The following is a 72,089-nucleotide window of genomic DNA, read 5'->3' as shown; positions in this document are numbered from 1 at the left end:
CGTAAACAATTAATATTTTCGTTTAACCTAATGAAGCTTGCTTGCTATAAATAGAAGGTAGTATTGGCTCTTAATCTTCATCCCAAGTTATACAAGTAATCATCCATTCATCTTCACACACAATTTTAAGCATTAGCAAAACTTTGAGTATTCTGTTTATCTATCGTAATGGCTGCTACTAAAACTTCGTTGGTGCTCTTTCTCTTTGCCTTGATCGCTGTTTCTGCGAATATGCGTAAGTATATACATACTGTATATAATTAATTAGTTACGAGGTTTTCTATGTATTTGCCCTAGATGTTGTCGTTGTTGTATTTTTGTGTTCATCATAAACGTCGAGGTCTCATAATATAAGTTCTTTCATGCTCTTTATGTATATATACAGGAGGTGTACGTGTTTACATATAAGTAGTATCTTGCACTAGCGCACAATAGTAATCATTTTGTATCAAAGATAAATGTCTGACCATGCATATTGTATATGTTTGTGCACAGAGATGGCATCAGCTCTACTACCAGGGCTACCGGTTCCATGCTTGGGTCTAGAAGCGAAAGTCGAAGTAGCTGGAGGATGCTCCCTTAACACCGACTGTATTCAGATCTGTAAGACATTATACCCAACCCGAGTATTGAGCGTTAGCCTATGCGTGCCTGGTCTCATTTCAGCAACAGTAGATGGATGCTCATGCTGCTTCAATTTATAATAATAGATGGAGGAGAAGCAGCGCGGGAATAGGGAAAACTAGTCCGACCCATCACAGCCTCAAACGACTCCACCCCCGTGTTGTCTTACTAAGCGCCGTTAACTCATTTGCTTTTAAATAAAAGCAGTATTTCTAGTTAACTACTTTATTGTAGCTAATTAGATACTATCAGCTGCTAGTTATTAGGGGAAAAAAACTGCATTTTGTGAAACATTTGGCCTACTAGACTACTACTACGTTATGCATGTACCAGTTGTAGACATTGTGTTCGTTGTGTGAATCATATATGTATTTGTTTCAGAAAATGCAATGCTAAGAGAAGTTATTTATTTTAGTTCGACGAAGGCTTATACGAATTCAGAAAACTGAAAAATCAATGGCTACTGTAAGAAAATAAAAAAACAATTCAAAAGACGTATGCTGTGAAAAAAAAAACGCAAAATTGGTTAAAAAGACCAAAATCAACAATTTCTGGGTGAAATGGACAGTTAGATTTTGATACTGTTTAAATGGACAAAAATGTAAAAATAGTCAGGATGCAACCAGTTTCATCGTGCCCATTTTCAAATATTTTTTCTTATTTTTAATTTACACAGGATGTATCCAGTTTCATCCTTGCTATTTTTTAAATTTAAGCTAGGATTACTATTTTTTTTTGGCCATTTCACCCAAACTATTTTTTACTCGTCCATTTGAACCGTGATTTAAAAATATTTGGACAAATTACCCATTTTCCGCAATTCAGAAAATGGGTCATTTGTCCAACTATTTTTAAAATATGGTTCTAATGGATGAGTAAAAATTAATATGGGTGAAATGGACACCAAGAAAATAGCAAGAATGAAACTGGATTCATCCTGGCTTAAACTTAAAAAATAGCGAGGATGAGATGCATCCTGATGTAAATTAAAAATAAAAAAAAATATTTGAAAATGGGTAGAATGAAACTGTTTACATCCTGGCTATTTTTACATTCTCGTCCATATAAATAGTTGTGAACACACAAATCACGAAGGCATCCGAATGCTCACAACCAATCATCGTAATCTAGAGTGATTTGTGATGATGATATCCTAGTGTTGATTCCTTGGCTCAAAACCTTCGGGTTTATCACAGCCTCATCTAACAACTCCATGCGGGGCGTTTGCGCACGGGATATAGGTAAAAACAAAGAAAGCAAAACGTACAAGTAAAGATCCATGGGGTTAGACAGATATAAAATGCTGAAATGTAAACAAGACCGAGGTTTTACGTGGTTCAGCACTAAGGCCTACGTCCACGGGGTTTGTTGTTTCACTATGTTCTTCACGGTTACAAGAGTAGTCGAATGACTTTTGGGTTTACATGTATTTTCTCTTCTAAGGGATTAACTTACACTCGTAATCTCTCTCTCCTTCCCTTCCTGATTTTTCCGATCCCCTTTCCTCTTGGTGGAGAGGGGGTATTTATAGGGTTAGAGTGTGGGACCCATCTCTGAAGGCCGTTGGAACCTTATCTTCTAGTGTCTTGTGTCCATCACGCAGAGGTCTGCGTTTGCCACTTGATCACGCAGAGACATCCTCGCTCGTCCCACGGGTTGATCGACACGTATACTGCTCAGAGTGTTTAATGAGGGTGGTTGAGATGCCTGCTCGTGTCAGACAAGTGTCTCCTGCCCCTGTCACGTCCGTGTCAGCTAACTTTCTCTCTACCGTTGATCTTAGCTTCTTTTGGGATGAGATAAAGTAACTCCTTGGGGTTTATTTGTTGTTCCGTAGTGCATCGTATTTTGATGTCTTGGCCTGCATGCTTTCCACGTATTTTTCTATATACACGTGTCTGATGGTGAGATATATGTATACACAATTTGCCCCTCTTTCCGGGACAAGCAACGTAGTAATGGTCCGAGGAAGGATTTCTTGTACAGGACCCCATCCCGAAGATCATATCTTCCTACTTTGGAGAGTATCTTCCTAGCTTGTTTCTGATCCGCAGGTAAGCTTCCCTTTTCGAGAAAGGCATGGATCATCACTCTCCAGTCATCTTCGTTGCTGAAGTCTTCGTCTTGATTTGCTCGTGACATGATATCTTCTTCGTCAAAGTCGTTATGGATGTCTTCTCCTACCTGGTCTTCGATATTTTCTTCCACTGTATCTTGATTGGTAGCGAAGGAGAATTGAGATGCAATCAAAGGCTCGTATACCCTTGCTATTTTAATAGCTTCGACGTTTTTATCCCTCAGCATGGATGATATATATGCTAGGGCATCCGCGTGCCTGAGGTCCCTTCTGCATAAGTGCCGGAACTTGATGCTCGGGATTTGCGATGCCAATGTTTGGACCAAGGCCATGTAAGCTGAGAGGGTGTCATCGTACACATTATACTCGAGCCCTATTTTCCGTATCACAAGCTGCGAATCACTTGTCAGCCTTACATCGGTTACCCCCATCTCTATTATTATACGGAAGGCATGTACGACAGCTTCGTATTCAACGATGTTTTTGGTATGCTCTTTAAATTCTAACCTAAGTGCCTGTATAATCCTTTCTCCGGTTGGGTTGATGATGACAATGCCTATTCCTTCTCCTTCCTTATTTTTGGATCCGTCGACGAAGACTTCCCATTGTCTTTGACTCGCAGGTTCGAGGATATCCATTGGATCCTTGTTTTCTTCCTCGGATTCTGGTATTCCCTTAATCTCTTCGTCGTTGTCAAGGGGGAGGTCTGCTAAGAAATCCGCCAGAACTTGGGACTTCCGAGAATGTTGAATGTCATGAATGATGTTGAATTGGTCCAGATGGGTGTTCCATTTGGCTATTCTGCCCACTTTTCCCGTGCTTTTGAGGACTGCTTCCAATGGTGCTTTGCATGGGACCCTGACGAGGTGAGTTAGGAAGTAGGTTCTCAGCTTTTGAGTAGACCATACCAATGCGAGGATGAGCTGTTCGATCTTGGTATAGTTCCTTTCCGCAGAATTGAGGGTCTTGCTGACGTAATAGATAGGTTGTTCTATCTTTGTATTGGTTTTGACCAACATTGCGCTGACTGCGTCTTCTGTTGCTGCTATGTACAATGCCAAAACCTCATCAGGATCTGGCTTCTGCAGGATCGGGATTGAGGCTAGGTGTTCTTTGATTTTTTGGAATGCTTCCTCGCATTCAGCGGTCCATTCGAACTTGCTCCCTTTTTTGAGAATATTGAAGAAATGTTTGCATTTGTCCGAGGATCGGGCAATAAATCTGCCCAAAGATGCTATGGATCCATTGAGTTTTTGTACTTCCTTTAAATTCTTCGGGGACGGCATCTCTACTATGGCCTGAATCTTTGCTGGGTCTACCTCGATGCCCCTTTTTGTTACCAGATACCCGAGGAATTTCCCCGAGGTGACACCGAAAGTACATTTCTCCAGATTCACTTTCATGTGATGTTTTCTCATTGCTTCGAAGATATTTCTCAGATCCTGGTGGTGATCTTTGCGCAGCTTGCTTTTGACGAGCATGTCGTCAACGTAGACTTCTAAGGTTCCTCCAATCCATGGCTTGAAGATAGCATCGACCATTCTTTGGTATGTTTCCCCTGCGTTTCGAAGTCCGAAGGGCATTCTAGTGTAGCAATAAAGTCCATGTGGTGCGTAGAACGCTGTGTGTGGCTGATCTTCTTCTGGCAGGGCCACTTGGTTGTAGCCAGAATGTCCATCCATGAATGACAGTTCTTCATATCCTTCTACTGCTTCTACCAGCTGATCTATGCTCGGCAGGGGATAGCTGTCCTTTGGACATGCCTTGTTGAGATTAGTAAAGTCGATGCATATTCTAACCCCTCCATTTTTCTTAGGAACAATGACCATGTTGGAGATCCAGGTAGGGTACTTGACTTCCTTGATAAATCCTGCGTATAGTAGTTTCCGAAGTTCTGTTTCTACTGCCTCATGATACTCTGGAGCTACTTTTCGTATTTTCTGCCTGAACGGGGGCGTGCCCGGTTTGATGCGTAGCTCGTGTTGGATTAATTTTGGGTCAATCCCCGGCATATCTCCTAGATTCCAGGCGAACACATCCGCGTATTCCTTAAGTAATTTGGTTAAAGAATCTTCTCTTCCTTCGTCCATTATGGTCCCTATTTTGATCATCTTCGGGCTTTCTTCCGTTCCTATGTTGATTTCTTTTACGGGCTCCACTGGTGTGAACACAGGCTTCGGATTTCCGAGGACTGGGACGTTCTTTAATTGCTATTTAGCGTGTTTCTGTTCTTCGCTGGTTGTTGAAGTACTTGTCTATGTGCTTAGGACATTATCATCTTTCGTCAAGCCCTTCCCTGTAGTTTCCTTGAGGAACAGGTCTATGGCCTTCTCTTTCGCGGTTTCTTTATTTTTTACTCTTCGGATTTTTCGCTGCTCTTCTTGCTCGCTGTTGATATGATCCTGAGTGGCCTGACACTCTCTCGTAGTGACCCGATCTCCCTGGATTTCCATTACTCCCTCAGGTGTTGGGAATCTGAGATATTGGTGGTACGTTGCCGCAACTCCTTTGAGTTTATGTATCCATTTTCGTCCAATAATGGAGTTGTAGGGGGATGGGGTGTCCACCACACTGAATCGGGTTTCTAGTTTCATGGGCCCTGCGTTAACCTGCAACACGATGTCTCCCAAGGGCTTCATGGGTGCTCCATTGAATCCGTAGATGGTGTAATAAGAGGTCATTAATTTTTCATCATGGAGCTTCATCCGTTTGAATGCATCGTAAAATAGGACGTTTACGGAGCTTCCCCCGTCTATGAGGATCTTTTTGAGGTTACATCCAGCTACTGGTAGTGTTAGGACCAAAGGATCGTTATGGTATTCCATATCTTATTCGATATCTTCGGCATCGAAGATGATAGGAGATTCCATCCACTCTTCGTGATCGTCCACCTCTATCCCATCGACCTGTAAGTGAGGGCCCCGTGGCTTCGGAACACGAGATGGTGTTGATTGTGCGGTTTCCTTCCGGAAGTTGGACTGGTTTGGTTCGCTTGGATCTATCCTCGGTAATATCCTTTCGTACGTAATGTTTGAGCTCTCCCGCATCAATTAATTTTTGGATCATTATTTTAAGGTTCTTGCACGTTTCGGTCTGGTGTCCGTTGAAACAATGATATTCACAGTAATCTTTAGACTTCTCGGATCTCGGGGGCTGCTTTCCCTTAGACCATGGCCACTCCAGGTTTTCCCTCCCTTTGATCTCTCGTAGGATACGAGCATATCTAGCGTTGAGTTTCGTGTAAACTTGATCTTCGAATTTTCGGTCACCTGTTCTTCGTTCATCCCTTCGTTCCTTCCTATCTTCGTGAGGTCTCTCCACTGAGCAACTCCTTTTGGCCCCATTGGTTTGTTCTGCTGAATTGGTGCGGTGAGATCTCTGTGGATATGCCCTCGGGTTTTCCCGTTGAATTTATTCAAGTCGAGCGTGCTTTTCAATAATTATTCGAAGATCTCCCTCTGTCTTAGGCACGCTTCCATGAATCTCAACAAATAGGGGACTCATTCGGTCTAATCCCCATTTATAGCAATTGATGCTTACCACTGGGTCCACGCTCCCTATGGCTTGGCAGATCTTGTGCCATCTGTTAGTGTATTCCCTCGTGGTTTCCTTGTAGCCAATCGCTAGTGAAAAGAGCTTATCCATTCCGGTGTTTACAGTCTTGTTGTACATGTATGTTCTTAAGAATTTCTCTGCGAGTTGGTCGTATGAGTGGATGGAGTCTGGTGGCAGATTATCAAACCATGATAATGCCGATCCCTTCAGGCTTGACGGGAAGTATCTGCAGAGTACGGCGTCGTTCTGACCCCATCTAGCTAAGACACGGTTGTAATACCGAATATGTGCAGCAGTGTCGCTGGATCCATCATAGCATTCGAACGTTGGGACAGGGCATTTCAGCGGAATAGGGGTGTTGGCCAAGCGATGAGTTAAGGGCGTAGAGTTAGCTTCTCTCATGACTTCTTCTAACCTCCCCCCCCGCCTTGTCTATTTTTTAATTGCCTGATCTCGGCCATCATCTCATCTCGTAGCTCTTCCATCGCGCGGTGGTTCCCTAAGTTCTTCTGCTCGTTACCGTCTGATTCTCCGTCGTCATAATCCGGGTCGGATACGCTACTTCCCCTAGTCGCGTCTCCATTAGCCGCTATGACGACTCTACGGTCTCGGTTTGGCTCTGGTGCTTTGTAATTTGCTTCATCAAGTTGTTGGCTGGTCTTCGTGCTTAGAGAAATCCGCTCCTTTAAATCTTGATTTTCTCTGGCCAACAGGGCTACAACATCTGCGTAAACCTGCTGGCTCTTCTTCAATTCTTCAAGCTCAGCCATCAGTCGATGTGATTGGTTGGACCCCTGATTGGGAGTCCCAGCTCGTGCCACTACGGCCATGGTGCCGCCTTCCTCTACGGTATGCACTAAAGGTGGCAGAGGTTCAACTTCGGTTGCTGGCATTTCCAAATCGGGGTGAGTGCCCCTCTGCGGTGCTAGAGCCGCCGGTATGGTTTTATTTTGATCATTTGTTGGTGGCATTCCGAAAGTTGGAAGGGGCACGGGTTGGAATGTTCTGGATTCATCCACCCTTTCTCTTGGTTGATGAAGTTGATTCATAGCGTAAGTTTTGCTAGCCTCTGCAGCCTTCGGGACTACCGCATCCGCACCGTACTTTTTCGCCGCGGCTCTCAGCGGGGCTTCGCCCCGCCCCGTGGCGATGCACCTTCGATTTGGTGAGTCGCAGGGCTTCGTCCCGTCCCGTGGCGATGCATTTTTGGTTTGGTACGGCGGGGAGAATACATTAAATATGTGAAAAAAAGATAGAAAATATGTGCAGATTTTATTAAATTTTTACTTTTTATTTTCACATACATTTATTTTTTCCCATAAAATATGTGTTTTTTTTGTCTTGTATGTATTAATTTGGAGAAAAGACTCTTAATATGGTAGAGTACTCGAATTTGGATTTCCATAGGATTCCAAACACATTAAATTAAGAAAATGTTAAACCAATTATACATTGCAAATTGTTCTCACCAAAACGCTCATTTCACAAAACTCAAAAAAAAACTTTTTCGACCAATAGGAAGCAAAAAATTTCTCACTGTTCAACGTGGAGCTAATTTTTTCTAAGCCTTTAAGTTTTAAGATAAGGTATGAATACGTGCCCGTTTGTTTTTGTATGGGTTAGTTAAAGGTGGAAAAAAAACAAATGTGAGCGCCGTAGATTCTTATATGCACATTCTTGGCACCATGTCCACATTGGTTCCTTCCAAGACATGCGGCCATGTACAGAACCTAGTTGATCAAATTGACGTGCTTAACTTGGGATTGAAAAGATATAGAACACAAACGTGCTTCCCATTATAACTTCACTGTATGGAATGGAATCCCGCACCAGTGGTGTGACAAAGAGGAATGTTTTATTATGGTGTTTGGTTTCTTTCGGAATTGAATTTCCAGGGATTTCCAAATTGGAGTTGGTTTTGACGTCTATTCCAAGTTTAAAACACGTAATGCAGTTATTTTTTTCTCTAATTTTTTTAACTAATCATATGTTGCCAAGTATCCTCATCAAAATTCTTGTTTCACAAAATTTCAAAAAGACCTATTTCGACCAATAAAAAACGAGGGTTTCCTCACCGTTTAATGTGGGAGCTAATTTTGTCTAGGCCTTTAACTCTAAGTCTTTAGATGTCAGTTAGCTTGGCCGTTTGAATAGAACGGTCAATAATAGTCAAGAATTCCCGATTTTTTTTTTTTGATGCCAAAGAAGAATTTTATTAACTCAAGAGACTTCCAGTGTCTAACAAAAGAAATTTTTCAAGCATACCAGGTGGACTATGTAACCAGGTACTAGTGATGTCATTTTTTCTGCAGTACTTAGCTAGATTGTCTGCAGGTTTATTACAAATCCTAGGAATAAAATTACATTCCCAACAAGGGATATTTTTTAGCTTATTTAAGGCATCTAACAGAATGTCTTCATTCTCCCAAGTGATGACCGGAGCTGAGTTGTTTATATATAGTCCAGAATTCCCCATTAACAGTCAAGAATGAGACATAACATCCTTGGTTTTGATTATGCGAAAGTACCACTTCAAACTTAAATAAGATCAAAATATTCAACCCCGAATCGCGTATGTTTTGTCTGGTCGTTTGGTTGTGAAGAAAGAGGGAGGCTCCATAGTCGATACCTACTTTCAAAAAAAGAAAGAAAAACACAAAATTAGTTAAAAAGACCAAAATCAACAATTCATGGGTAAAAAGGAAATTTAGATTTTGATACTGTTTAAATGGACAATGTAAAAATAGCAAGGATGTAAACGGTTTCATCCTACCCATTTTCAAATATTTTTTCTTATTTTTAATTTACATCAGGATGCATCCAGTTTCATCCTTACTATTATTTAAGTTTAAGTCAGGATGCATCCAGTTTCATCCTTGCTATTTTTTTTGGTGTCCATTTCACCCATACTAATTTTTACTCATCCATTTGAACCATGTTATAAAAATATTTGGACAAATGACCCATTTTTCTTAAATTTTTCCTTGCAGTAATTAATCGTAGGCAGAACGTATCTTATTGCAAAACTAGACAAGGATCCATTACGCTACTCGTGACTGTCATAATTTAGAATTTGAGTTAAAGAAATACACATGTGTATATGACCGGAGGTTTGGGGGTTAGAATTATGGAACCTTGTACAACAAGGTGTCCGACAATGTTGACAAATATGTGATGAGGATCCAAGATTATGTCCTCGAAATTATGCAACTACTTTGATCCTCTTCTTCATCATTATAAGCAACTAGGTATGGAGGAGTAATCGGGAGAGCTAGCTATCTAGATAGGTAGAGGATCCTATGAATATTATAATGGAAGATTTTGTTAGAGAACATGAATTTATACAATAGTTTGGTTTTTTGGTCTTGGTGGGATTGGAACTTAGGATCTATTGGTCACTAAGGACACTAGCTCATTTTCACTATTTGTGAATGAACCTTTAGTCCCACATAGGGAAAACTAAAGATGATACCTCTCCATAAGTATTGAATTTTTTGATATTAGAGTGGCCCTTGGGTCATTAGCACTTTTGTGCGAGGGAGAGGACTTAGGCAATGGGCTAGTTGGTGCAATCGCACATTTTCACACACACGCGGTGCTTCGCAACGAAGCACGCACACGTCCGTGCGGGCGGGCGGGCGGTTCGGGTTCGGGTGTGGGTGTGGGTCAAAGTATGCTAGAAAACCTTTTAGCAAAAATGTTCATAGAAATTCTAAACCCTTAGAATTAATCCACTCAGACCTAGTTGACATGAAATCAGTTCAAACTAGAGGTGGTGAGAAATGGTTTGTTACTTTTATAGACGACTGTACTAGGTACGGTCATATTTACAGAGAAGCCATGACTTTTATAGAACCAAAACCTCTTTTGGACCTGACTTCATAACACTAGCAGAGTCTGATCCTCAGACTTACATAGAAGCCATGACTTCTTCTGAAGCTCCGTGGTGGAAAGAGTCTTCTATAAGTGAAATGGAATCCATCAAAGAAAATGATACATGGGAGATACAAGATTTACCTCCAGGGTGTAAGGCCATAGGATGTAAATGGATCTTCAGGAGGAAACGTAACATGGATGGAACTATTCAAAACTACAAGGCTAGGTTAGTAGTCAAAGGCTACAAACAAAAGGAAGGTGTAGATTTCTTTGATACTTACTCACCCGTTACGAGAATTACTTCCATTAGGATGTTAATTGCTATAGCCGCGGTTCATAACCTAGAAATACATCAAATGTATGTAAAGACAGCTTTTCTACATGGTGAATTAGATGAATAAATTTACATGGAACAACCTGAGGGCTTTGTAGTGAAAGGTTGTGAAAACAAAGTTTGTAAACTGAAAAAATCTTTGTATGGATTGAAACAAGCACCTAAACAATGGCATGAAAAATTTGATCATGTAATGTTTTCTAGTGGTTTTAGAATCAATGAATCTGACAAGTGTGTATATACTAAGCTTGTAAATGATGCCTGTGTGATTGTATGCTTGTATGTTGATATGCTTATACTTGGTACAAACATGGATGTAATTAATTCCACTAAGAACATGCTGAATGAGAACTTTGACATGAAATACTTAGGCCCTGCAGATGTAATCTTAGGGATGAAAATTGGGAGAAATTCTAACGGTTATAGTCTTAGTCAATCTCACTATGTTGAATCTGTGCTTATAAAATTCAATCATTTTAATTGTAAACCTGCTTATACTCCGTATGATCCTTGTTGTAAACTCAAAAAGAACAGAGGTAATGGAGTATCACAACTTGAATACTCACGAGTTATAGGAAGTCTGATGTATTTGATGAACTATATTAGGCCAGTCATTGCTTATGCTGTGAGTAGGTTAAGTAGGTATACTTGTAATCCAGGGCAGGAACACTGGGATGCACTTTTTAGAGTGTTGAGGTATTTGAAATACACGTTGACCTTTTGTTTGAATTATGAAAGGTATCCTGCCGTCCTTGTGATGCAAACTGGATATCAGACTCAGAGGAGTCTAAGTCTACGAGTGGATATGTTTTCACTCTAGCATGTGGGGGCTGTTTCTTGGAACAGTTCCAAACAGACCTGCATAGCTCGATCCACTATGGAATCTGAGTTTATTGCACTAGATAAAGCAGGAGAGGAAGCCGCTTGGCTAAGATGATTTTTAGAAGACATTCCTCTCTGGCATAGGCCTGTGCCGGCTATATGTATACATTGTGATAATCAAGCTGCCATAGCTAAAGCTAAAAACAACTACTATAATGGGAAGTCTATACATATAAAGAGAAGACACGATACCCTAGAACAACTAATCTCAAAAGGCGTTATTTCCATTGATTGGGTTAAGTCCAAGGAGAATATCGCGGACCCTTTGACGAAAGGTTTGTCCAAAGAGATAGTTAGTTATGCATACAAGGGGATGGGGCTTAGGCTCATTAAATAAACTTGCCATGAAGGATACTCAACCTTGCTGACTGGAGATGCCAAGATCAAGGTTTCGAATGAGAAACTAATTTGTGGCGGGTCAAGGTAAAAACTATCAGAGAATTCATTCTCTGCCCCTTCCCTATGGTGTAGACGTGATAGTGTGACTGCATGTGAGGATGACTTTCTATTAAGTCTTAATGAGTTCTATAGTTTCAATTTTAGATTGAACTAGGGTGTAGCAGTAAACACTCTTGATATAACTCACCTACCTGAATGTGAAAGTGGGTCCCTTCCTATGAGAAAAGAGCTGATTCTCTTGAGCATTCGGAGAAACGGGATTTGTCCAGGGCCAAAAAGGACACAACGGCACGAACTCGACAACACCTAGAGAGATATCACGCGTGGTTATTATCGAGGATTACACCAAACGATGGTAGTTCAAGACATCGCGTTCACTGTCCATCAAGTAGTTCCGGCAATTTCTCACTAAGCAAAGGTTCAAGACCTCATGGATACCTCTTTCCTAAGTGGTATTTCTCGCTTTCCGTTTTCTGATTTTTTATCGGTATTTCATTCATATGGGGGATTGTTAGAGAAAAAGAATTTATACAATAGTTTGGTTTTTTGGTCTTGGTGGGATTGGAACTTAGGATCTATTGGTCACTAAGGACACTAGCTCATTTTCACTATTTGTGAATGAACCTTTAGTCCCACATAGGGAAAACTAAAGATGATACCTCTCCATAAGTATTGAATTTTTTGATATTAGAGTGGCCCTTCGGTCATTAGCACTTTTGTGCGAGGGAGAGGACTTAGGCAATGGGCTAGTTGGTGCAATCGCACATTTTCACACACGCGCGGTGCTTCGCACCGAAGCACGCACGCTGCCGCCGTCCGTCCATCCGTGCGGGCCGGGTTCGGGTGTGGGTGTGGGTGTGGGTCAAGACTTATATTTTTTGGCAAAATTTCTTTTGAATTATCGAATTAATATTTGAAACAAAATAATTCTTTGGGCAACATTATGTTTATGCATGAACATTAATTTGCATGAACGTTTTATATCAAACTTCAATTTTCATGAACGTTTTTATATCAAACTTAAATTTGCATGAACGTTTTATATCAAACATAATGATGCATGAACGTTTCAAATCGATATTAAGTGACGCATGAATGTTTAAAACCGTTGGGAAAAAATATGAATTAATTGAAATTATTTTAATGCGCGTTTATGAGACCTCTCTCTATTCTCCCCTATATAAAGCGATCACTTTCTCTCATTTCGTTTTGTGTCCAGAAGAGCTACTATCCTCTTCTTTTCATCTTCTCCCCCTGTGTGGTCCTTTATTTTTCATTCCATGCGCAATCACTGTTGAGGTCGTAAGAGTGGGAATGTACTGTAGTGCTAACAGTGCTTGTAACGGGCAGTTTTATCCTGGATACGAACTTGACCACAGGGTATAGGCATCACTCATTCTTGAGGCGTACCGGTCAAATATCATGTTAAGGACAGCGTGTTGAACACGTGACTCTGTCCTCTGTTTGCAGTCCAATTGAGTGTTTATTTACCTTACAGAAATTAATCTTTTTATTCTAACATCTTTCTTGAGTGTTTTATTGTTACAGATGCAACAATCTTAACACGATATTTCTATTTTCTGTCTATAACAATGGGTAAGAACGATGTTGAAAGGCCTGCAAAGTTTTCTGGAAAAGACTTTAAGAGGTGGCAGTCAAAAATGTTATTCTTTCAAAGCTACCATGAGTTGGATTCCTATGTTCTGAAACCTTTTGATGAGTCGCTGAATGATGCTGGTCGTGAGTCTTCTTTAGAAGAATGGAAGAGGAACAATTACATGTCTAAAAATCATATTCTGAATTTCTTGGAGGATTCTTTGTATGATTTTTACCATGCTAAAGAAAACTTTTCTGCTTTTGATTTATGGGATGCTTTGGGGGCGAAATACCAAGCTGAAACTGCCGGAAGTAAGAAATTCTTGGTAGCTAGGCTTTATGAGTATAAAATGGTGAATGAAAAATCTGTGGTTGATCAATTCCTTGAACTCCAGCAAATTATGAATGAAATTCTTGCGGAAGGTATGGTGATTGATGAAACTTTTCAAGTGTCTACTGCTATCGAGAAATTGCCTACTTCCTGGTCCGACTACAAGAAGAAACTGAGACATGAAACTGCTGAAGTTACTATGGTTGAACTGGGTAAGAAAATTCAAGTTGAAGAATTGTTGTGCTCCAAGGACAAAAATGTATCCTCTTCAAGGGACATGTCTTACAAAGCTCATGTGACTGAACACAAAGGTTCCAATGCTGATAAGAACCGAAACAACTCCAAGAAACCTCCAGGCAAGAAAGGTATGTTTCAGAAACCTAAATCTAGCATTAATAAAATTAAGGGTGATTGCTATGCTTGCGGAAATCCTGGCCATATGGCGGTTCACTGTAGAAACCGTAAGGACCTTAAAAAGAAAAATAATGCTAATTTGGTTGAAAACAACAAAGATGAATTTTCTGGCACGGTGTCTGAAGTAAATTTGGTAACAAATGTGAGAGACTGGTGGGTAGACTCTGGGGCTACCAAACATGTCTGTGGGAACAAAGAAATGTTCACCTCCTACAATAAGGTAGGGGAAGGAGAGAAACTCTATATGGGTAACTCATCTGCAGCTGCGGTTGTAGGAAAAGGCAAAGTTGGGCTCAAGCTCACTTCTGGCAAACTCTCACTTTGAATGAAGTTCTTCATGTTCCGGACATCTGCAAAAATCTTGTTTCTTGTGTGTTTTAGATGATAAGGGTTTTAAAATTGTAATAGAATCTGGGAAATGTGTTGTAACTAAGGGTAAGGATTATGTGGGGCAGGGTTATAAGACTGAGGGTCTGTATAAGCTTAATGTAAACTCTGCTGTAATGAATAATAATGATTCTTCTGCTTATGTTTGTGAGTCTTTGAACGTTTGGCATGGTAGACTTGGACATGTAAATTATAAATCAATGCTTAAACTAGCCAATGTGGGCTGCATACCCAAATTTAGTTTGGAAAAGGAACACAAATGTGAAATATGCGTAGAATCAAAGTATGCTAGAAAACCTTTTAGCAAAAATGTTCATAGAAATTCTAAACCCTTAGAATTAATCACTCAGACCTAGTTGACATGAAATCAGTTCAAACTAGAGGTAAGAAATGGTTTGTTACTTTTATAGACGACTGTACTAGGTACTGTCATATTTATTTGCTTAGAGGTAAGGATGATGCCTTAGAAGCATTTAAGAGGTATAAACTAGAAGTTGAAAACCAATTGAATACTACCATTAAAACCATTAGGTCTGACCGTGGTGGCGAGTACATAACTCCTATAGGAGATTTCTGTGTAGAACATGGCATAACACGAGGTTACCCCTCCTTATTCACCTCAGTCGAATGGAGTAGCTGAACGTAAGAACCGCACCCTTAAGGATGATGAATGCCATGTTAATTAGTTCAGGATTACCTTCGAACTTGTGGGGGGAAGCTGTCCTCTCAGCCTGTATATCCTGAACAGAGTACCTTTTAAAGGATCAGATAAAACTCCATACGAATTGTGGAAAGGTAGACAACCTTCTTTAGCATACTTTAAAGTGTGGGGGTGTTTGGCTAAGGTTCAGATCCCTAAACCTAAAGCAACCAAGATAGGATCCAAAACTGTTGACTGTGTCTTCATAGGGTATCCTGAGCATACACCTGCATATAGATTTATGGTTGTGAATTCTGATGTTTCTGAAATTGGTGTAAATACTATTATGGAGTCTAGGGATGCTGTGTTTTTTGAAAATGTTTTTCCTTTAAAATCTGACTCTCGTAAGAGAGGTGTTGATCCCCTAGATGTTCCTTCAACCAGTCAGACTTTACCTTTAGAGGAAGATGAAGTAGAATTTGATCTTAGGAGGAGTAAAAGGGCTAGAACCAAAACCTCTTTTGGACCTGACTTCATAACACTAGCAGAGTCTGATCCTCAGACTTATAGAGAAGCCATGACTTCTTCTGAAGCTCCGTGGTGGAAAGAGTCTTCTATTAGTGAAATGGAATCCATCAAAGAAAATGATACATGGGAGATAGTATTTACCTCCAGGGTGTAAGGCCATAGGATGTAAATGGATCTTCAGGAGGAAACGTAACATAGATGGAACTATTCAAAAATACAAGGCTAGGTTAGTAGTCAAAGGCTACAAACAAAAGGAAGGTGTAGATTTCTTTGATACTTACTCACCCGTTACGAGAATTACTTCCATTAGGATGTTAATTGCTATAGCCGCGGTTCATAACCTAGAAATACATCAAATGGATGTAAAGACAGCTTTTCTACATGGTGAATTAGATGAAGAAATTTACATGGAACAACCTGAGGGCTTTGTAGTGAAAGGTTGTGAAAACAAAGTTTGTAAACTGAAAAAATATTTGTATGGATTGAAACAAGCACCTAAACAATGGCATGAAAAATTTGATCATGTAATGTTTTCTAGTGGTTTTAGAATCAATGAATCTGACAAGTGTGTATATACTAAGCTTGTAAATGATGCCTGTGTGATTGTATGCTTGTATGTTGATGATATGCTTATACTTGGTACAAACATGGATGTAATTAATTCCACTAAGAACATGCTGAATGAGAACTTTGACATGAAAGACTTAGGCCCTGCAGATGTAATCTTAGGGATGAAAATTAGGAGAAATTCTAACGGTTATAGTCTTAGTCAATCTCATATGTTGAATCTGTGCTTAGAAAATTCAATCATTTTGATTGTAAACCTGCTTATACTCCGTATGATCCTTGTTGTAAACTCAAAAACAGAGGTAATGGAGTATCACAACTTGAATACTCACGAGTTATAGGAAGTCTGATGTATTTGATGCTGTACTAGGCCAGACATTGCTTATGCTGTGAGTAGGTTAAGTAGGTATACTTGTAATCCAGGGCAGGAACACTGGGATGCACTTTTTAGAGTGTTGAGGTATTTGAAATACACGTTGACCTTTTGTTTGAATTATGAAAGGTATCCTGCCGTCCTTGAGGGATTTTGTGATGCAAACTGGATATCAGACTCAGAGGAGTCTAAGTCTACGAGTGGATATGTTTTCACTCTAGCATGTGGGGCTGTTTCTTGGAAGAGTTCCAAAAGACCTGCATAGCTCGATCCACTATGGAATCTGAGTTTATTGCGCTAGATAAAGCAGGAGAGGAAGCCGCTTGGCTAAGATGCTTTTTAGAAGACATTCCTCTCTGGCATAGGCCTGTGCCGGCTATATCTATACATTGTGATAATCAAGCTGCCATAGCTAAAGCTAAAAAAGCTACTATAATGGGAAGTCTATACATATAAAAGAAGACACGATACCCTAAAACAACTAATCTCAAAAGGCGTTATTTCCATTGATTGGGTTAAGTCCAAGGAGAATATCGCGGACCCTTTGACGAAAGGTTTGTCCAAGGAGATAGTTAGTAATGCATCTAAGGGGATGGGGCTTAGGCTCATTAAATAAACTTGCCATGAAGGATACTCAACCTTGCTGACTGGAGATCCCAAGATCAAGGTTTCGAATGAGAAACTAATTTGTGGCGGGTCAAGGTAAACACTATCAGAGAATTCATTCTCTGCCCCTTCCCTATGGTGTAGACGTGATAGTGTGACTGCATGTGAGGATGACTTTCTATTAAGTCTTAATGAGTTCTATAGTTTCAATTTTAGATTGAAGTGGGGTGTAGCAGTAAACACTCTTGATAGAACTCACCTATCTGAATGTGGAAGTGGGTCGCTTCCTATGAGAAAAGAGCTGATTCTCTAGAGCATTCGGAGAAACGGGATTTGTCCAGGGCCAAAAAGGACACAACGGCACGAACTCGACAGCACCTAGAGAGATATCACGCGTGGTTATTATCGCGGATTACACCAAACGATGGTAGTTCAAGACATCGCGTTCACTGTCCATCAAGTAGTTCCGGCAATTTCTCACTAAGCAAAGGTTCAAGACCTCATGGACACCTCTTGCCTAAGTGGTATTTCTCGCTTTCCGTTTTCTGATTTTTTATCGGTATTTCATTCATGTGGGGGATTGTTAGAGAAAATGAGTTTATAAAGTTTGGTTTTTGGTCTTGGTGGGATTGGAACTTAGGATCTATTGGTCACTAAGGACACTAGCTCATTTTCACTATTTGTGAATGAACCTTTAGTCCCACATAGGGAAAACTAAAGATGATACCTCTCCATAAGTATTGAATTTTGATATTAGAGTGGCCCTTGGGTCATTAGCACTTTTGTGCGAGGGAGAGGACTTAGGCAATGGGCTAGTTGGTGCAATCGCACATTTTCACACACGCGCGGTGCTTCGCACCGAAGCACGCACGCGCCGCCGTCGTCCCGGCGGGCGGGCCGGGCGGCTCGGTTCGGGTGTGGGTGTGGGTCAAGACTTATTTTTTTGGCAAAATTCTTTTGAATTTTTGAATTAATATTAAACAATAATTCAAACATTATGTTTATGCGACATTATTTGCATGAACGTTTATATCAAACTTAATTTGCATGAACGTTTTTATATCAAACTTAAATTTGCATGAACGTTTTATATCAACATAATGCGCATGAACGTTTCAAATCATAATGACGCATGAACGTTTAAAACCGTTGGAAAAAATCTGAATTAATTGAAATTGTTTTAATGCGCGTTTATGAGACCTCTCTCTATTCTCCCCTATATAAAGCGATCACTTTCTCTCATTTCGTTTTGTGTCCAGAAGAGCTACTATCCTCTTCTTTCGTCTTCTCTCCCCGTGTGGTCCTTTATTTTATTCCGTGCGCAATTGTGTTGAGGTCGTAAGAGTGGGAAGTACTGTAGTGCTAACAGTGCTTGCAACGGGCAGTTTTATCCTGGATACGAACTTGACCACAGGGTATAGGCATCACTCATTCTTGAGGCGTACCGGTCAAATATCGTGTTAAGGACAGCGTGTTGAACACGTGACTCTGTCCTCTGTTTGCAGTCCAATTGAGTGTTATTTACTTTCCAGAAATTAATCTTTTTATTCTAACATCTTTCTTGAGTGTTTTATTGTTACAGACGCAACAATCTTAACACGATATTTCTTTTTCTGTCTGTAACAATGGGTAAGAACGATGTTGAAAGGCCTGCAAAGTTTTCTGGAAAAGACTTTAAGAGGTGGCAGTCAAAAATGTTATTCTTTCTAAGTTACCATGAGTTGGATTCCTATGTTCTGAAACCTTTTGATGAATCGCTGAATGATGCTGGTCGTGAGTCTTCTTTAGAAGAATGGAAGAGGAACAATTACATGTCTAAAAATCATATTCTGAATTGCTTGGAGGATGCTTTGTATGATTTTTACAATGCTAAAGAAAACTTTTCTGCTTTTGATTTATGGGCTGCTTTGGAGGCGAAATACCAAGCTGAAACTGCCGGAAGTAAGAAATTCTTGGTAGCTAGGCTTTATGAGTATAAAATGGTGAATGACAAATCTGTGGTTGATCAATTCCTTGAACTCCAGCAAATTATGAATGAAATTCTTGCGGAAGGTATGGTGATTGATGAAACTTTTCAAGTGTCTACTGCTATCGAGAAATTGCCTACTTCCTGGTCCGTACAAGAAGAAACTGAGACATGAAACTGCTGAAGTTACTATGGTTGAACTGGGTAAGAAAATTCAAGTTGAAGAATTGTTGTGCTCCAAGGACAAAAATGTATCTTCTTCAAGGGACATGTCTTACAAAGCTCATGTGACTGAACACAAAGGTTCCAATGCTGATAAGAACCGAAACAACTCCAAGAAACCTCCAGGCAAGAAAGGTATGTTTCAGAAACCTAAATCTAGCATTAATAAAATTAAGGGTGATTGCTATGCTTGCGGAAATCCTGGCCATATGGCGGTTCACTGTAGAAACCGTAAGGACCTTAAAAAGAAAATAATGCTAATTTGGTTGAAAAAACAAAGATGAATTTTCTGGCACGGTGTCTGAAGTAAATTTGGTAACAAATGTGAGAGACTGGTGGGTAGACTCTGGGGCTACCAAACATGTCTGTGGGAACAAAGAAATGTTCACCTCCTACAATAAGGTAGGGGAAGGAGAGAAACTCTATATGGGTAACTCATCTGCAGCTGCGGTTGTAGGAAAAGGCAAAGTTGGGCTCAAGCTCACTTCTGGCAAGACTCTCACTTTGAATGAAGTTCTTCATGTTCCGGACATCTGCAAAAATCTTGTTTCTTGTGTGTTTTAGATGATAAGGGTTTTAAAATTGTAATAGAATCTGGGAAATGTGTTGTAACTAAGGGTAAGGATTATGTGGGGCAGGGTTATAAGACTGAGGGTCTGTATAAGCTTAATGTAAACTCTGTTGTAATGAATAATAATGATTCTTCTGCTTATGTTTGTGAGTCTTTGAACGTTTGGCATGGTAGACTTGGACATGTAAATTATAAGTCAATGCTTAAACTAGCCAATGGGCTGCATACCCAAATTTAGTTTGGAAAAGGAACACAAATGTGAAATATGCGTAGAATCAAAGTATGCTAGAAAACCTTTTAGCAAAAATGTTCATAGAAATTCTAAACCCTTAGAATTAATCCACTCAGACCTAGTTGACATGAAATCAGTTCAAACTAGAGGTGGCAAGAAATGGTTTGTTACTTTTATAGACGACTGTACTAGGTACTGTCATATTTATTTGCTTAGAGGTAAGGATGATGCCTTAGAAGCATTTAAGAGGTATAAACTAGAAGTTGAAAACCAATTGAATACTACCATTAAAACCATTAGGTCTGACCGTGGTGGCGAGTACATAACTCCTATAGGAGATTTCTGTGTAGAACATGGCATAATACACGAGGTTACCCCTCCTTATTCACCTCAGTCGAATGGAGTAGCTGAACGTAAGAACCGCACCCTTAAGGAGATGATGAATGCCATGTTAATTAGTTCAGGATTACCTTCGAACTTGTGGGGGGAAGCTGTCCTCTCAGCCTGCTATATCCTGAACAGAGTACCTTTTAAAGGATCAGATAAAACTCCATACGAATTGTGGAAAGGTAGACAACCTTCTTTAGCATACTTTAAAGTGTGGGGGTGTTTGGCTAAGGTTCAGATCCCTAAACCTAAAGCAACCAAGATAGGATCCAAAACTGTTGACTGTGTCTTCATAGGGTATCCTGAGCATACACCTGCATATAGATTTATGGTTGTGAATTCTGATGTTTCTGAAATTGGTGTAAATACTATTATGGAGTCTAGGGATGCTGTTTTTTGAAAATGTTTTTCCTTTAAAATCTGACTCTCGTAAGAGAGGTGTTGATCCCCTAGATGTTCCTTCAACCAGTCAGACTTTACCTTTAGAGGAAGATGAAGTAGAATTTGATCTTAGGAGGAGTAAAAGGGCTAGAACCAAAACCTCTTTTGGACCTGACTTCATAACACTAGCAGAGTCTGATCCTCAGACTTATAGAGAAGCCATGACTTCTTCTGAAGCTGTGGTGGAAAGAGTCTTCTATTAGTGAAATGGAATCCATCAAAGAAAATGATACATGGGAGATAGCAGATTTACCTCCAGGGTGTAAGGCCATAGGATGTAAATGGATCTTCAGGAGGAAACGTAACATAGATGGAACTATTCCAAAATACAAGGCTAGGTTAGTAGTCAAAGGCTACAAACAAAAGGAAGGTGTAGATTTCTTTGATACTTACTCACCCGTTACGAGAATTACTTCCATTAGGATGTTAATTGCTATAGCCGCGGTTCATAACCTAGAAATACATCAAATGGATGTAAAGACAGCTTTTCTACATGGTGAATTAGATGAAGAAATTTACATGGAACAACCTGAGGGCTTTGTAGTGAAAGGTTGTGAAAACAAAGTTTTTAAACTGAAAAAATCTTTGTATGGATTGAAACAATCACCTAAACAATGGCATGAAAAATTTGATCATGTAATGTTTTCTAGTGGTTTTAGAATCAATGAATCTGACAAGTGTGTATATACTAAGCTTGTAAATGATGCCTGTGTGATTGTATGCTTGTATGTTGATGATATGCTTATACTTGGTACAAACATGGATGTAATTAATTCCACTAAGAACATGGTGAATGAGAACTTTGACATGAAAGACTTAGGCCCTGCAGATGTAATCTTAGGGATGAAAATTAGAAGAAATTCTAACGGTTATAGTCTTAGTCAATCTCACTATGTTGAATCTGTGCTTAGAAAATTCAATCATTTTAATTGTAAACCTGCTTATACTCCGTATGATCCTTGTTGTAAACTCAAAAATAACAGAGGTAATGGAGTATCACAACTTGAATACTCACGAGTTATAGGAAGTCTGATGTATTTGATGAACTGTACTAGGCCAGACATTGCTTATGTTGTGAGTAGGTTAAGTAGGTATACTTGTAATCTAGGGCAGGAACACTGGGATGCACTTTTTAGAGTGTTGAGGTATTTGAAATACACGTTGACCTTTTGTTTGAATTATGAAAGGTATCCTGCCGTCCTTGAGGGATTTTGTGATGCAAACTGGATATCAGACTCCGAGGAGTCTAAGTCTACGAGTGGATATGTTTTCACTCTAGCATGTGGGGTTGTTTCTTGGAAGAGTTCCAAACAGACCTGCATAGATCGATCCACTATGGAATCTGAGTTTATTGCGCTAGATAAAGGAGAGGAAGCCGCTTGGCTAAGATGCTTTTTAGAAGACATTCCTCTCTGGCATAGGCCTGTGCCGGCTATATCTATACATTGTGATAATCAAGCTGCCATAGCTAAAGCTAAAAACAACTACTATAATGGGAAGTCTATACATATAAAGAGAAGACACGATACCCTAAAACAACTAATCTCAAAAGACGTTATTTCCATTGATTGGGTTAAGTCCAAGGAGAATATCGCGGACCCTTTGACGAAAGGTTTGTCCAAGGAGATAGCTAATAATGCATCTAAGGGGATGGGGCTTAGGCTCATTAAATAAACTTTCCATGAAGGATACTCAACCTTGCTGACTGGAGATCCCAAGATCAAGGTTTCGAATGAGAAACTAATTTTTGGCGGGTCAAGGTAAACACTATCAGAGAATTCATTCTCTGCCCCTTCCCTGTGGTGTAGACGTGATAGTGTGACTGCATGTGAGGATGACTTTCTATTAAGTCTTAATGAGTTCTATAGTTTCAATTTTAGATTGAAGTGGGGGGTAGCAGTAAACACTCTTGATAGAACTCACCTATCTGAATGTGGAAGTGGGTCGCTTCCTATGAGAAAAGAGCTGATTCTCTAGAGCATTCGGAGAAACGGGATTTGTCCATGGCCAAAAAGGACACAACGACACGAACTCGACATCACCTAGAGAGATATCACGCGTGGTTATTATCACGGATTACACCAAATGATGGTAGTTCAAGACATCGCGTTCATTGTCCATCAAGTAGTTCCGGCAATTTCTCACTTATCAAAGGTTCAAGACCTCATGGACACCTCTTGCCTAAGTGGTATTTCTCGCTTTCCGTTTTCTGATTTTTTATCGGTATTTCATTCATGTGGAGGATTGTTAGAGAAAATGAATTTATATAATAGTTTGGTTTTTTGGTCTTGGTGGGATTGGAACTTAGGATCTATTGGTCACTAAGGACACTAGCTCATTTTCACTATTTGTGAATGAACCTTTAGTCCCTCATAGGGAAAACTAAAGATGATACCTCTCCATAAGTATTGAATTTTTTGATATTAGATTGGCCCTTGGGTCATTAGCACTTTTGTGCGAGGGAGAGGACTTAGGAAATGGGCTAGTTGGTGCAATCGCACATTTTCAAACACGCGTGGTGCTTCGCACCGAAGCACACACGCCGCCGCCGTCCGTCCGTGCGGGCCGGGCTCGGGTGTGGGTGTGGGTGTGGGTCAAGACTTATATTTTTTGGCAAAATTTCTTTTGAATTATCGAATTAATATTTGAAATAAAATAATTCTTTGGGAAACATTATGTTTATGCATGAACATTTATATCAAACATAATGATGCATGAACGTTTCAAATCGATATTAAGTGACGCATGAATGTTTAAAACCGTTGGAAAAAAATCTGAATTAATTGAAATTGTTTTAATGCGCGTTTATGAGACCTCTCTCTATTCTCCCCTATATAAAGCGATCACTTTCTCTCATTTCGTTTTGTGTCCAGAAGAGCTACTATCCTCTTCTTTTCGTCTTCTTCCCCTGTGTGGTCCTTTATTTTTCATTCCGTGCGCAATCGTTGTTGAGGTCGTAAGAGTGGGCAAGTACTGTAGTGCTAACAGTGCTTGCAAAGGGCAGTTTTATCCTGGATATGAACTTGACCACAGGGTATAGGCATCACTCATTCTTGAAGCGTACCGGTCAAATATCGTATTAAGGACAACGTGTTGAACACGTGACTCTGTCCTCTGTTTGCAGTCCAATTGAGTGTTTATTTACCTTTCAGAAATTAATCTTTTTATTCTAACATCATTCTTGAGTGTTTTATTGTTACAGACACAACAGATTTATCAAAAGGGTCGGGCATGAGCCATGGGTATACGTCATGTTATGTGTTCTAGGTCTCTTCTCAATTGTGTGCCTAGCAAAAAAAGCAAATGAGAGCAAAGAGATATCTTATTTTACTTAAAAAGATTTTGTGCATATGCGTAAGTATATACATACTGTATATAATTAATTAGTTACGAGGTTTTCTATGTATTTGCCGTAGATGTTGTCGTTGTTGTATTTTTGTGTTCATCATAAACGTCGAGGTCTCATAATATAAGTTCTTTCATGCTTTTTGTGCATATATACAGGAGGTGTACGTGTTTACATACAAGTAGTATCTTGCACTAGCTCACAATAGTAATCATTTTGTACTATCAAAGATAAATGTCTGACCATGCATATTGTATATGTTTGTGCACAGAGATGGCATCAGCTCTACTACCAGGGCTACCGGTTCCATGCTTGGGTCTAGAAGCGAAAGTCGAAGTAGCTGGAGGATGCTCCCTTAACACCGACTGTATTCAGATCTGTAAGACATTATACCCAACCCGAGTATTGAGCGTTTGCCTATGCGTGCCTGGTCTCATTTCAGCACCAGTAGATGGATGCTCATGCTGCTTCAATTTATAATAATAGATGGAGGAGAAGCAGCGCGGGAATAGGGAAAACTAGTCCGACCCATCACAGCCTCAAACGACTCCACCCCCGTGCTGTCTTACTAAGCGCCGTTAACTCATTTGCTTTTAAATAAAAGCAGTATTTCTAGTTAACTACTTTATTGCAGCTAATTAGATACTATCAGCTGCTAGTTATTAGGGGAAAAAAACTGCATTTTGTGAAACATTTGGCCTACTAGACTACTACTACGTTATGCATGTACCAGTTGTAGACATTGCGTTCGTTGTATGAATCATATATGTATTTGTTTCAGAAAATGCAATGCTAAGAGAAGTTATTTATTTTAGTTCGACGAAGGCTTATACGAATTCAGAAAACTGAAAAATCAATGGCTACTGAAAGAAAATAAAAAAACAATTCAAAAGACGTATGCTGTGAAAAAAAAAAGCCCATTCGGCGGGTACTTGGATCCACCACTGCAACTTTACCAGAGTTCTCCCCGGGCATCATACAAAAACGTCATATTTTGTTAACCACCCCATTTTCTTGCCACAATGCCACCCCGTGAACGGCGACTATTTGAGTATGTTGGGAGTCTTGGGACCGGTAAAAGAAACACCTTATTTGTCTTAACATATTGAGGTGTTTTTCGTTTTTATAATCGTATCAACAGTATGATTGCGGAAGTCTAATTAGCTTATCAATTCAGAAAATGGGTCATTTGTCCAAATATTTTTAAAATATGGTTCTAATAGATGAGTAAAAATTAATATGGTGAAATGGACACCAAAAAAATAACAAGAATATGAAACTGGATTCATCCTGGCTTAAACTTAAAAAATAGCGAGGATGAAACTAGATGCATCTTGATGTAAATTAAAAATAAGAAAAAGTATTTGAAAATGGGCAGGATGAAATTGTTTACATCCCGGCAATTTTTATATTCTCGTCCATATAAACAGTATCAAATTTTACATGTCTTTTTCACCTAGAAATTGTCGTTATTGGGTTAATTGACCAATTTTGTGTTATCAGTTTCTCTAGATAAAGAGTAGAAGAAAGAATGAATTATACGTATAAGAAATATATGGGCAAATGAACCTACCAATCTACCGGTTTGACCCTCAATCGTTGATAATCCCCAATTAAAATTTAACTTGATAGATGTTAAAGGTGCGCATGACTGAATGCACTAATTTTTCTATGCGAGAATGTAATACTCAATAAGAGCTTCATTCACCGGAAGATAGATTACACACCATGGAATAGATAGCTTACAAATCATGTAAAGATGGTGTTAATCGAAACATGTCCATGGGGTCCTAATCCTTTATTAATTAGATCTGATGTCAGTTAGCTTGGCCGTTTGAATAGAACGGTCAATAATAGTCAAGAATTCCCGATTATTTTTTTTTGTTGCCAAAGAAGAATTTTATCAACTCAAGAGACTTCCAGTGTCTAACAAAAGAAATTGTTCAAGCATACTAGATGGACTATGTAACCAGGTACTAGTGATGCCATTTTTCCTGCAGTACTTAGCTAGATTGTCTGCAGGTTTATTACAAATCCTAGGAATAAAATTACATTCCCAACAAGGGATATTTTTTAGCTTCTCTAAGGCATCTAACATAATATCTTCATTCTCCCAGACGATAACCGGAGCTGAGTTGTTGATGTATAGTCAAGAATTCCCGATTAACAGTCAAGAATGGGACATAACATCCTTGGTTTTGATTATGCGAAAGTACCTCTTCAAACTCAAATAAGATCAAAATATTCACCCCAAACGCGTATGTTTTGTCTGGTCGTTTAGTTGTGAAGAAAGAAGAGGGAGGCTCCATAGTCGATACCTACTTTCAAAACAAGAAAGAAAAAGACAAAATTGATTAAAAAGACCAAAATCAACAATTCATGGGTGAGAAGGACATTTAGATTTTGATATTGTTTAAATAGACAAAAATGTAAAAATAGCAAGGATGTAAACGGTTTCATCCTACCCATTTTCAAATATTTTTTAAATTTCAATTTACATTAGGATGCATCCAGTTTCATCCTTGTTATTTTTTAAGTTTAAGTCAGGATGAATCCAATTTCATCCTTGCTATTTTTTTGATGTCAATTTCACCCATACTAATTTTTACTCGTCCATTTGAACCATGTTTCAAAAATATTTGGACAAATAACCCATTTTCCGAAAGAAAAACTAGTTGATATTGGGCCTAAGCTGCATGCTTGTGCAGCTTGTAAGCATAATTTAAGAATTTTAACACTAAGGAGTGAAACCGCTTCGGCTTCGGCATAGTAAATCAAGGAATCAACAATAGATGCTAAATCTGAGCTGTAAAGCCTATATTTTTATGATACCTCAATTGGATTTATAAAAATGAAATGAACAAACTAGTCACCTGAAAATTCAACAGAACTTACAGAAACATCATGTGCGACGGTATGGTTTGACAAAAATATTATCCTGTCAACCTGAACTATACATGCAAGTATGCCACAAAAGAATTCGGATACATGACTTCAAAATTTATCAGGCCCAATTTACAGAGTCTAATCTTCATCACCATCCATAAGCCAATGTTTAATGACATACAACAGAAAGATCACACAGCATGTGACGGCCCCAAGAACAATAATAATACGTACCCATAAAAAGGAAAGGAAGGCTTGTAGTACGAACCAGTACCAAGACTGAAACCATAAAATCGAGCATATGGTTCCCAAAATAGCACCCACCACAACCTGACTAATGGTGTGATGTCGTTGTGATATACGTAACCAAGACTGGATAAGCAAAACATACAACACGACATTAGATTGCTATATTTAATCCATATATTCTCTGTTAGTTTCGATGTTAACCTCGAATTAATATAAAAACATGGAGACTATGCTTACAAGATATGAGCTGAAAGCCAAGCCGAGCACCCCGATGGTCACTGTAACTCCATTCAACCCTAGAGATTTAATCACTGCCACACAAATAATAATCACAATAAGAAATCTTTTTACAAGTAGCAGGCAACAGAATGTAGTAATATGATGTAACAGAACATAAAACTTCATTATATATAGTGTCATCCAGTTTCAGGAAAGATCATCTCACCATTTGGCTTGCACTATTAGATGATTTTTAATGCAGAGACATAGATAAGGTAAACAGGTTCAGAGAATTTTGTAGTAGTTGAAGATGTTAACACACTATTTCTCATAGTTGCGTCCAGAAAATACTAAGCTTAAGTTTCATAAGACTCAGAAGACAAAATCAATAACTCACATGATAGGATAGCATAGACAGAAGCGAAGAAGATGGACTGAGCATGTGAAGATGGCATGCCTGGACTATATCCTAAGCTAGCAACAGGTCGCTCTTGGTTGAGTATTCGTTTTAACGTGATTGAAAGCCATGCGTTAGAAATCCTAAGAATTATTCATACAAGGCATGATTAGTCTAAGAATGTTCATAAATCAATTGGTAACAAGGCTCAAATGAGAATTTCTATTAACCTAACAATATACTATACATGGCATAGAATATGAGAAATTAAATAGAAAATAAACATTGAAGAGAAACAGAAACAATTATCATTAAGCTTTTGCAGTTGAGAACCCTTGTTTTTGAACACAAATAAACAAGCCTACAAGTTCATCCTTTCACCCTGATAATGGATTTAGCTACACATAGCTTTCTCAAAGGCCATAGAAATTGACAAAGGTAATAACAAGATAAGCATAGCTTAATGATAATTGTTTAAACCTAGTTACTCCCTGTAGACCGCCCCACTTTCTTCTCCTCGCTGCTGGCTTAAATAACACTTTAGGTCTCCTCTTGTATTGGAGGCAGCAACAAAGCCCAGTCCATTCACAGCTTCCACTTCCTACATTCAGGCCCTTCCAAAGTCTGGCCACCAGCACCAGCTCACATATCCAGCCACAACACATCACCTTCAAGTACAGGCCATTAGAAGACTCCGACAACAGTACCCAACTCCGATCTTTTCTCCCTGAACTTCAGTTCACAATCGAACCAACACCAGCAACAATTACTTCTTATCATTTATCTCAGGACTTCAGCTAGCCCCAATTCCATCGATACTGTCAATCGTCATTTAATCCAAACCATATCTGGGCAGAACCCTTTGCAGACGCTGCTATTGACAAGAAATCAAAATAATTGGTTTGAATCTCAACCCCACAACAGCACAGATCGAGCCCAACATCGAAGCAATCATCCATTCAAACATCATGAAAGACCCCACTGATCTGCTGTTGATAATACCCATCGGAGTACATCAAATTGAGATACAAATTCATTCGATTCCACGGCGCAAAACTCAATCAACACCACTGCTTCTAAACAAGAACCCACAGATCCATTTACATCTTTAGAACTGCTGCAACATCCACCATTAGCCAACACCAAAATTAGGTCGTAACCCATCGTATAAATCACCACTGACTGCACTCTCATTCCTTGGTAAACAACCATACTACCCCAACCATTCTTCACTGTTAACTTCCCTCCAATTCTTAAGAACAGGTACCCCATTTTCAGTTCAAATTGGATTCAGTAATTAGCTCACGATCCCGACTTGGCTGCTCTATGTCGCTGGTTCATCTTCATACCCAACTGGTTCTCAATCCTCTTCTTTCACTGCTTTATTTATTGGAGATAAATCTTGAACAATTGATGCCCTAAATCAAGTACTGGTGCTGCTGTTGTTGTTTCGTGATAAGAATTCAGGTTCAATCGGCGAAGAGAGAACGACATACGAGGAAGAAGAAGATGGCAGCTGGTTGGAGAATTCACAAATACCATTTCTGCTCAGATCCCTTTTCTGTCATATTATGATTCTATTAACACACCTCGCCTAGGAGAAATGAGAGCATCTTCTTCTTGTTTTGATCGAACTAGATGTGATGAAAATGATGCCACGTCCACCTCCTTAGCCACCAGTGGGCTGGGCTAATTTGAACAAGCAAAGACAACTCTTGTTTTCCATAACATGCATGAGATGACTTGAGCCTCCAGTGGTGCTGATATAAGCAATACCAGGCCAGCCACATAAGGTTATTTTGCAGCCAGTGACTTTGCTCATTTTTATCGCAAACGTCATTTTGCCTCCAATTAAGCCATTTATTCTTCGGGCAAACGGTTTTTCTTGTAATTCCTGTAAATGACCTAAAACAATATTATTAGCTAGCTAACGAGACCTAGCTAATGTAAATGCGGGTATAAAAGTGTTGCATTTGCGTGCTTATCAGATTTCCCCACACTTATATTTTGCTAGTCCCGAGCAAAACAAAACAAAACTTGCTCTACAAAACAAAATACGCTCTACAGCTGGATAAAGATTAAGATGGAGAGGTATCCGCTCTACAGCTGGATAACATAGGGTATCCGCTCAACAGCTGGATATGGAGAAATATAGAGATAGACCCGCTCAACAACTGATCATAGCATTTTTCTTATATATATATATATATATATATATATTTTTGTGTTTTTTTTTGTTTTATTACCCACTCCCCCACACTTGAATCTTATATTGTCCTCAATGTAATTGAGTCGTCCAACATAAAAGACAAAGTGGGAAAATTCATAAGCAAACAAATAAAAGAGTAAAGAGAACAAAACTGATGGGTTGACTCCCACGAAGCGAATGATATTTGTTCCCTGCTTGCGCGAAGCAAGTAATCTCAAACAAACCAAAGATGTTACACAGCAGCAACCTACCAAGCATATATATAAAGTCTAAAAAGTTGGGGATCAACCCAACAAATCAGAACAGATGAAAATATGAACCTGCGGCAAAAATGATTAGTACCCAGAGATCTGAATTCAATCCTACTCGGAACATAATCCGTACCTGCCCAGTCATGTGTGGTAATACGAAGTAAATCAGACTCACGGATAATAAGTACACGTCGTTCAGACAATTCAACATATGTCGTATACCCTAAATCCAGTTCTAAATCTACTGAACTGATATTGCTGGACACATTATGTTCACTAGGAATAAGAGGCATTAGTATGAGGACATTAGAGTTGATGGAAGGAGCTAAACAAACATATTTGAATTCCAACTTGTTTATGTGAATGAATTGACCAGCATCCATATGCTCAACACTCATATAAGTACTCTGAAAACTAGTAGATAGATCATGGAAAGAGAGATTCAACGCAACAATTTCGTGAAAAAGATAATTGTCAGAATCGGCAGAATAAGATAAGCAAATATCTGGTAATTCAGATTTAGTGCACTCCTTACAATCTGCAAACTTTTCAGACATGTTTTCGAGATTTTCGAGATTCTCATTGTAACAGTAAGTAGAATCATTCACACTATCAATCATGCATACATGTTCAAAAGTTTCAGAAACTGGAGATGAATTCGAAAGGTGAAACACATTTATCTCCATTTTCATATTTTCAAAAGTAAGCTCCATGATTCCATTCCGACAATTGATAACCGCATTTGAGGTAGCCAAGAAAGGTCTACCTAAGATGACGGGAACCTGCCCACTAGGATTAGAGACAAGCTGAGTATCCAAAACAATAAAGTCAACGGGATAAATAAAACTTTCAACCTGTATAAGAACATCCTCTACCAGTCCTCTAGGAATTTTTGTGGACCTATCAGCCAATTGGAGGGTAACATTAGCGGGTTTTAAATTACCAAGCTCTAATTGCACATACACAGAATATGGCAAGAGATTCACACTAGCCCCTAAACCTAACAATGCATGTTTAATCCTGTGTTCTCCAATAGTGCAAGCAATCGTAGGACAACCCGGATCTTTAAACTTGGGTGGAGTTCTCGGTGTAATAATCGAGCTTACTTGTTCAGTAAGGAAAACATTCTTATGTACATTCAATTTTTGTTTCACAGTGCACATATCTCTTAGAAACTTGGCATAAGAAGGAATTTGTTTAATGGCATCTAAGAGAGGAATGTTAACATTAACCTGTTTAAATACTTCTAAGATGTCATTAGGATTATCTCTTTTTTTACGAGGTAGTGATGCTTGAGGAAAAGGAGCACGAGGAACATAAGGAATTTCAGATTTACCTTTCTCGGTTTCATTGGTTTCTTTTTGTGTTGAAGGAGTAACCTGTGTAATGGTAGGCAGGTTCCTATCTTGCTCTCTCTCCTTGGAACCGCTGACATGGTTATCTATGACCCGTCCACTTCTTAGGGTATAGAAGGCATGGTCATGATGAGTCGGCTTAACACTAGATGTGTTTTCCTCAAAAGAACCTTTATGGTGGGGCTTTATTTGCCTCGGGACTTGACCCTTATCTTCCTCATTCAGTTGGATGGCAAGCTGATTTAGTTGTTGTTGTAAGCTCTCCATAGATCTTTGAGTAGCCTGCATAAACAAACTCATACTTTCTTCCAAACTAGAAATTCTTTGATTAGTACAATCACTAGAAATAGAAGATGTATGTGTAACAAACTCAACAGGCTTAATATTAACATTTATTTCTAATGACTCAAGTCTTCGTGTCAAAACAGAAAACTTGGCCTCAGAGTTGAACTCATTGTCAACTCTGTAAGACCCTTTGTTACAGATCATTATGGGTTCTCTAGCCTCCCACTCTTGGGATTTTCTTCTACTTCATGCAAAAACTTATAACCTTCTTCGGCAGTCTTATCAGGGAAATTACCACCACAAAATGATTCTATCATAGTCAATATTCTGCAATCTAGTCCCTCATAAAGGATCAGTGTGAGCCTAGGAGTATCAAATCCATGGTGTGGACATTGTAGCAAGAGATCATCGAACCTCTCTAAATAATCAAAAAGAGATTCTTCTTCTTGTTGCGAAAAACTATACAGTTTTTGACAAATGGCAGTAGTTATATGCCTAGGAAAGAATTTATACAAGAACAGATTAATCATTCCATCCATAGTACTAATTGATGAATGAGCTAATGCATTCAACCATGATTTTGCCTTATCCTTTAAAGAAAAAGGGAACAACCTAAGTCTCAGATAATCATCAGCTAAGTCCTTAAATTTCATCGTACCACACAATTCTTCAAAATCTCTAATGTGGCAGTAAGGATTTTCATTCTCCTTACCGTAGAATTTAGGAAGTGCTTGAATGGTGCTTGCTCTAATCTCATAGGTTGCTGTGGTGGTAGGCAAAACAATACATGAGAGTTGAGAGACTCTAGTTGGGTACATATAGTCTCTCAAACTTTTAACCGGAGGGTTCGTACTCTCATCATCTGTTCTCGTCATGTATAAAAAGTTACTTTAACAAGACGAATAATTTTTCTCTATCCCAACTACTTGGTAGATCTTGCATATGCTATCAAAATGCAAAATTCAGTCTAAACTCACCTTGTAGAGCTTCGCGAAAACTTACTTTTCTGCCTGTTTTGGAGAGATTCCAACTGCGCTCTTCAAACTAAGGTACCTAAAGATAATCAAACAAGCTACGTAAAAATAAACTAAAAGAAATCTAAAAGAACAACGAAAACAAACTATGTACAGAAAATAAAAACTAAACTACGACTAGAGAATCAATGATATCAATCAGAGAGTACTTTACAGCCACTCCCCGGCAGCGGCACCAAAAACTTGATGAATCGGAAAACCGACTTTTATTAACCGCAAGTATACGGTGCACTATACGAGGATAGTGGAAAATAGGGATCGTTCCAACGAGGAGTGTCAAACACAATTCTGATCGATACTCACTACTTTCAAGTCAAAGATGTTTCAATATGAAGAATTCTGAATTTTTATACGAACTAAATAAACAAAAAAAAGAACTAAAGAAAATAATTGAAGGATGTTATCAAGGATATAAACGTGTCAAGGTTACGGGAATCCATTGTAGGCTAATGCTTCTTATGTTCTACCACAAAGGTCTCATTTAACTCATGTATAATAGCAAACCTAGCTAGTACATGAAAGATGTGACATTTAAGATTTATCGACAAAATTATCAAAAGTTATGTTTGTTCTCAACCTAATGTAGAAATCCTAAGAATTATTCATACAAGGAATGATTAGTCTAAGAATGTTCATAAATCAATTGGTAACAAGGCTCAAATGAGAATTTCTATTAACCTAACAATATACTATACATGGCATAGAATATGAGAAATTAAATAGAAAATAAGCATTGAAGAGAAACGAAACAATTATCATTAAGCTTTTGCAGTTGAGAACCCTTGTTTTTGAACACAAATAAACAAGCCTACAAGTTCATCCTTTCACCCTGATAATGGATTTAGCTACACATAGCTTTCTCAAAGGCCATAGAAATTGACAAAGGTAATAACAAGATAAGCATAGCGAAGGTAAGAAAGCTTAAACCTAGTTACTCCCTGTAGACCGCCCCACTTTCTTCTCCTCGCTGCTGGCTTAAATAACACTTTCGGTCTCCTCTTGTGTTGGAGGCAGCAACAAATCCCAGTCCATTCACAGCCTCCACTTCCTACATTCAGGCCCTTCCAAAGTCTGGCCACCAGCACCAGCTCCCATATCTAGCCACAACACATCACCTTCAAGTACAGGCCATTAGCAGACTCCAGCAACAGTACCCAACTCCGATCTTTTCTCCCTGAACTTCAGTTCACAATCGAACCAACACCAGCAACAATTACTTCTTATCATTTATCTCAGGACTTCAGCTATCCCCAATTCCATCGATACTGTCAATCGTCATTTAGTCCAAACCATATCTGGGCAGAACCCATTGCAGACCCTGCTATTGACACGACATCAAAATAATTGGTTTGAATCTCAACCCCACAACAACACAGATCGAGCCCAACATCGAAGTAATCATCCATTCAAACCTCATGAAAAACTCCACTGATTTGTTGTTGATAATACCCATTAGAGTACATCAAATTGAGATACAAATTCAGTCGATTCCACGGCGCAAAACTCAATCAACACCACTGCTTCTAAACAAGAACCCACAGATCCATTTACATCTTTAGAACTGCTGCAACATCCACCATTATCCAACACCAAAATTAGGTCGAAACACATCGTATAAATCACCACTGACTGCACTCTCATTCCTTGGTAAACAACCATACTACCCCAACCGTTCTTCACTGTTAACTTCCCTCCAATTCTTAAGAACAGGTACCCCATTTTCAGTTCAAATTGGATTTAGTAATTAGCTCACGATCCCGACTTGGCTGCTCTTTGTCGCTGGTTCATCTTCATACCCAACTGGTTCTCAATCCTCTTCTTTCACTGCTTTATTTATTGGAGATAAATCTTGAACAATTGATGCCCTAAATCAAGTACTGGTGCTGCTGCTGTTGTTTCGTGATAAGAATTCAGGTTCAATCGGCGAAGAGAGAACGACAGACGAGGAAGAAGAAGATGGCAGCTGGTTGGAGAATTCACAAATACCATTTCTGCTCAGATCCCTTTTCTGTCATATTATGATTCTATGAACACGCCTCACCTAGGATAAATGAGAGCGTCTTCTTCTTGTTTTGATCGAACAAGATGTGATGAAAATGATGCCACGTCCACCTCCTTAGCCACCAGTGGGCTGGGCTAATTTGAACAAGCAAAGACAACTCTTTTTTTCATAACATGCATGATATGGCTTGAGCCTCCAGTGGTGCTGATATATAGCAATACCAGGCCATCCACATAAGGTTATTTTGCAGCCAGTGACTTTGCTCATTTTTGTCTCAAACGTCATTTTGCCTCCAATTAAGCCATTTATTCTTCGGGCAAACGGTTTTTCTTGTAATTCCTGTAAATGACCTAAAACAATATTATTAGCTAGCTAACGAGACCTAGCTAGTGTAAATGCGGGTATAAAAGTGTTGCACGTGCGTACTTATCAAAGCCATGTCTCACCAAGTAACATTCCTTCGTTTATGCTCCTCTGATAATTTCATATCTTTGATTGAATGAATAAAGTCTCCCTGAAGAAACTTAAAACCCCTTTTCGCGAAGAACCAGTTCCTTCATCCCCATAACAATCCAGCGGAAGGGGAGCCAAAATACAATAATGCTTTTATTGGATTTTCCCTTGCAAATTTTCCAGGGCGTGTTATCTTCTTCCCGTTTAGCTACTTCCATAGCAACGCCTCGCATGTCGTTGGAAACAGTAACTCAAAACATGGGAAAAACAGTGTAACCAATTAAGGATTTGACCAACCTTTTATTGGATTTTCCCTTGCAAACTATACAGGGCGTCTGTGACATGCCGCCTGAGTGTATAGAAGTGTGAGATACGTCAGGAGAGAAATAGAGAAATTCCGTTAGGCGAAAGTTGAGGATAGAGATTCTTGAAGGAAAGTGTCTGCGCCGCTACTTGGTGATCTTATTTCTTGCATATTCCTTTCTTTAGTATTTTCCAATAAGATATTTTTGTGGGGGTTTGATTTTTTCTGGTTTTCAATCGACGGGTAATGGCTCTGTGAGTGTTTGGATTCGCTTGGAATTTTTCCTTTAAGGTGGTTCAGGTAAACTTATTTTTAAGGAAATATGTTCTTAATTGAAATTGAAACCCTAATTATGAATGCAAGCAGTGCAATCATTTTTAGAGAAGTTACAAACACCGCATGAAATGGGAAATTGCTGAAGGAAATACTAAAAGGAAAACGCTGGAGGAGAAGGTAGCACAGCGTTATAGGTATTGAAGGGTTTGAGACATCGCGAGTGAATCGTCACACCTTCCAATTTTTCGGAATTGATGAGTTTGCAGCAACCACCCAAGATAACATCCGCTACCAGATATGGCTCGTCTTCCCTTTCTTTAGGCGAATAACGTTGAGCGGATATCTTCACTGTTACATCTCCAACTTGAAACGAGATCGTCTTGACTACCATATCTCCAATTTGAAACGGATTTCGGCGTCGTGTAAACACTTGATTTTTTATCTCGTCATCTTTGACTGCGGCAGCTTCCAAATTTTTGACAAAGCACTTGTGTTCAGAATCTACGGATGAACGTCTATGGGATTTCTCCAGGTAATTGAGTTACATTGGTAAGTTGTTGATACGACAAAATGTAATCTTGAAAGTTGGAAGGCTTGTTGGAAATTCTTTCGGGTATCGAAACCGGCAGAGGGGATACTCCCAATTTTGCTTTGTTGCCATGTACCCATGAGCGCCCCAGAATCATGTCGTAATTTGAGAGTTCTTTGAAAATGTGGAATTGGCCATGGGTTAGAGCATCTCGTATCTTAATTTCAAGGTTGATGTAGACATGTGCATCTATTGCTTCTCCTTCCAAGTTTTTGATCACAACTGGGGAAAGGGTAGCCTCCTGCTTCGAAATTCCCACAGCTCTCAGAGTCTTGGTGGTAACGATGTTAAAGTCAGAGGCCGCGTCGATCAATTTTCTATCAACCTCGGCGTTCCTCAGATAAACCGTGGTCAGCAGTCCCCAGTTGTATTTTCCAATACTGCTTCCTGAATGATCTTGGGATTCTGGTGCGGTTTCTTCAATAGGAAAAAGTCGCTTGCCCGACACAACGCAATTAAGGGCTGCAAATATATCTTGACGTTGTGCCTTGGAGAAATAGAGAATTTCTCATATATGCTGCATCATAGATTGCACGGTTTTGTGAACAGAGTCCTCAAAGAGCATGCAACTCTTGACTGGAAGAGGATCTCTGTGAACTCCCTGATTGCCCAGTTGAAGTTCTCCTGTCTCCAACTTTTCTTTGAAGATACGCTTTAATCTATTACAGTCAGTGGTCGGGTGATAGACAAATTTGTGGTAGCGACAATACTTAGGATTTTCCATTTGCTCTCCAGTTGGTGGGCGCCTGATAGGAGGCAGCTTGATGACATCATCTTGGATGCATGCTTCCAAGAGTTCAATTACTTCTTCGATTGGGAACGGAAATCTAAGGCCTTTTCTATGGTTTCTGGATGTTGCGCAAGAGCCTTAGATGCGGTCTTTCGCGGTGGAGCCGCCTGCTGGCATTGTGCGCTTGGATTGCTGTTCCGTCGCTGGAGCCTTCCTTTTTCCTCTTTCACTTGCCACGCTCACAGAGGGCCCAGTGTTATATTGCTTGTTAATGAGGCGTCTGTTTCCTCGAGTTTCGCGTGCGTCTTCAACCTTGGATGGCCTGGTTCTTTCCAACAATGCTGGTGCTGTATTGGCCGACCGTTTACCAGCCTCATGAAGTTCAGAGAATGTCTGGAATCGCAGATTCTCCAGTAAGGCACGGTATATGGGAACCATGCCATTGATTTAAGAATCCACTAATTGTTGTTCAGTCACATTTGGGTAGTGACAATCCAGCGCTTGAATTCTGAATCTTTTGACATAATCATTTGGATGCTCATTGTTTCATTTAAACGTCCTTCCTAAATCTGAGAAAGTAATTTTCTCAGACACAAAGAAGTACTTCTTGTGAAATCCGTAACCATGTCACCCCAGTTGGATATGCTGTTTGGTGCAATGCTGTTGTACCATGTGTATGCTCTTCTGGTTAGAGACTTCAAAAACTCCTTCAAACGGAGAACATGATTTTATTCATGCTCGCCCAAGGATTCCAAAAATCGAGAGACATGTTCACGTGCATTACCGGTGCCGTCATACAAGGAGAATTGAGGAGAAGAGTATCCTCTCGGAAGAGGAATTCTTTGTACTTCAGGAGGATATGGGGGTTGATGCTGATGTATGTCCGCAGAATCACTTTTGTCTCGGTTTCGAAGAAGTCGTTCCAAATATTCTCGTGTAACAAAATAGGATGGTTGATTCCTCTCCGCTGGATCTCCTGAACGAGTCTCTTCATTTACAAAGGCGCTCCCTGCTGAGTTATCGGCGCCAGGAGTATTGAAGGTGTTCCTCGTTGGCTCTAGTTGGCGTGATGCCTGTGGTAGCCTCTCCTTCAGTGTCTTGAGAAAAATAAGCACTTCTTTCTGAGTCGAAGTCATGTCCGTCTGAGCTCTAGCAAGAACCTCCTGTCTTTCCATCAAATCAGCAATGGTAATATGGGATTGGCTTTATCTGGATCCCCCAGTTTCTCGTCCTGATGGTGGAGTAGCAGCGGATCTGGTGACGGTTGGAGGTGTCACAATTGAATAAACGTTGGGGGTGGCGGCAACGGCCCTGGATCTGGTGACCGGAGGTGTAGCGCCTGAAGGAACGCTTTCCGCGCCGCTGGTGTTGATAGGTGGCGTATTAATGCTACTGGAAGGAACGTTAACACCGAGTGTATTTTCAGCGCTAGGGTTTTCAGGGTTTGTTGCTGATCCGGACCTGAGTTCTACCATCTTGAGATCAGGATTGGAAAATGAAATTGGAAATTAGAAATTGATATTGCAACCGAGAGATTAATCTCCCACTGTGGTCGCCAATTGTTTGTGGGTGAAAACTTTTTCTGCTGATTTTGGTAATTTTGGGTGTGTGGATGAGAAACGAATCTAAACCCTAAACAATGAACTCTATTTACAACTCTATTTAGCACGTGCGACATGACTATGGCATGGTGGCGTGGCTGGCATAGTTAGCACAAGCCAGTGGCACGAAGTAGCGCCTGGCGTATCCATGGCCGCTAGACTTTGGCACATCGGTGTTAGACCCAAATGTGGCGTGGAAACATTGGCCCTGTTGCCATATCAATCCCAACGCTCTGGGAAACGTTACTTGGCTTGGTTGGCGTAGCAACTTTGCCTAAATTAGGGTTTGGCATGTTGAAACCCTAATTGGTGCATGTGGCATGCGGCCACGGCATGGAGACACTTTTTTGTGCAAACGGTGCCATATCTATGCCAAAGGAACTATGGAAAGGTCGTAGTGTGAAAACGTCCACAGGAGTAAGGATTTCCGTGGGTGGCTATGATATGGTGCCATTCTTAGGCCTTCCTGGGCCCCACACGGCTCGTGGCATGTTGTGGGGCCGAAGTGGCATAGTTTGTGTTGCGAAAATTAGGGTTTTGATTAATGCAGAGTCGTGCTTCTGACTAGAAAATCCTAATTTGAGCTTATCATGGCGTTGGCCCTGAACAGGAGCTAAGTTAGCACGTAGGGCGCTATTTATGGCGGGTTGGCATGTTTGGCTTGTCTTGGAAGGTTTTGCATGTTTGGCATGCCGTTAGCATGTTGACGTGGTAAGTGGCATGTTTGGCACGTGCACTTGGCATGCCCGTTTGGCGTGTGCGATTGGCATGCTTTTGGCATGTTTGGCATGTCGTTAACATATTGGCATGGTTTTGGGAAGCCAACATGGTATGGCGACATCTTGACGCCTCTTTTAAAGCTGTGGCAAGTTTAGATCAACCTGATTGGTCGAAAAAAGGGAAGGTCATCCAAACATGGTGTGGCCATACTTCTAGCGTGAGTGTGGCGGCTTTAGAGCGACTTGATTGGTCGATGGAAACTGGGGCCGGCAGGTATGGGCCCAACCACAACTGGTGTGAGCGTGGCGGTTTTAAGGCGACCTGATTGGTCGAGGGAAGTAGGGTCGGTTTAGGATGGGGGCGTGGCTAATGGCCTAAAGAATGGCCACACCTCCCTTTGCTGTCATGTGGCTCCTTGTTTTCTGATTCTGGGCAAGGTTTTTCACCTACTAATCCATGAAGGATTAATTACCTAGTTTGCCTAGGCTTAAATTTCGAAGAGCAAGGTCTGATGTACTGCGCAAAGCGCAAAATCCTAACTGTTGCAAACCTACCCAACCTATTTTTTTGTCACCAACACCTCCTCTTTATTTAGATAGATTGACTTTGCTCCAACCTACCCAACCTATTTTTTTGTGAGTGCCCCACAGAAATCTTCTCATAATATTGTCCATCAGTTTTTCCACTGATGCAGGCATTTGAAACGAAGAAAGATAGTAAATAGGTAAACTACAGAGAACATGCTTGATAAGCATCAACCTTCCTCCTTTGGATAGATATCTTCTCTGCCAATTGCTTAATCTTTGTTGAAACTTGTTTAAGATTACCTCCCGTACAATCACTGATTTTGATTTACCACCTAAAGGAATTCCCAAATAATTTAAAGGGAATTTCACTTTTGGGCAACCAAAAATTAGAGCTCCAGAATCAGCATATTGAGCATTACCAACAACCACCAATGCACTTTTTTTTGAAATTTACTTTTAATCCTGAAATCAGTTCAAAAGCAATTAAGAGATTTTTGAGATTACTTATCTGTTCTTCACTGTCATCAAGGAACATAATTAGATCATCAACAAATTGCAGATGATTTTGATTTATAGTGTCTTCATTTACTGAAGGCTTGAAACCTTGGATAAGTTGTAAATCAGCTGCTCTTTGAATCATCAAAGAAAGAATTTCAACCACCAATATGAAGAGAAAGGGTGACAAAGGGTCACCTTGTCTGATACCTTTGCTGCTTCTAAATAACTCAGAAAAAGACCCATTTAAGGAAATAGAAAATCTGACATTTGAGATGCACCAGTGAATCCACTTCCTCCAAAAATTTCCAAAACCAAACCTTGCCAAAATCAATAATTTCAAGAGGTGTTCTTTCTAAATAAATTTAGAAAGACTCGCATATAATTCACTCATTCCACAAACACCAGCGAATTGCTGCTGGTAAAACCCTCAGCACATACAAGTTTTCTTTGAGAGCTGGACTTACCAGACCAACTTGAGATCAAAACAATGTTAATGTCGATAGGGAGGAGTCGTCCACTTAGGATCCAATCATTTAGAAGAAAAAAAAACAAATACGCTATTATAAGTTACCTCACAGTTGATATGTAGATGGTTACCAGGTTCCCCATCTCGCTCAGATAGGCACCTTTTGAATCTTTTGATACGAATCTCCTGGTTTAATAATATACTTTAAGTTCGTATTAACGCAACTTTAGTTTTTTAACAGCCCCAAGTTGGATGCTATTGGCTCTCCAATTTGACTTCTATATGGAAAGAAACGAGATGAGATTGATTAGAATTTAATAAACCTTAGTTAAATGACATTGTTACCGGTTTAAGCAATTAAATCTAGGGATGGTGATTAAATTTGGGGATGGTTTCTAAACACTCTCAATTTGACAACTTAACATGCCAATTTGGAATTAATTAGTGTTTGATTAAACCTAGTTAAATGACAATATCACGTGTACGTTTATCCATTCGCTTACCGACGTATGGATACCACCACCATAAACGGATCGACTGTATAGGCTTCCTCTTAAAACGTAGACAATTAATATTTTCGTTTAACCTAATGAAGCTTGCTTGCTATAAATAGAAGGTAGTATTGGCTCTTAATCTTCATCCCAAGTTATACAAGTAATCATCCATTCATCTTCATACACAATTTTAAGCATTAGCAAAACTTTGAGTATTCTGTTTATCTATCGTAATGGCTGCTACTAAAACTTCGTTGGTGCTCTTTCTCTTTGCCTTGATCGCTGTTTCTGCGAATATGCGTAAGTATATACATACTGTATATAATTAATTAGTTACGAGGTTTTCTATGTATTTGCCGTAGATGTTGTCGTTGTTGTATTTTTGTGTTCATCATAAACGTCGAGGTCTCATAATATAAGTTCTTTCATGCTCTTCCTGTATATATACAGGAGGTGTACGTGTTTACATATAAGTAGTATCAAAGATAAATGTCTGACCATGCATATTGTATATGTTTGTGCACAGAGATGGCATCAGCTCTACTACCAGGGCTACCGGTTCCATGCTTGGGTCTAGAAGCGAAAGTCGAAGTAGCTGGAGGATGCTCCCTTAACACCGACTGTATTCAGATCTGTAAGACATTATACCCAACCCGAGTATTGAGCGTTAGCCTATGCGTGCCTGGTCTCATTTCAGCAACAGTAGATGGATGCTCATGCTGCTTCAATTTATAATAATAGATGGAGGAGAAGCAGCGCGGGAATAGGGAAAACTAGTCCGACCCATCACAGCCTCAAACGACTCCACCCCCGTGCTGTCTTACTAAGCGCCGTTAACTCATTTGCTTTTAAATAAAAGCAGTATTTCTAGTTAACTACTTTATTTTAGCTAATTAGATACTATCAGCTGCTAGTTATTAGGGGGGAAAAACTGCATTTTGTGAAACATTTGGCCTACTAGACTACTACTACGTTATGCATGTACCAGTTGCAGACATTGCGTTCGTTGTATGAATCATATATGTATTTGTTTCAGAAAATGCAATGCTAAGAGAAGTTATTTATTTTAGTTCGACGAAGGCTTATACGAATTCAGAAAACTGAAAAATCAATGGCTACTGAAAGAAAATAAAAAAACAATTCAAAAGACGTATGCTGTGAAAAAAAAAAGCCCATTCGGCGGGTACTTGGATCCACCACTGCAACTTTACCAGAGTTCTACCCGGGCATCATACAAAAACGTCATATTTTGTTAACCACCCCATTTTCTTGCCACAATGGCACCCCGTGAACGGCGACTATTTGAGTATGTTGGGAGTCTTGGGACCGGCTTAAAGAAACACCTTATTTGTCTTAACATATTGAGGTGTTTTTCGTTTTTATAGTGAAAAAAGATTATTTTTTCTTGCGATCGTATCAACAATATGATTGCGGAAGTCTAGTTAGCTTATCAATTCAGAAAATGGATCATTTGTCCAAATAGTTTTAAAACATGGTTCTAATGGATGAGTAAAAATTAATATGGGTGAAATGGACACCAAGAAAATAGCAAGAATGAAACTGGATTCATCGTGGCTTAAACTTAAAAAATAGCGAGGATGAAACTAGATGCATCCTGATGTAAATTAAAAATAAGAAAAAGTATTTGAAAGTGGGTAGGATGAAATTGTTTACATCCTGGCTATTTTTACATTCTCGTCCATATAAATAGTATCAAATTTTACATGTCTTTTCACTCAGGGATTGTCGTTATTGGGTTAATTGACCAAGTTTGTGTTATCAATTTCTCTAGATAAAGAGAAGAAGAAATAATGAATTATACGTATAGGAAATATATGGGCAAATGAACCTACCAATCTACCAGTTTGACCCTCAATCGTTGATAATCCCCAATTAAAATTTAGTTTGATAGATGTTAAAGTTGCGCATGACTGAATGCACTAATTTTTCTATGCGAGAATGTAATACTCAATAAGAGCTTCATTCACCGGAAGATAGTATATACACTGGAGCTGGGAAACGGGCGGGCCGGGGCTGGCTTGTTACGGGTTACACGGGTACGGGTTAACACGGTCCAAAGCTTGCGGGTTGATATTCTTCACGGGTCGTCATTTCTACAACCCGCACCCGTAACGGGTAAAGCTTGTGGACTCACGGGTTACCCGGCTTGTTTAACTAAAGTTAAAATTAAAGCCTAATTAAGTTAATTTGTGGCCATGTTTAAGCTTTGACAATCTTCAATCTCTATTCAACACAAAAATCAAATACAAATCATTCATTTTCAACACAAAAATCAAATACAGATGAAAGATCTATTACAACTCTTAACAGATTTCCTCATAAGCAGCTTCATTACCAGCATCTCAAGCTATCTAACCAAATCAGATAAACATCAAAACCCCTTTCCATAGCTCAACCACATACGAATATAAATTATCCTCCCTTCCGCCACTACCAACCTGAACTCAAGACTATCAGAACCATTCTCTATTAGTAAATTGGCTAGCTTTGGCAATGGCTCATACTGAAATCAACACTCAAGTAAAATGGTCACCTCGTATTCGACTGCCAATGGTTGGAAATACCACAAATCAACACTCAGGTACCTGAAAACAGACAACATCAGGGGAAAACATGATTTTGGAAACAACAAATGGTATAGAACTCAAACATGATTTTCGAAACAACAAATGAAATTGAACGCATATGTTTGCTGAAATTGCTCGAATTCATTAACAACAACAGCAACTATAGCAGCTGTAATTCTCAAAAACCCTAATCTCTTCATGAATCGATCAAATCTTGAATTCTTGATTCAAAACAGTTCAAACCCCTTAAATCATATAAAACCCATCTCCAATTTTATCCCAGAACTTCATTTTCTCTGATTTATCCACCTTCTTCAGTTCATCTCGATTTCATCAGACTCAACCAAATTCGCCTTTTCTTCATTGCTTGATTTCACTTAACAGTGTAATTAAATTTAACCTTAACTCTCTGTATAGGAGAAAAGAAGAAGATTAGAAGAAGAGGAAGGAGAAAGAGGTGGTGATTGCGTGGTTCTAATGGCTGCTGCAGCCGCTGATTTTACTTCACAGGGTAATTAAATTAAAACCCTAACTCTTTGTATGAAGAAGAACAAAAAGATTAGAAGAAAAAGAAGAAAAAAAAGAAGGAGAAAGAGGTGGTGATTGTGGTGGCTCCAATGGATGCCGCTGTGCGTGAAGAAGAAGCCCGGAAATTTTATATTTTAGGGTTAAGAACTGGGTAAAATTCTTTATATATGAATTCACACGGGCATAAGGGTATAACCCGCGAATTTACAGTCCGGGACGGGTTAGCCCGCTTTTCTACAAGCCGACATTTCTCCAACCCTAACCCGGCTTGTTTAGGCACCAGCCGAGTCGGGTACGGGTTTTTTACGAGCCGAGCCGGATAAACCCGCGGGTTTTGGCTTGTTTGCCAGCTCTAATATACACCATGGAATAGATAGCTTACAAATCATGTAAAGATGGTGTTAATCGAAACATGTCCATGGGGTCCTAATCCTTTATTAATTAGAGTTGATGTCAGTTCGCTTGGCCGTTTGAATAGAACGGTCAATAACAGTCAAGAATTCCCGATTATTTTTTTTGATGCCAAAGAAGGATTTTATTAACTCAAGAGACTTCCAGTGTCTAACAAAAGAAATTGTTCAAGCATACTAGATGGACTATGTAACCAGGTACTAGTGATGTCATTTTTCCTGCAGTACTTAGCTAGATTGTCTGCAGGTTTATTACAAATCCTAGGAATAAAATTACATTCCCAACAAGGGATATTTTTTAGCTTATCTAAGGCATCTAACAGAATATCTTCATTCTCCCAAGCGATGACCGGAGCTGAGTTTTTGATGTATAGTCAAGAATTCCCGATTAACAGTCAAGAATGGGACATAACATCCTTGGTTTTGATTATGCGAAAGTACCACTTCAAACTCAAATAAGATCAAAATATTCACCCCAAACGCGTATGTTTTGTCTGGTCGTTTGGTTGTGAAGAAAGAAGAGGGAGGCTCCATAGTCGATACCTACTTTCAAAACAAGAAAGAAAAATACAAAATTGGTTAAAAAGACCAAAATCAACAATTCATGGGTGAGAAGGACATTTAGATTTTGATATTGTTTAAATGGACAAAAATATAAAAATAGCAAGGATGTAAACGGTTTCATCCTACCCATTTTCAAATATTTTTTTAAATTTCAATTTACATTAGGATGCATCCAGTTTCATCCTTGCTATTTTTTAAGTTTAAGTCAGGATGAATCCAGTTTCATCCTTGCTATTTTTTTGGTGTCAATTTCACCCATACTAATTTTTACTCGTCCATTTGAACCATGTTTCAAAAATATTTGGACAAATAACCCATTTTCCGAAAGAAAAACTAGTTGGTATTGGACCTAAGATGCATGCTTGTGCAGCTTGTAAGCATAATTTAAGAATTTTAACACTAAGGAGTGAAACCGCTTCGGCTTCGGCATAGTAAATCAAGGAATCAACAATAGATGCTAAATCTGAGCTGTAAAACCTATATTTTTATGATACCTCAATTGGATTTATAAAAATGAAATGAACAAACTAGTCACCTGAAAATCAACAGAACTTACAGAAACATCATGTGCGACGGTATGGTTTGACAAAAATATTATCCTGTCAACCTGAACTATACATGCAAGTATGCCACAAAAGAATTCGGATACATGACTTCAAAATTTATCAGGCCCAATTTACAGAGTCTAATCTTCATCACCATCCATAAGCCAATGTTTAATGACATATAACAGAAAGATCACACAGCATGTGACTCCCCCAAGAACAATAATAATACGTACCCATAAAAAGGAAAGGAAGGCTTGTAGTACGAACCAGTACCAAGACTGAAACCATAAAATCGAGCATATGGTTCCCAAAATAGCACCCACCACAACCTGACTAATGGTGTGATGTCGTTGTGATATACGTAACCAAAAATGGATAAGCAAAACATACAACACAACATTAGATTGCTATATTTAATCCATATATTCTCTGTTAGTTTCGATGTTAACCTCGAATTAATATAAAAACATGGAGACTATGCTTACAAGATATGAGCTGAAAGCCAAGCCGAGCACCCCAATGGTCACTGTAACTCCATTCAACCCTAGAGATTTAATCAATGCCACACAAATAATAATCACAATAAGAAATCTTTTTACAAGTAGCAGGCAACAGAATGTAGTAATATGATGTAACAGAACATAAAACTTCATTATATATAGTGTCATCCAGTTTCAGGAAAGATCATCTCACCATTTGGCTTGCACTATTAGATGATTTTTAATGCAGAGACATAGATAAGGTAAACAGGTTCAGAGAATTTTGTAGTAGTTGAAGATGTTAACACATAGTTGCGTCCAGAAAATACTAAGCTTAAGTTTCATAAGACTCAGAAGACAAAATCAATAACTCACATGATAGGATAGCATAGACAGAAGCGAAGAAGATGGACTGAGCATGTGAAGATGGCATGCCTGGACTATATCCTAAGCTAGCAACAGGTCGCTCTTGGTTGAGTATTCGTTTTAACGTGATTGAAAGCCATGCGTTTGCAACTGCTCCCATTGCAGCCCACATGGCCAAAGCATCATGCCTCCAAATCACAATAATTCCAAAAACCGTAACCACAAGTCATTTACTCTGAAACTCAAATGAAACAGTTGTGAATTGCCTTACTTGGGAAATGCTATGTTGAAAATCAAACTGAATTAACTTGTCATTAAAAAGTTGTTTTTAACAAAAATATTTGAACATACACATTTTTATAATCCCCTCATTCTTCTTAACTTCCTATCAGTATAACAATGTTCGAACAACCGTGCAACATGGTTTTCGCTATTGGTTGTTCCAATATCGTTGATGTAGTACATCTTTGTCAATATCAACATTGATTGTTGATCCCTTACTATTGTGTCAACTATAGTTGTTGATCCCTTTTCGAAGGTATCAACTATTACAGTTGATCCCATTCGTCTATTTTCTTTACTTTCTTTACAAGTTTTTTTCTTTTCTAGTTTAGGTAGAATTCCTTTTTATTTCTTCTAGTCGGTTCTTGAAGAACCTATTTAAAGGCTATGCCTTCTTGTTTTAAGAACACATCTTATTATCAATATTATTAATCAATTATCAAGTTTATTATCAAACCCCAAAGTCTTGATCCTAGAATCAAACTTTATTAAGTTTCTGATGGAACTTAAACCTATCCTTTTACTTTCAGCAACTAGTTTGCTTTCTATGTTATTTGTGCTACACTAGTTGCTATCAGATACATCTTTTTTAGATTTTTATTTAGAAACAGATCCTTACACATCTTCCGCACAATTTCAACAACCCTACAGATTTCATCAACCTTATTTCTTTTCTTCTGTAGTTTTCAATGGCAGATAAAACTCCTACCCTAGCTGAAATCGCAAAACTTTTGAAAACTATTCAAACCTCTATTGATACCAATAAAACTGACATCAAAGATCTTACAGATGGTATTAAAAAGCAGTTTGGATCTATTACAACAAGTCTGGTAACCCGTGGAGAGTATATAAACAAATTATTGAAACATACTGGTTTAGAAAAGGAAGACATACCTGATTTAGTTGATGATACATATGGAGAGAAGAAACTGGAGAAAAGGAGGTTGATGAAACAAAGAAAGTTAAGCCTTCTTTTGTTCAGAATAAGTCTATTCCTGATGATATCTCCCATAATATTCAACATAATGAACCTTTAGAAGGTTTTCTTGACAAAAAACCTACTCCTGTGAATATCCACAGTGATGAAGAAGACCAAAGCGAAGAAGTTGAAAGACAAAAGTGGATGGATGAAAAGAGATTAAACTCTACTATGAATTCTTATGGCAATCTACCAGAATACAAATTAAAGGCTGATATACCTAGTTTTCATGGTGGTTTACAAATTGAAGGGTTACAGGATTGGTTTTATGAAGTCGAATCTTTCTTCAAGTTCATGGACGTCCCTGAATCTTCTAGAGTAAAACTGGTATCCTATAAATTGAAGGGTGGAGCTGCAGCTTGGTGGGAAACACTTTGTGAAGATCGAGATAAGTATCACAAACCTCCTATACTTACTTGGACTCGCATGAGATGCTTATTAAGAGACAAGTTTTTACCAAAAGATTATAAGCAGCAACTGTTTATCAAGCTTCAAAATTGTCGACAAGGAGCTAAATTGGTTGAAGAATATGTAGTTGAGTTTTACGGTTTGGTTGCTCGTAACCAATTAAAATAAACTGAAGAACAATTAGTTTCACGTTTTATTGATGGTTTGAACAATTTAATTCAACAAGGGATGACACAATCAGCGTTTACGATGGTTGAAGCAATACATCAAGCTCTTAAAGTTGAAAGGCGTGTCCTCAGTACGTCTAGACAAGCAAATTCACGTCAAGCTCGTTACCAACATTATTATAAAGATGCCAGACCATATAACTCTTCTTATGGTTTCCAGGGGGAAAGAGGATCAACAATAGTTATTGACCCATATTCAAAAGGTTCAACAGTCATTGTTGATCCATATTCGAAAGAGTCAACTGTCTTTGTTGATCCACATGACAGAAGCATAAACCAACCTTATCAGCAACAACAAACATCTGGTTCTTCAGATATTGCTCCTATGATGAATATACCATCTGCTAAGCCATCTCAGACTGCTCCACAACGAAATGTTGTTCGTAATACCAGAGGTAATCAATTTCAACAACAATTTCCTCCTTTACCTAAATCAACTAATCCTTATTCAATGTTTTGGGGGGTATAAATGTAATAAGTGCAACCAAAATGGCCATATTTCTAGTGAGTGTCACAAGTTTCATGCTTACATTAGTGAAACTCAAGAAGAAACACTGGAAGAAGAAGCTCTTGGAGATGATGAGTTACTTTATATTCAAGAACATGAGACTTATGATGCTGATTTCCTTGGAGTAATTCGACCAGTTTTAATCACTGAACCATGTCCTACTCAAAGACATAGTATTTTCAGATCTCATTGTCTCGTTGAAGAGAAGCTTTGCAACATGATAATTGACAGTGGAAGTACAGAAAACTATGTTTCTGCCAAACTAGTTGAGAAACTTGGTTTACCTGTTACTCTTCATCCAAAACCATATTCAGTTGGTTGGATAAACATTTCATCCACTCGACAAATCACTCATCAATGTCTGGTGAAGTTTTCTTTCCCTGGCTATTCTGATTATGCTTTGTGTGATATTATCAACATGACTGCAGCAAGTTTATTATTGGGAAGACCATGGAAGTATGATATTCGTGTTGTTCATAACTGCTATGAGAATACTTATACCTTTGTTCATGAAGGATTTACCGAAGTTTTGTGGTCGTTACAATCTTCTTCTTCTCTCAAAGAATCAGTAGACAAGAAGACTACTGCATTGGTGGATACTATTGTTCATTCTTTTAATACACATTTCCTGAGCTCTCATGAAGTTACTAAACCAATGGTGGATATTCCATAAAAGGTACTACCTTTGTTATCTTATTTTAGTGACTTATTTCCTGCTGAGTCACCAAATACCTTGCCTCCATTGAGAGATTTACAACATCAGATGGACTTTATACCTGGAACTTCTATACCTAATCAACCTCATTATAGATTAAGTCCTAAGGAACATGAGATATTGCAAGGTCAGGTTGATGATTTGTTACATAAAGGTTTAATAAGACTTAGCAAAAGTCCTTGTGCTAGTTCAGCCTTTTTAGTAGACAAGAAAGATGGTGGATATCGTATGTGTATTTACTTTAGAGCTTTAAATAGAGTTACAATACCATATAGGTTTCCCATACCAAGAATTCATGACATGATTGATATGCTTTGTGGTGCTAAATCATAAGCACGTATGTGCAACATTTTATACCCATATTTATATGAGCTAGGACTCAATATTCTTACTAATAACACTATTTTAGTGCTTTTGTAGAAAGTACAAGTGAATTCGATCATCCGGAGAATAAACGCCTAAATTGCAGCTTAAATGGCATTTACCAAGGAAATCACCAAAGTGGCTCACGGATGGAGCTTGCTTCCGAGTTAATATGTCATGAACACCTGCTGGATTACCTGATTTCCGGGCCAATAAATTATCAAGTACATTTGTACAGTAAAGCACCAATATTGCAGGTTTTGGCGCCAAATACACTGAGAGTTGATAATGAACAGCCATGTCAACTATTTGTGTTGTCAAAGCATTGAACCCTTCCAAGGCCACATCTTTGTTTTGCTCCAGCACATAAATGTGAGGTGTCATTGCTATCTCACTTCATTTAATTGAGAAAAGAGTACCGAGCAACATTTTACAGGATCTGAGCTGAAACTTCAATGGGGTGTTTAGTATATTACCGAGCAGCTACAGTAAAACCATTCTTCATGGTGCAAGATTTAAATATTACAGAGGAGTGAAAATGCTAGACAAATTTTGAGAAGAAGGTGTTGTAGATGGAGAAACTATGCTGTGACCTGCTGGTGCCGACGATGGTTGCATGGAGAGCTTGAACGGAGCTGAACTAGTGTTTACTTCCATGATTCATATGGGTTACTTGGGAGACGATTTTATGGATGAATAAACGAGCAGTGGTGATGTGAATGGATGAATACTGGTGTCAAGGAGGGCCCCAGCCATAGTGCCGCAAGGAGAAAAGGGTTTTAAAGTTTTGTTTTCGATTCTTCATTTTTCATTAGCTACAGTTTGATTTTAATATGTTTATGGCTTTTGAGAAAGCCATGTCTAGCTAGAGTCATGTTAGGGTTTAGGTAAAAATCAATTAATTGTGAAAACTCTACATTGATATATGCTTAATAATGATTTGATTGATTAATAGTTTTTCTTCACAAAGCTTGGTGTTTAATCGTTTATGTGATTTTCTTGATTATTTATGCTTTTGAATTGATATTTCGTGCTTCAGTGAAATCCCTAGACGTGGTATGCAAGGATTGATAGGTAATGCTTTAGAATCACTACCATGAAGCGAAGAAAACTATAGCGGAGAAATAGTATTTGAAAATAAAAGCATGGAATATATTTTTAAAGATTAGTAGAGTTTGCATAATTATTTGGTGGAAACCGAAAATCCTAATAACCCGCTCTCATTTTGTTTATTATTAAAAAAAATTATTGTTTCATTTTGTTTCGAATTTCTGAAAACTCATTAAAACAATATCTATTTGATTATTTGGTTTTGGTATTAGTTGGTAGAGTATTTGACACTCCTCGTGGGAACGACCTGTACTTGCCATTGTTCTACTAGTTAGACACTGTGCACTTGCAGTATATATTTATTGTAGGTTTCTGAGCCTACCAAGTTTTTGGCGCCGCTGCCGGGGAGTGGTTGTAACATAATCTCTCTTAATATCTTTTTGTACATAATTATATTTTTATTTAAGATTTCTTTTGGTTCTTTTTACGTATTTTATTTGATTTTTTTAGGTACCTTAGCCTGCAGTATTGTGGGCGAAAAGAAAGTATGCACTCGCAAGGCTTTTGCAAGAGCGACTTGGAAGATCCATTAGAGGTTTGCTTAGCTTATTTTGGGTATGATTTTGATGATGATAGTGTTATTTGTGAAGTCAATGCTTTGTTAGACTCCACACCGCTGCTAGAAACTAATAAATGGAAACCCAAACTAGAACCTCTAGTTTCTACTGAGTCTCGACTAGTTCCATTAGTTGATAAAACTCTGACCTTGACCCTTAATAATGAAACCGTTGTGAATGATAATAGGCCAATTAGTCACGATCTCATTGTTCCGTCGAACCGTTGTTTCTCGGATCGTGATTTTCTAAAAGCTTATGTGAATGTTCCGAACAAGACTGGGTTCAGTTTTTGCTATCTGGGTACTAATCATCATTACTGCAGGATCATCTTTTCATCAAAACTGATTAGTTGGGTTGATCCCCAACTTTTCAGACTGTATATATATGATTTGCAGCATACTATGGGTTCCAACCTCATCTTATTTGAGACTACATGCTACTGGCAAGCAGGGAAACAAATACCTTTCGCTTCATGGGAGTCAACCCATCAGATTTGTTTCCTGGACTCTATCTTTTTTTTTATTGTATTTTAAAATTTCCCATCTTAATTTCTACGTTGGATGACTCAATCACATTGAGGACAATGTAATGTTCAAGTGTGGGGGAGTGGTCTTCTCGTTAGGAATTATGATTTGAAAAAAAAAATGAAAAAAAAAACTGCATCAATAAAAGAAAAATGCATCATATGACCATCTGTGTAGCGGGTCTACAAAAAAAAAATATGATCAGCTGTGTAGCGGGTCTTGAAAAAAAATATCATTATGATTTTATGATTATGACCAGCTGTGTAGCGGGTCTTATGTATGGCATTTGTCATGACCAGTTGTGTAGCGGGTCTACCTCTCTCTTATTGTATGACCAACTGTGTAGCGGGTCAATTTTCTGTTTTGCTTGAGGACTAGCAAAATATAAGTGTGGGGGTGTTGATAAGCACGTATGTGCTACATTTTATACCCATATTTATATGAGCTAGGACTCAATATTCTTGCTAATAACACTATTTTAGTGCTTTTGTAGAAAGTACAAGTGAATTCGATCATCCGGAGAATAAACGCCTAAATTGCAGCTTAAATGGCGTTTGTCACGGAAATCACCAAAGTGACTCACGGATGGATCTTGCTTCCGAGTTAATATGTCATGAACACCTGCTTTGTTACCTCATTTTCGGTCCAATAAATTATCAAGTGCATTTGTACAGTAAAGCACCAATATTGCAGGTCTCGGCGCCAAATACACTAAGAGTTGATAATGAACAGCCATGTCAACTATTTGTCTTGTCAAAGCATTGGACCATTCCAAGGCCACGTCTTTGTTTTTCTCCAGCACATAAGTGTGAGGTGTCATTGCTATCTCACTTCATTTAATTGAGAAAAGAGTATCGAGCAACATTTTCCAGGATCTGAGCTGAAACTTCAATGGGGTGTTTAGTATATTACCGAGCAGCTACAGTATAACCATTTTTCATGGTGCGAGATTTAAATATTACAAAGGAGTGAAAATGCTAGACAAACTTTGAGAAGAAGGTGTTGTAGATGGAGAAACTATGTTGTGACCTGCGGGTGCCGATGATGGTTGCATGGAGAGATTGAACGGAGCTCAACTGGTGCTTACTTCCATGATTCATATGGGTTACTTGGGAGACGATTCTATGGCTGGATAAACGAGCAGTGGTGATGTGAATGGATGACTGCTGGTGTCAGGGAGGGCCCCGGCCATAGTGCCGCAAGGAGAGAAGGGTTTTGAAGTTTTGTTTTCGATTCTTCATTTTTCATTAGCTACAGTTTGATTTTAATATGTTTATGGATTTTGAGAAAGCCATGTCTAGCTACAGTCATGTTAGGGTTTAGGTAGAAATCAATTAATTGTGAAAACTCTACATTGATATATGCTTAATAATGATTTGATTGATTAATAGTTTTTCTTCACAAAGCTTGGTGTTTAATCGTTTATGTGATTTTCTTGATTATTTATGCTTTTGAATTGATATTTCGTGCTTCGGTTAAATCCCTAGACGTGGTATGCAAGGATTGATAGGTAATGCTTTAGAAGCACTACCAATGAAGCGAAGAAAACTATAGCGGAGAAACAGTATTTGAAAATAAAAGCATGGAATATATTTTTAAAGATTAGTAGAGTTTGCATAATTATTTGGTGGAAACAGAAAATCCTAACAACCCGCTCTCATTTTGTTTATTATTAAAAAAAATTATTGTTTCATTTTGTTTCGAATTTCTGAAAACTCATTAAAACAATATCTATTTGATTATTTGGTTTTGGTATTAGTTGGTAGAGTATTTGACAGTCCTCGTGGGAACGACCTGTACTTTCCATTGTTCTACTAGTTAGACACTGTGCACTTGCAGTATATTTTTGTTATATGTTTTCCCAACCTACCACTAAAGTCTTTACCAAGCTTGATTTACGTAGTGGATATCATCAAATACGTATCCGTGAAGGTAATGAGTGGATAACTGCATTCAAAACTAAGGAAGGTTTATATGAGTGGTTAGTAATGTCATTTGGTTTATTTAATGCTCCTAGTACTTTTATGCGCCTCATGAATCAGGTTCTCCAACCTTTTCTTGGAAAATTTGTCATTGTATATTTTGATGACATACTGATTTTTAGCAACAATGAGGAAGAACATCTTACACATTTATCTCAAGTTTTTAAAGCACTGCAGGACAATGTTTTGTATGTGAACTTAAAGAAGTGCACATTCTTTACAAACAAAGTTACTTTTTTGGGATATGTTGTGTCAAATAGTGGTATCTCTGTGGATGATTCTAAGGTTAAGGAAATTGTAGAATGGCCTACTCCAACACTTATACGTGAAGTACGCCGTTTTCATGGATTAGCTTCATTCTATAGAAGATTTGTGAGAAACTTTAGTACAATTGCAGCTGGTTTGACAGATTGTTTGAAGCGTGATACTTTTGAATAGACTGAAAAAGCAGATAAGAGTTTTAATTTACTCAAAGAGAACTTATGTAGTGCCCCTGTTCTTTTCATGCCAAATTTTGATAAGCCTTTTGAGATTCATTGTGATGCTTCTGTTATCGACATTGGTGTTGTGTTATCTCAAGAAGGACATCCAGTTGCATATTATAGTGAAAAGAATTCAGATACAAGGAAGAAGTGGTCTACTTATGAGTTGGATTACTTGCTCTTTTTCAAGCTCTTAAGAATTGGCATCCTTATCTTATTCACAGTGAGTTTGTTGTCAACACTGGTAATCAAGCTCTCAAGTTTTAGCAAACTTCAGCAAAGGTCAATAGGATGCATGATAGGTGGTTATCTACTATCAACCAATATACTTTTTCCATTAAACATCAAAGTGGAAAACTTAATCAAGTTGTTGATGCTTTGAGTAGGAGAGCTCATCTTCTGGTTACTCTTAAACATGAGAGTTTAGCCTTTGATTTCTTAAAATATTTATATAGTGAAGACAAAGAATTTAAGAAACTCTGGGACAAGTGTGGTTCTTCAACAGGAAGTGTTGATGATTTTCTCATTCAAGAAGGGTTTCTTTTTAAAGGAAATCGTTTATGTATACCACAATGTTCTCTACGTCTTCATTTCATCCAAGAATTACATGGCAGTGGCCTTGGTGAACATTTTGGACGTGATAAAACTATAACTTTGATTGAAGAACGTTATTTCTGGCCTTCTATTAAAAAAGACGTTCAAAAGTACGTACAAAAATGCATGGTTTGTCAACAGTCTAAAGGTAATATTCAAAACACTGGCTTGTATACTCCTCTTCCAATTCCTGAAGCTCCTTTGGTGGATATTAGCATGGATTTCGTGCTTGGTTTACCACGTACTGTGAGGGGGAATGATTCTATTATGGTAGTTGTTGATCAATACTCAAAGATGGCTCACTTCATAGCATGCAAGAAAACAACAGATGCATCCAATGTTGCTTATTTATTTTTCAAAGAAGTAGTACGTTTGCATGAAATTCCCAAAACAATTACTTCTGATCGATACACTAAACTTTTGAGCCACTATTGGAAGTCTTTATGGTTGTGTTTGGGAACTAAACTTCAGTATAGTACCACTGCTCACCCTCAAACAGATGGAAAAACTGAAGTGGTCAATCGATCTTTAGGAAATCTGATTAGAGCTTACGTTATTGGAGGAAAAGAGAAGAAGTGGGATAATCTCCTCCCAAACATGGAATTTGCTTATAATACTTCAGTAAATCGATCAACAGGTAAGACACTTTTTCAGATTGTTTATTCTAAAGTTCCTAATCATATTTTGGATTTGGTGGTTCTTCCCAAGCTGCGTTAATCAAATATTAAGGAAGATAACTTTGTTGAGAAAGCTTCAATCATACATCAAGAAGTTAAGACCAAACTTGAAGAATCTAATAACAATTACAAAGAGGATGCAAATCAGCATAGAAGATTTAAGAGTTTTGATGAAGGAGAATTGGTTATGATTCATCTCAGAAAAGAAAGGTTTCCTACAGGTACTTATAACAAGACCAAGATGAAGAAATATGGACCATTCAAGATTTTGAAGAAAATCAGTGATAATGCTTATGTTATTGATCTACCATCAAATTGGAACATCTCTAACATCTTCAATGTGCAAGAAATTTTTAAGTTCCATGGAGAGAATGAAGTTCTTTCTACTCATTAACTCGAGGGTGAGTTTCTTTCAAGAAGGGGGGACTGATGTGGTACATCTTTGTCAGTATCAACACTGATTGTTGATCCCTTACTACTGTGTCAATTATAGTTGTTGATCCCTTTTCGAACGTATCAACTATTACAGTTGATCCCATTCGTCTATTTTCTTTACTTGCTTTACAAGTTCTTTTCTTTCCTAGTTTAGGTAGAATTCCTTTTTATTTGTTCTAGTCGGTTCTTGAAGAACCTATTTAATGGCTATGCCTTCTTGTTTTAAGAACACATCTTATTATCAATATTATTAATCAATTATCAAGTTTATTATCAAACCCTGAAGTCTTGATTCTAGAATCAAACTTTATTAAGTTTCTGACGGAACTTAAACATATCCTTTTACTTTCAGCAACTAGTTTACTTTCTATCTTATCTGTGATACACTAATCGTAAAGTTCAAAAGGAAAACAGGCAACTCAATATTGTGTTTAGAGAATGACCGAAATAACAATCTCAGTATAGCAAGGTTAAGTTATCAAAGAATAATGGTAACCTAAGTTCTAATTTCATACTGGAAATGCATGAAATTATTCAATCAAGCATTAACCCAGACATATAACATGTGAATTTGCTTGTGTAAGACAAAATGTCTGTACCACATTTCTAAATTAGTTTTTTGGAATTTAAAGATTGGGAACTTATGAAGTATTCATCATTTAACTACAGAATCACTTACCTAATAACTGTACAAGTGGGTAAAATGACACACAAAAACCAGCATTTCCACTTCACATTTACTAGTCTAAAACTCAGCTAAATTATCAAATGCCAAAAGATGAAGCAGGAAAAAAAATGAAATTGAAACAGCAGGACTTAAATTTTACCCAATTTTGAACACCCAAGCAGCAAGATAAACCCTAAATTACATAAACTCAAATTAACCATCCAAATAACGAACTCAAAAACAAATTTAACATAAACTCCAAACACAAGAACATATACGTACTAACCAAATGATTGAGAGTCGATTCAATTCCATGTAACACAACAATTTCTCGAGGAACATCCGAAGACCCATTACCCAAAATAGCTTCATTTTCAGTAATCTCAAAACTTCCGTCACTATTCCGGACACTAAAAGCAGATATTTTAGTCATCTCAGTCATCGTTTTCGAACCAACAACTCTGTTCTTCTCATCACCAACTCTCCTTAACATAAATCCAGTATTTGGAACTAGTCTCAGAGAGATTAATCTTAAAGGAGTTGTAGAAAACAACGAAGATAATCTAAGCAAAGGTTTGTATGAATTGAAGTTACAAACATTTTTCTTCTTCAGTAAGTAGTAACAGTAGTAGGAATGGTAGGTTCCATAAGAGCATCCACAGTGGGCGAGTATAACCAAAAATTTGGGATGAGATCGTAACACAGTGGGACGGAGTAAAGATCAAATCCCAACCAAAGATCAAATTCCAGACCAAATATGGTCGCGACCAAATCCCAAATTCTAATATAGTCGGGCATAAATTTAAAGTACGCTTGTTGCTGGGCGTAAATTTAAAGTACGCTTGTTAACGGGCGGAGATTTAAATTACGCCCGATGAAATTTTAATTAAATAAAAAAAAAAGAATGAGGCGGACTTTTAAAGTCCGCCTGATGAAAGTTACAAAGAATGGGGCGGACTTTTAAAGTCCGCCTGATGAAATTTACAAAAAATGGGGCGGACTTTTAAAGTCCGCCTGATGAAATTTTACAAAAAAAAAATGGGGCGGACTTATAAAGTCCGCCTGATGAAATTTTAATCATGTACCGTTGCGTCACAACACGGACTAAACCCAAATTTTGGTCTTTTTTTTGATCTTTGATCTTTGATTTTGATCGCACCACTGCAGTTGCTCTAAGTGAGCATCCTTTTTTCCTTTTCAAATTCCTTTAGGAGGTAGTTGTTAGTGTTACTATAGGATGGTTAGGTAGTGGCCCCTAAATAAGCAACCACGTTACAAGGTCCAGGGCCCTACCACTACCTCCTCCAAGTGACGGAGCATGAGAATCATCGGGCGGCTCGATGGTTGTCATTATTTTATTTTTCTTTGGCTCTTCTTCTGTATATGTCCAAAAACTTTAACAGTATCTTATTTTTTTTTTTATTTTTTTTTTTGGAAGAAAAGGTTGTATTAAGATTTAAAAGAAAAAAAAAACAATTACATAAAGTAAAGGGAGTTTACACGTTCATGAGAGTCTCCCAACTACTCCAAATAAGACTAGGAGTTACATACTTAAATGTATATAAATCACAAGACCAAACAACAACAAGTTGTTTAACAAGGTCAATAATCTAAGTCGCTTCCTTCTTTCTAGCGGTTCCAAAAACTCTTCCATTTCGTTCAAATTGCATAGAGTATAATCCGCCAAACAGAACTACCTCTACCCAGCAAAATATTTGTAGTCCAAGCTTCAAAAAAATCAAAAAGTGTCCCTGGTATTGACCAAGAAATCCGAAAGGATTTAATGAAGTAATTCCAAATCTCAAAAGAATAAGAACAATGCAAAAACATATGATTCGTTGTTTCTCTTTCTGTATTGCAGAAAACATATAAATCACTTTCTATATCCACTCCTCTATGCCTTCACACATATCTAGTTGGAAGAGAATTATGAAAGGAAACCCAAATTATAAAACTGACCTTATTAGGGATGTTGCTTTTCCAAAGATGCTTCGCAAAACTGCAAGAATCATATTGTCCAGCTAGAGTTTCGTAACACTTGGTCGTAGTAAAATCCTCCATAATAGACATATCTTCTTCATTTTCCACAAGACTAGGAATACGAACATCACTCTGAAGTAGATGCCATTCAAGCTACTCATTAGCATTCAAAGCTCTCTTGAAAACGCATTGCCAACCGTTGCTTCCAATCATCTCAACCACAGTGGCATCTTTAACTTTCACTACCTTAAACACCTCCGGAATTTTTTTTGGAAAGAAACACCATCAAGCCATTTGTCCTTCCAAAATCTAATGCCATTACCATATTTTACTGTAAACTGTACCATATTTTGAATCCTAGGTATCATGTTCACCACATGGTTCCACAAACTCCTGCATTGAGAAGTGGAATCAACATCCGGCATTAGCAATCTCCTGTTTCGCTTAAAATTCTCTTGCATTATCTTCTTCCAAATACTGTTATTGCTTTTCGTCATCTTTGACTGCGGCAACTTCCAAATTTTTGACAAAGCACTTGTGTTCGGAATCTACGGATGAACATCGACGGGATTTTTCCAGGTAATTGAGTTACATTGGTAAGTTGTTGATACGGCAACATGTAATCTTCAAAGTTGGAAGGCTTGTTGGAAATTCTTTCGGGTATCGACACCGGCAGAAGGGATACTCCCAATTTTGCTTTGTTGCCATGTACCCATGAGCGCCCCAGAATCATGTCGTAATTTGAGAGTTCTTTGACAATGTGGAATTGGACATGGGTTAGAGCATCTCCTATCTTAATTTCAAGGTTGATGTAGCCATATGCGTCTATTGCTTCTCCTTCCAAGTTTTTGATCAAAACTGGGGAAAGGGTAGCCTCCTGCTTCGAAATTCCCGCATCTCTCAGAGTCTTGGTGGTAACGATGTTGAAGTCATAGGTCGCGTCGATCAATTTTCAATCAAGCTCGGCATTCCTCAGATAAACCGTGGTCAACAGTCCCCAGTTGTATTTTCCAATACTGCTTCCTGAGGGATCTTGGGATTCTGGCGCGGTTTCTTCAATAGGAAAAAGTCGCTTGCCCGACACAACGCAATTAAGGGCTGCAAATATATCTCGACGTTGTGCCTTGGAGAAATAGAGAATTTCGCATACATGTTGCATCATAGATTGCACGGTTTTGTGAACAGAGTCCCCAGAGAGCATGCAACTCCTGACTGGAAGAGGATCTCTATGAACTCTTTCATTGCCCAGTTGAAGTTCTCCTGTCTCCACCTTTTCTTTGAATATACGCTTTAATCTATTGCAGTCACTGGTCGGGTGATGGACAAATCTATGGTAGCGGCAATACTTAGGATTTGCCATTTCCTCTCCAGTTGGTGGGCGTCTGATAGGAGGCAGCTTGATGGCATCATCTTGGATCCATGCTTCCAAGAGTTCAATTACTTTTTCGATTGGGAACGGAAAATCTAAGGCCTTTTCTCCGGTTTCTGGATGTTGCGCAAGAGCCTTAGCTGCGGTCTTTCGCGGTGGAGCCGTCTGATGTGCTGGCATTGTGCGCTTGGATTGTTGTTCCGCTGCTGGAGCCTTCTTTTTTCCTATTTCACTTACCACGCTCACAGAGGGGACTGTGTTATATTGCTTTTAAATGAGGCGTCTGTTTCCTCGAGTTTCGCGTGCGTCTTCAACCTTGCCTGGCATGGTTATTACCAACAATGATGGTGCTATTGTGGCCGACCGTTTAGAAGCCTCATGAAGTTCAGAGAATGTCTGGAATCGCAGCCTCTCCAGTAAGGCACGATAGATGGGAACCATGCCATTGATGCAATAATCCACTAATTACTGCGCTTGAATTCTGAATCTTTTGACATAATCATTTGGATGCTCATTGTTTCGTTGAAACATCCTTCCTAAATCTGAGAAAGTAATTTGCTCAGACACAAAGAAGTACTTCTTGTAGAAAGCCGTAACCATGTCACCCCAGTTAGATATGATGTTTGGTGAAATGCTGTTGTACCATGTGTATGCTCTTCCGGTAAGAGACTTCGAAAACTCCTTCAAACGGAGAATATGATTGTATTCATGCTCGCCCAAGGATTTCAAAAATCGAGAGACGTGTTCACGTGCATTGCCGGTGTCGTCATACAAGGAGAATTGAGAAGAAGAGTATCCTCTCAGAAGAGGAATTCTTTGTACTTCAGGAGGATAAGGGGGTTGATGCTTATGTATGTCCGCAGAATCACTTTTGTCTCGGTTTCGAAGAAATCATTCCAAATCTTCTCGTGTGACAAAATTGGATGGTTGATTCCTTTCCGCTGGAGCTCCTGAACGAGTGTCTTCATCTACAAAGGCGCGCCCTGCTGAGTTATCGGTGCCAGGAGTATTGAAGGTGTTCCTCGTTGGCTCTGGTTGGCGTGATGCCTGTGGTAGGCACTCCGTCAGTGTCTTGAGGAAAATAAGCACTTCTTTCTGAGTCGAAGCCATGTCCATCTGATCTCTAGAGAGAACCTCCTGTCTTTCCATCAAATAAGCAATGGCAATATGGGATCGGCTTCATCTGGCTCCCCCAGTTTCTCGTCCTGATGGTGGAGTAGTAGAGGCTCTGGTGACGGTTGGAGGTGTCACACTTGAAGAAACGTTGGGGGTGGCGGCAGCGGCCATGGCTCTGGTGACCGGAGGTGTAGCGCCTGAAGGAACGTTTTCCGCGCCGCTGGTGTTGATAGGTGGCGTATTAATGCCACTGGAAGGAACGTTAACACCGAGTGTATTTTCAGCGTTAGTGTTTTCAAGGTTTGTTGTTGATCCGGACCTGAGTTCTACCATCTTGAGATCAGGATTGGAAAATGAAATTGGAAATTAGAAATTGATATTACAACCGAGAGATTAATCTCCCACTGTGGTCGCGAATTGTTTGTGGGTGAAAACTGTTTCTGCTGATTTTGGTAATTTTGGGTGTGTGGATGAGAAACGAATCTAAACCCTAAACAATGCACTGCACGGGAGTACTTTTGATTCGAGAGATCAATCTGTACAATCCTGGCCTAAACCAAGAAATAGTCGTTCCAGGATTGCTCCGGTCACAAAATGAAAGAGAAGGGTTGGTCTTAGGGAGGGAAGCGAAGAGAGTGTTGAGACCAGAATGGTTAATTCTGAAGATGTGGCTTGTTTTACAACTTGTATCAGAAAGTGGAACTGGCTTGTAGAGTGAAAACCTATTAGTTCTTGGTGACTTTTGGATACTATGTTGTTGCCGACCAAAAACTTCTTGTCTGGTGGAAATAGATGAAACCTATTTATACAAGTCGTAATAAAATGTACCCTGATCTCGTAGGAAGTGGAAACTATTGAGTGGCGGAAGACTGGAGTAACGTGTAACGTTAGAATTTATACTTCCATGACGAAGGAAACGTTTACACCATTACTTTTTGTCATTACTAACCGCCCTTCTTCATGACACTTTCTTGTAACAGGCGTATTGCACGCCGCACGCTGTAAACCTCCAGACCAATATCCTGATGAGTATCCCCCATTTTATGACATGTTTGATGTCTCGAGTGTTTTCGTGGAAAACATGTAGAAGGTTGCTAAGTGTGGCAAGTCAAAGTCAAGAGTCTTGTCGCGGGAAAATAACATGTGATGCTATTAGGCACGTCTTGGCTGGTCGCCTAAAACTTGCCACAAGTCTGTCAGTTCGGTGGCGAACTTGGATGGCTGAGATTGCGTCTCATGAGGAAGGGTAGCCGTTGATTATGGCTACCTTGTGTTGGCGCCTGATAATGGTGCAGTTGCGTTTTGGTGTACGCCAGTGGCAATGTGGCATGGCTCGTGCATGCCAGTGGCACGGTGGTGTAATTGGCACTTGGCGTAGACATGGCCACTATATTTAGGCAGCTGGTCGCCTGACTGTGGCAGTTCAGTGACGAACTTGGATGGCTGAGATCACATCTCATGAGGAAGGATGGCCATTGATCATGGCCACATCTTGTTATATAGCAAAGTGATGCCATTAGCATTGGCCATGTTGCTAAGTTAATCTTCAGGGCTCAGGAGAGTTACTGGACCCAACATTTTTGGCCAATAAATATTTTTGGAAAAATCGGCTCGAAAAGTTGTCTAAAAGATCCCTGAGGACACTTGTTATCCGGACTCTCAGCATGGATAAGGGGCACCCTCAGGACACCCCAAGGAAGCTGCTAAAGGCACCCCTACTCTGGATAGGGGGGCCTCTTCTTCTTCACAATTCGAATCGGAATTCGGCGGGAAAAACGGCAGCAGTCGTGAAGGTTTGGAATTGGATTTCGCAAGGGATTCGACCAGATTCGATTGCAGATATTTGTTGGGCTGGACTTTCTGGATCACAACAGGGCTGGTAGATTGATTGGACTCAACCAATTGAGGATGGATAAGCCGAGAGAAGAAAACAAAGGAGAAAGAAGTTTTCGGGGTCTGTTGAGATTATATTTGGCAGTTACGGGTGATTTGAGGGAAGATAACCCTTCCTGAGATTCGTATCAATCTAATAGAGGAACTGGAATGACCTGTACAGCTCAGAAACGCGTAGAGAGGAGTTTGGAAAGTGGAGAAGTCCGAGACTTTCTGCCGAAGAAAAGAGAGAATTAAATCGAGTATTAGGGTTCCTATTGGCTATAAAAAAGGTTGCTTCAAGTCACAGAGAGGATCGAGAGTTCGGGGGTGAAGCATAGGAGACGTCGGAGCTGCAGGAGAAGTTGCAGAGTATCTTCTCTGCTGGTGAAGAAGTAGACGAGCTGAAGAACATAGGACCCAGTTAGACAGTCGCAGAAACCGTGACCTATACTTTCAAACTCAATAGCTTTGTAACAATTTTTTCAACAATTATTCTGAGTTCGCAACAGTTTTGTTAGGGTTCTCTGTAACAGTGGGTTCTGTAACAATTACAACTGTTACAAACACACTGCTTTATACCTCTTCTTCAATAAAACACCTTTTTGACCTATGGATTATTATTTTGAGCGTGTTTTCACCACGAAGAGCTAAAACCCAACACTGGGGTGACGGAGGAAGCCATTCTCTACGCGTGTGGTAAATCTATTTAATTCCTTTATGACTTTTGCACTATTTTAAATTGATTTATGATTTTTATTAATTGATTGTGATTTTGTTTGATGGTGTATGCTTGGTCTTAGTATTTTTGATATGTCATGCTTGTGATTTACAGTCAATCTTTTATAAAATCTACCTTGGCAAAGAATAAAGAGTCAATATTTATTATGTTATGAGCTATATTTGTCTGGAATTGATAGTTGAACCACATGAATATGAGAATCGGTGGAATCTTGAGTCTCAGTACTTCTCGATATCGTGACAGTATTTTGTATATATTTTCTAGTATTAAGTCTAAAATCAATCTCTACAAGTCTTTGAACGAACTTTATTTACCACTTGAAAAACTACATCAATTTTTGGCGCCGCCAACTCGGACTTGTATTTAGATTTGTTTTAGGTTTCTTTTTATTTTTATTATTTTTTGTTCTTTTTTACGCGTTTTGGTTTCGATTCTTTTCAGATTTGGAGCGAAGCTACAAGGGAAGAAAAAGTGTTATAAAAGGAAAGCATCGCCAAAGAAGGAAAGCAAAGAGGAATCCGAAAGGAGTGAAAAAGAAGATTTTGTATATAGTTATTTTGTTTTATTTTTAGAAACTGTAAATAGGGTGTTGTTTTTGTAATTTTTCTTTTCCTTTTTGGACATTTTTTTTTGGAAATTCTTGGACATTATTTTTTTAAACCCTAAGGAAGGGTCAAAATTAGATATCAACTGTTTGCAGGGAAGGACGACAGTTACGATACTGTCTCGGCCCCTCGGTTTCGTACACTGACATCGGAGTCGGTGGTCTGAGTCGACTTCAACGGTTCATCGCCCGTCTGGTACGGGAGGTAAGATTATATCCACCCATGAATCCCCTGTCAGTGGGTTTTATTTTGTGTGATAACTCACACCCCTGCAATAGAATGTCGAACTGGTATTACAATAGCCAATACAACGAATATCATACTGAGTTTCAAAATGGACGTTACTACTTTGACCATAGTGTGAATAATGGTTGGAAACATCAGCCTTTTGAAGGTTATGTTCCATACCATGGTGAGCCCAATTACTATCTACACGCCAACCGGTCATACGAGCAAAATTCCTCTCTACTAGAGTCCACACGTAAGTTAGCTGAGTCGACACGTAAGTTAGCAGAAATGAATAACTTAGTTATGGACGAAAGCAATGCAACGAGTGAACTTTCTTTCCTAGATTCAATCAGGAAGTCATGTGAGTCGACTCAAAATATTTTGTTAGAGGCCCAAAACATAAGTGCTCTTAATTTCCAATATAGTGTTTCCAATAGTACCTTTGAAAATGAAGATAGTTATTCACATAATCAAGATGACGAGGATAAAATTGGTAACACTACTTGTTTAGATGAGGTTCAACCATTTTCATGTTATTATAATGATGATTATGATGAGGATAGTATTGATGAAGAATTTGAAATAAGTAGGCATAGTGATCAGGAATTTGTTACTCCAATTGAGCTTAATAATGATAATGTTTCTAGTTCAAATCCAAAAATTTTAATAATTATTCACCTATTCAAAAGGACGAGGATTTAACTAGAGATACCCCCGTTTTAGACGATGTAGTATTTCCTTTTGATTACGAAGCTAATAATGGTTTAGAGGAACGAGTTTTTTCTGAGAATATTTTTTAGAGTCTAGCGATTTAGAAACATTAGTCTTAGACAAAGAAAGTGAACTCGTAGAGATGAGTGAGGATGAACCTGACTTAGAAGAATCAATTGACCATTTTCAGGAATCAGATGACCTTGAAATTAGGGAAGTTGTGACTAGTCTTTCTAGAGACACTGAAAACTCTAAGTTTGGGGGTGATTATCATTCTCCATGTGCTTTAACTATTAGAAAGGTCCCTCACTTGGGACTTGACATATGTGCCTCAACCATTTTACAAGATTATCTTCATACACGTTTTCCTGAACCTAGTGATGTCCATAAGGAAGTTCAGTTGTTAGAAACCCATCCTCTGGTTGATGTGGTTTACCCAGGCTATGATATCCAGATTGACTTTGTTTTCCCACCAAATATTTTTCGACCAATTGTGGGAACGTATAAGTTTCATATGTGTCAATTATTAAGTTTGAGACTAAACCTAATTACTTTAGGAGATTAGGTCGACATTTGTTTAAGGAAGACCACCACTCTTATTGTGGTCAGCTGTGTGAGTCAAAACTGATTGACTTTAAGGATCCACAATTATTCAGGTTATTATTATGTGCTTCTAAGTTTTTACTTGAGTTTTTCCAGACTCTAATACCTGAACCGGACCTTAGCTTTGAGGAATTCCAGCGCATGAAAATATTTTATTTAGACCCTTTCATAGAGCCTGAACCTGAACCACAGCTAGATGTAGTTGTCTTAAACAAAACTAGACAAGGGTGTGCTTTATTTGATTTTCTTGGCATGTTGCAGATTCCTTTTACTGTGATAGCTCTATTTGGTTTTGATGACCCACTATTTCGGCTATTATTTATGATATGAGGTGACTAATCTTCTTATGTCTGGCTGAGACGTTAAACTTAGCACTTCTTGGGAGGTAACCCAATTTCATGCAACACGGTAATATCTTTCCTTACTCTTTTGCTTCAAATGGTAACATTTCTCCTTGTTCATGCTTTTAATTTATCTTTAGAACATTGAGGACAATGTTAGATTTAAGTTTGGGGTATGGGAGAAACTTTTTAGTTGCAGTATAAATAAACTCCAGAGCCTAGAAATTTATGTTATAAGGTGCACTAACTAATCTAAGTGGATGGAAGCATTTGGTTGTAGGAGTTGAGGAACCAATCTGATTAGATGGCAACATCTAAAGAGTCTATTCATAAAAGCACAGAGCTCAGGTGTTAGAAATAACATGATAGTTTCACCATATCTCGTTGAGTCCTTTTCACTTCTATTTTTATTTTGTTTTGTTTTTAAACTATGTTTCTCTAAGTGATTAGGTGGGGCTCACGATTCAAGTTGTTACCAATGCTAGGGTGAATTAGAGTGATTGAGATACAAAAAAAAAAAAATGAGACCAGACCATTTGACCAAAAGGAATAAATTCAATAAAGTCGACCACTGGTACCCTTGTATATGCCAGTTGTGTTGACCTAGAGTTAGGTTATCGACCACTGGTTCCCTTGTATATGCCAGTGTGTTGATATTAGACAGACTAGTATCTCAATCCATTAGGATAGGTTCATTTTGGCGGAGGCCTTCAGACAGATACGGGAAACGCCGTTCACTTAGTAAACATCATAACCATCTATGTTTTTCTATATCCATCTTCTTGATCTATCCACGTGATTAGTTTTGACTCCGGATATTGATGTCCATAGTGCAACTATCTGAGTAGAGCTCTGTCACTTTATATGAATTTTAGTATGCTTGAGTGCAAACTCGTGTACAGCAATTGGAATTTCGCATCAGGGTACTTCCTCCTGTAGTCAATAAGTATGCCGACCAAGGAGATTCTTTAGTGCCTTCCAAGGTTCTGTGTAGATATCTAGGGTCTGGAGTAAAGGTTTTGTGGGTATACCTCTGGTAAGCCCTCCCGAGACTACAACTCGGCCACTAGGGACACTTAGGGGTTTAAAGGCTAATTGCATACGCTAAATGCAATCGACGATGCCTGCGACAGTGAGTTAGGATTTTATTTTCTATTTCAGTTTTGCTCGAGGACTAGCAAATAATAAGTTTGGGGGTATTTGATAGACACATTTTTGTGTCTAATTTTTCTCGATTCTATATGTTGATAGTTCTCATTTTTGTACTTATTATGGTGTTTTATGTGTGTGTAGGTACTTTTGGCCCATAAATATTTTTGGAAAAATCGGCTCGGAAAGTTGTTTAAAAGCGCCATGAGGACACTTGTTATTCGGATTCTCAGCATGGATAAGGGGCACCCTCAGGACACCCAAAGGCAGATGCTAAAGGCACCCCTACTCTGGATAGGGGGCGCCTCTTCTTCTTCACAATTCGAATCGGAATTTGGCGGGAAAACGGCAGCAGTCGTGAAGGTTTGGAATTGGATTTCGCAAGGGATTCGACCAGATTCGATTGCAGATATTTGTTGGGTTGGACTTTCTGGATCACAACAGGGCTGATACATTGATTGGACTCAACCAATTGAGGATGGATAAGTCGCGAGAAGAAAACAGAGGAGGAAGAAGTTTTCGGGGTCTATTGAGATTATATTTGGCAGTTACGGGTAATTTGAGGGAATATAACCCTTCCTGAGATTCGTATCAATCTAATAGAGGAACTGGAATGACCTGTACAGCTCAGAAACGCGTAGAGAGGAGTTTGGAAAGTGGAGAAGTCCGAGACTTTCTGCCGATTTAAAAAAATTAATCTTAGACAAAGAAAGTGAACTCGTAGAGATGAGTGAGGATGAACCTGACTTAGAAGAATCAATTGACCATTTTCAGGAATCAGATGACCTTGAAATTAGGGAAGTTGTGACTAGTCTTTCTAGAGACACTAGAAACTCTAAGTTTGGGGGTGATTATCATTCTCCATGTGCTTTAACTATTAGAAAGGTCCCTCACTTGGGACTTGACATATGTGCCTCAACCATTTTACAAGATTATTTTCATACACGTTTTCCTGAACCTAGTGATTTCCATAAGGAAGTTCGGTTGTTAGAAACCCATCCTCTGGTTGATGTGGTTTACCCAGGCTATGATATCCAGATTAACTTTGTTTTCCCACCAAATATTTTTCGACCAATTGTGGGAACGTATAAGTTTCATATGTGTCAAGTATTAAGTGTTGAGACTAAACCTAATTACTTTAGGAGATTAGGATCGACATATTTGTTTAAGGAAGACCACCACTCTTATTGTGGTCAGCTGTGTGAGTCAAAACTGATTGACTTTAAGGATCCACAATTATTCAGGTTATTATTATGTGCTTCTAAGTTTTTACTTGAGTTTTTCCAGACTCTAATACCTGAACCGGATCTTAGCTTTGAGGAATTCCAGCGCATGAAAATATTTTATTTAGAACCTTTCATAGAGCCTGAACCTGAACCACAGCTAGATGTAGTTTTCTTAAACAAGAAACTAGACAAGGGTGTGCTTTATTTGATTTTCTTGGCATGTTGCAGATTCCTTTTACTCGTGATAGGTCTATTTGGTTTCGATGACCCACAATTATTCCGGCTATTAATATATGATTCTATGAGGTGACTAAATCTTCCAATGTGTGGCTGAGGACTTTAAACTTAGCACTTCTTGGGAGGTAACCCAATTTCATGCAACACGGTAATATCTTTCCTTAACTCTTTTGCTTCAAATGGTAACAATTTCTCCTTGTTCATGCTTTTAATTTTATCTTTAGAACATTGAGGACAGTGTTAGATTTAAGTTTGGGAGTATGGGAGAAACTTTTTAGTTGCAGTATAAATAAACTCCAGAGCCTAGAAATTTATGTTTACTAAGGGTGGAACTAACTAATTTAAGTGGATGAAAGCATGTTGGTTATAGGAGTTGAGGAACCAATCAGATTAGAGGCAACATCTAAAGAGTCTATTCATAAAAGCACAGAGCTCAGGTGTTAGAAATAACATGATAGTTTCACCATATCTCGTTGAGTCCTTTTCACTTCTATTTTTATTTTGTTTTGTTTTTAAACTATGTTTCTCTAAGTGATTAGGTGGGGCTCACGATTCAAGTTGTTACCAATGCTAGGGTGAATTAGAGTGATTGAGATACAAAAAAAAAAATGACACCAGACCATTTGACCAAAAGGAATAAATTCAATAAAGTCGACCACTGGTACCCTTGTATATGCCAGTTGTGTTGACCTAGAGTTAGGTTATCGACCACTGGTTCCCTTGTATATGCCAGTGTGTTGATATTAGATAGACTAGTATCTCAATCCATTAGGATAGGTTCATTTTGGCGGAGGCCTTCAGACAGATACGGGAAACGCCGTTCACTTAGTAAACATCAAAACCATCTATGTTTTTCTATATCCATCTTCTTGATCTATCCACGTGATTAGTTTTGACTCCGGATATTGATGTCCATAGTGCAACTATCTGAGTAGAGCTCTGTCACTTTATATGAATTTTATTATGATTGAGTGCAAACTCGTGTACAACAATTGGAATTTCGCATCAGGGTACTTCCTCCTGTAGTCAATAAGTATGCCAACCAAGGAGATTCTTTAGTGCCTTCCAAGGTTCTGTGTAGATAGCTAGGGTCTGGAGTAAAGGTTTTGTGGGTATACCTCTGGTAAGCCCTCCCGAGACTACAACTCGGCCACTAGGGACACTTAGGGGTTCAAAGGCTAATTGCATACGCTAAATGCAATCGACGATGCCTGCGACAGTGAGTTAGGATTTTATTTTCTATTTCAGTTTTGCTCGAGGACTAGCAAATAATAAGTTTGGGGTATTTGATAGACACATTTTTGTGTCTAATTTTTCTCGATTCTATATGTTGATAGTTCTCATTTTTGTACTTATTATGGTGTTTTATGTGTGTGTAGGTATTTTTGGCCAATAAATATTTTTGGAAAAATCGTCTCGAAAAGTTGGCTAAAAGCCCCCTGAGGACACTTGTTATTCGGACTCTCAGCATGGTTAAAGGGCACCCTCAGGACACCCCAAGGAAGCTTCTAAAGGCACCCCTACTCTGGATAGGGGGGACCTTTTCTTCTTCACAATTAGAATCGGAATTCGGCGGGAAAAACGACAGCAGTCGTGAAGGTTTGGAATTGGATTTCGCAAGGGATTCGACCAGATTCGATTGCAGATATTTGTTGGGCGGGACTTTCTGGATCACAACAGGGCTGGTACATTGATTGGACTCAACCAATTGAGGCTGGATAAGCCGCGAGAAGAAAACAGAGGAGGAAGAAGTTTTTGGGGTCTGTTGAGATTATATTTGACAGTTACGGGTGATTTGAGGGAAGATAACCCTTCCTGAGATTCGTATCAATCTAATAGAGGAACTGGAATGACCTATACAGCTCAGAAACGCGTAGAGAGGAGTTTGGAAAGTGGAGAAGTCCGAGAATTTCTGCCGAAGAAAATAGAGAATTAAATCGAGTATTAGGATTCCTGTTGGCCATAAAAAAGGTTGCTTCAAGTCACAGAGAGGATCGAGAGTTCGGGGGTGAAGCAGA

General features: G+C 38.8%; 1 protein-coding gene and 1 long non-coding RNA gene across 3 annotated transcripts; one reads left to right on the top strand and one right to left on the bottom strand.

Moving 5' to 3' along the window:
* The first annotated feature begins 24,625 nt into the window (after positions 1–24,625).
* LOC113329597 lies at positions 24,626–25,133 on the top strand. The gene is made up of 2 exons (XR_003349956.1): positions 24,626–24,733; positions 24,841–25,133. It is a non-coding gene; the product is annotated as an uncharacterized LOC113329597 (long non-coding RNA).
* A 1,110-nt stretch (positions 25,134–26,243) lies between these two features.
* On the bottom strand, positions 26,244–29,721 carry LOC113288522 (lipid phosphate phosphatase epsilon 2, chloroplastic-like). Of its 2 annotated transcripts, none has more exons than XM_026537594.1 (5): positions 28,586–29,721; positions 28,106–28,248; positions 27,727–27,800; positions 27,475–27,612; positions 26,244–26,672 (listed from the first exon to the last, which is right to left on the bottom strand). In XM_026537594.1, the coding sequence occupies exons 1-5, from the start codon at positions 28,768–28,770 to the stop codon at positions 26,460–26,462; spliced, it is 753 nt and encodes a 250-aa protein (XP_026393379.1). In that variant the 5' UTR covers positions 28,771–29,721; the 3' UTR covers positions 26,244–26,459. The 2 variants fall into 2 exon arrangements, with proteins under 2 accessions (XP_026393379.1, XP_026393389.1); XM_026537604.1 differs by having other exon boundaries at positions 26,559–26,675.
* Between the last annotated feature and the right edge of the window lie 42,368 nt (positions 29,722–72,089).

Source organism: Papaver somniferum, chromosome 1, assembly GCF_003573695.1.
Source record: "Papaver somniferum cultivar HN1 chromosome 1, ASM357369v1, whole genome shotgun sequence".
Classification (NCBI taxonomy): domain Eukaryota; kingdom Viridiplantae; phylum Streptophyta; class Magnoliopsida; order Ranunculales; family Papaveraceae; genus Papaver; species Papaver somniferum.
This window is presented reverse-complemented; position numbering and strand designations above follow the sequence as displayed.

Coding starts and splice junctions, on each gene's coding strand:
- LOC113288522 (XM_026537594.1), bottom strand. CDS start 28,770: ATGTGTTGTGGCTGGATATGTGAGCTGGTGCTGGTGGCCAGACTTTGG. Junction 27,801..28,105: donor TGTCTATGCTATCCTATCAT/GTGAGTTATTGA, acceptor TTTGTGTGGCAG/TGATTAAATCTCTAGGGTTG. Junction 27,613..27,726: donor TGGCTTTCAGCTCATATCTT/GTAAGCATAGTC, acceptor TTGCTTATCCAG/TCTTGGTTACGTATATCACA.